The following is a 72,089-nucleotide window of genomic DNA, read 5'->3' as shown; positions in this document are numbered from 1 at the left end:
AGACAGTACAAAACTCACAAACCTGGGAGAGAGCTCATTTATTTAAAGCTTGTATCCACCAGTTTCCTTAAGCAAAAGATGCTAACTCTAGCTTTGATGCAATTTACAAAATCAAAAAGGACATGGAATAATGGGCCTCAGAAAGGACAGGGTCAAGGAAACTCTGGGGATCTGAGCAACAGGAAAGAATGGGCAGTCTAATCAGTGTGCAGCTCAGTGATGTGTAACCTACAATAGTTTTCATCTTTGGGCCCTTTCAAGACTCATATTCCAAGAGGCAAGAACAACAAATTAGTCCAGCCTGGGCTATGTGGGTCCTCTGGAGTCCAACACATGAGCAGAGAGGGGAGGAGGGCCCTGTCACCAGCAGGAAGGGCCATAAGCACGAGGCCAGCAAAAGGAACAGAAATCCAATGCAACCATAAACACAGTTTTGAAAAGATCTTAAACTAGAGAAGGATTCTGATGATATAACTTCTGGCTTAAAGGTTAAGGGTGTTTTATAACTGGACACAAATAAGCTAAGAGGCTCTAATTACCTGTAAGCAGAGTGTGAGCTGATTTGTCATTGAGCCACCCTAACACCAAAATAGGAGGTTGGAGTGTCAAAACAGGGGTAGAGGTCCTCCTGATCTCAGCACTAATTAGAAGGACTTTGTGTTCTAGTTTTGGTTCTTTATTTTAGTGGGATATTTCCAATCTGAGATAAATACGATAATGTCCTTGAAAGTTCTATAACTGTGTCCAAAGTGGGATCAGTGCATTCCAAGGAGGCAAAATAATACTTTGAGGTCAAGATAAAATCTCAGAGCTTCTATTAATATTCACATTTTAGGTAGAGCAAGAAATTCATTAAACATAAGTGATATTTACTCTACAGATTGCCACTGGTATGCTCCCTGGGACCAGAAGTTAGGTGGACACATACCGTGTACCATCCATGGAGTTAGGGCATGGGTTTCAGCCCGGTGGCCATCCTCTCACATCCTTTCAGTAGGCTGTGACGTACTTCAGTTTAAATAGGCTCAGGTAAATGGGTTTGGGAAGTAATGTGAGAAAACGCTCTGAAAGAGGCGCCAGATCAAGAGTAGACCTTGAAATGGTAGAGAAAGAAACCAAAACAAAATGGAAGGGTGTTTACTTCTGTCCCCACCACAAACTCCTTATTAGCTATCTTAAAAGATAAAAGCAATCATGACCTAAATAAATCTGCAAGCAGCTGGCCAACAAGTTCAGAATTGTCAGAAGAATATCTGAATTATGGACTTATATCTATAACACTGAATGAGAAACTTTGCCCTAAATCAATAGTTCTTAACGGGGAGCGACTTTGCTGCTAAGGGGACATTTGGAACGTCTGGAGACATTTTAGATTGTCAAAACTGAAAGATGCCATTGACGTCTAGTGGGTAGAGGCCAGGGATGCTGCTGCTATCCCCCCTTACCATGTATAGGAGAGTCCCCTCCAGCAAAAAATTCTCTGACCCAGAATATCAATAGTTCCAAGATTGAGAAACTCTGAAATGAATGTGCATTAAGATATTAGCAAATAATAGTTACACCTATAAAATTTATAGAGTAACAAATATGTTATATGTATACAAATAAAGTTACATATGTACATTATATATATATAAAGTAACATATATATGGCAATATATACTCCAAATATTTTTGTGATGGAAATTGTGAATTAAAAAAAAAGAGTTTGGACAGCATCAGAACAGCATATAATAGATGCTTCATAAAGGTTATTGTTTGCCTTTATTTAAAGACTAAAGTTTTGAAACCATGCCACAGAAATTATTGAAGGATCTGTGATTGTGGAATTTGAAACAGAAGATGAAGGAATTATGTTAGCTGCCTTGAAAAATCTAAGAGTATTTTGTAGAAGAAAGGTATGTGTTAGCGGTGTTTCTCCAGAGGGCAAAACTAAGATCACTGAAATCAAACACCAAAAGGACTGTTTTGATACGATAGAAGATTTTTCTAACAATTTTAGTGGTTAGGCAATGAAATGAGCTGATAAACTCAGGAAATTTGGATTTGGGATGGGACATTGGCCAAGATGAGCTATGTGGGCCTCAGTTTAGCAATTCTGAAATTAAATAAATGAATAGCTTTTCAAGCCATTTATGTTGTACTCCAATGGGCCACACTATGTGTTTAAAGGGGAGGTTGCAAACTCATGGTTTTCAGAAGTGTGTTCTGTTTTCCAAAACATTTAAAAATCAACACTCAACATTTTAAAAGCAAGAGACTTAGCATAAACAAACCAGGTTTCAGGTTTATTTTGCAATTTGGGAAGATATCACACCACATTCATGTTCCTACATGGCAACAGTAAGCTGGAATTTTCCACTTTGCTCATTTCTATGACCTTACATTGGCCATTGAGAGCTGGAGTCTCAGAGCTCAGTAGTACTTAATAAAGTTGACTCCAGTGCAACAGGACATGGCTGCAAATCCCTTTGCCATCATTTACTAGTGGTGCAAACTTGGGGAAATTCCTTAATATTCTCTTTGTTTTAATTTTTCCATCTCTGATATGATGATAGCAATGATACCCACCTCATAAACGTGTATGAAGGTGGATTGAATTCACTACATCCAAAGTGCTAGGAGGAGTTCCTGGCACATAGCAAGTGCTTTGTGAGTGTCTGTCATTGTTATTTGAGTTTGTGGCTCCTGGTAGAAAGGCAGCCTCCATTCCCTTCTTGTGCAATTCTCAGCAAACTGTTTAAGTCAATACTGTTTCCTGGATCTGACATTGCCATCTAAATACATATTATGCGAGACACAAGTCATGTTTCCATTTAGGTTTTGAAGCAATAGTTCTAACTCTTTTAATATATCAGATCCTATGACTGGTTAAAATGAAATAAAGGTGTGGTTGGGGGAGATTGGAAAGGACTACTTGTTCCTTTTTATAAGACTTTGATAATTAAGTTCATAGTGGAAACATGAATCCACAAAATTACAACATTGGGGGAGCCATAGACACCGTTACTATAGTTTAGCCCAATGACCCTGGAGGCTAGCAGGAGGGAACCCCCAAAAGCTTTAGAGTGGATGAAAAGGATAATATTTTTTAAATGTCTATTAGAGCACTGAAGAATAACTTCAGTCCTCAGTCCCAGGGACCACCAAACCACCATTTCATAATCCAGAATATTGCAATCAGTTGATCTAAAATGAAACTTGAGTTAAAACTTCATTATCATCTTGCCTAACTAGAATCATTTTTATTATTTTTTTTTGCAGTTTTATTGAAAAACTGAAAAATAAGGAGCATCCATTAGGTCATATGTTAGATATAGTGAATTTTTATCCAGTGAAGAAAAACTGGCTTTGAAATTGGTTATATAACCTTCTTATTTGGGAGGCTGAACAGAGATGGCACACACACCTTTCGACATTGGTTGCTATTCAGAGCAAAGCCACGATGCCCAGAAATTGCAGGTTTGTTCACTCTCCAGTGCTTAACAATCTCCCAAGGAAGGCAGATGCATTTTCCAAGATAGTGGTTTCATCAAAGAATAGCCGATAATGACAGATAAAGAGCTGCCTGGTGGCTTTTTCAAGGATTTACTGAATATTGATAGGACACAGCTTCTGTCTGAGAAGAACCCTTTGTGGCCAGTGATTGCCTTGTGTCATTAAACCTGGCCACCAATTGTTTTGTCCCACGGGATCTACTTTACCAAACCATGGAAGAAAAGAATATTTAGACATGTATTTTTCATCACAGAAAGAAGCTGAATTTTGAAGTATGGACAGTTTACACAATAATGAGAAAGCTTTGTGTGTATGATGAGTAATTTCCATTTTGTTACTGTAAAGTCACACAAGGTATGTGTGGGAGACAGAATGAAGTGACCTGGAATCATATCTGGTAAAGGAGCCTGAAACACACCACCTGGCTTTCTATGAGTATATTTTAATGGGCAATTTTGTTCACATACCTCCTGAACTACACAATTAAGCTTTCTATGTTGTATGGAAATATATGTTAATATATGTTAACATATACATTAATATATGCTGCCTTTTGTTTTTCTCTCATTATTTATAATATATTGCTCTTGCCTCCCCGACTATAATGTGTAATCCACGAGGTCATGGACCTTTCTAATACGTCTTTTCTTCTATGTTGTTGCTAACAGTGAACTGGGCACATATCATAGGTTCAAAAATACATGTTGATTGATTGAATGGCAAAGATCGTGGATGCAGAAAGCGATCAGAAGAAAGATTACAAGGTTCCAACAGAAGCTGCAGTTTTGAAGGATTAAATGGTGACTTACTTAGAAAGTAATTTAATTGAGGGGAAAAATAAAACACTGAGAGGTGGCTTGTCCCAACTCTGTTGAGGCAAGAGCTTCAAAAGAGAAATGGATAATTTTGAATGATGAAGAGAAATGTTTAGTTATACCAAATAGGTGTAGTCTTTGAACCATATTTAATTTCCTTAAAACACTATGGCTTAAGATAATGTAGGACCAGATTCAGCGTCTCAGTTCTTTGAAACATTTATAGGCAGATTTTCCCCCTCACTCTGCACAGTTTTTAACCACCATCATTGCTGGTTATATATAAAAACTTATTTAAAAAACAGATAGTGATAGTGGCATATGGTTGTCTTATTTACTGTCATTAGTCATAGAAATTATGTTAACTAATCTCCTAAAACTGTTGCTCTCACCCCCATTCACTTGCCATATCAGAGAAATATATTAGGGAATTTGTCTGGAAGCCAAATTCCCAGAATTTCAGTATGACATCTTAACTTGTTATAAGTCAAATATCTGGACTGAAGACATGAACAGCCAAGAAGTCTAGATATACCATCAGCACTTTTTCTGAAGTTGTCTAAAGAAAAGAAAATGTCATGTCCACTGTTCCATGACTTGTACAAAAGCCACAGTGACTTTTATGTAAATACCGGCATCTTTGGTATGTTGATTAATCTTCGAATGAGTGGAAATGCTATTTCCCTTGCAATAGATCAGTGATGGACTTGCATTGTATCAGGGCATACTCAGGCCCTCCTGCGTTTGAGTAGCTGTTATAAAATCAGTGCACCATTGAAGTCTTTCCTGGAGAATTTAAATTAATGGAAGCAACTACCTCGTGAATCACGACTTCAATAAATTGCTATAGGGCAGGTCACAAGATATGATCCTCTACTTTTATATTTACCTCAGAAGGGGTCAAACTTTTCACAGGGTTTTTTTTTCCTCTGGTCTCTAGAGGGCAGGCTCAGTAGTTGTGGCGCATGAGCTTAGTTGCTCCGTGGCACGTGGGATCTGCCTGGACCAGGGCTCGAACTGGTGTCCCATGCATTGGCAGGCGGATTCTTAACCATTGTATCACCAGGGAAGTCTGTGTCATGTCCTTTTAATAGCTTTTAAAAAAAAAATTTTTTTTTATACAACAGGTCCTTATTAGTTAGCTATTTTATACATATTAGTGTATATACATCGGTCCCAATCCCCCAGTTCATCCCACCCACTTTTCCCCCCTTGGTGTCCATACGTTTGTTCTCTACATCAGTGTCTCTATTTCTGCCTTGAAAACAAGTTCATCTGTACAATTTTTCTAGATTCCACATATATGCATTAATGTATGGTATTTGTTTTTCTCTTTATGACTTACTTTACTCTGTATGACAATCTCTAGGTCCACCCACATCTCTACAAATGACCCAATTTTGTTCATTTTTATGGCTGAGTAATATTCCATTGTATATATGTACCACATCTTCTTTATCCATTCATCTGCTGATGGACATTTAGGTTGCTTCCATGGCCTGGCTATTGTAAATAGCGTTGCAGTGAACATTGGGGTGCATGTGTTTTTTTGAATTATGGTTTTCTCTGGGTATATGCCCAGTAGTGGGATTGCTGGGTCATATGATAATTCTATTTTTAGTTTTTTAAGGAACCTCTATACTGTTCTCCATAGAGGCTGTATCAATTTAAATTCCCCCCAACAGTGCAAGAGGGTTCCCTTTTCTCCACACCCTCTCCAACATTTGTAGATGTTCTGATGATGGCCATTCTAACTGGTGTGAGGTGATACCTCATGGTAGTTTTGATTTGCATTTCTCTAATCATTAGTGATGTTGAGCAGCTTTTCATGTGCCTCTTGGCCATCTGTATGTCTTCTTTGGAGAAATGTCTATTTAGGTCTTTTGCTCATTCTTTAATTGGGTTTTTTTTTAAAACATTGAGCTGCATGAGCTGTTTATATATTTGGAGATTAATCCTTCGTCCGTTGATTCATTTGCAAATATTTTCTCCCATCTTGAGGGTTGTCTTTTCAACTTGTTTATAGTGTCCTTTGCTGTGCAAAAGCTTTTAAGTTTCATTAGGTCTCATTTATTAATTTTTGTTTGTATTTCCATTACTCTAAGAGGTGTGTCAAAAAGATCTTGCTATGATTTATGTCAAAGAGTGTTCTTCCTATGTTTCCCTCTAAGAGTTTTAGTGTCCAGTCTTACATTTAGGTCTTTAATCCATTTTGAGTTTATTTTCTGTATGGTGTTAGGGAGTGTTCTAATTTCATTCTTTTACATGTAGCTGTCCAGTTTTCCCAGCACCACTTAATGAAGAGACTGTCTTTTCTCCATTGTATATCCTTGCCTCCTTTGTCATAGATTAGTTGACCATAGGTGCGTGGGTTTATCTCTGGGCTTTCTATCCTGTTCCATTTGATCTATATTTCTGTTTTTGTGCCAGCATCATATTGTCTTGATGACTATAGCTTTGTAGTATAGTCTAAAGTCAGGGAGTCTGATTCCTCCAGCTCTGTTTTTTTCCCCTCAAGATTGCTTTGGCTATTCAGGGTCGTTTGTGTCTCCATACAAATTTTAAGATTTTTTGTTCTAGTTCTGTAAAACATGCCACTGGTAATTTGATAGGGATTGCATTGAATCTGTAGATTCCTTTGGGTAGTATAGTCCTTTTCACAATATTGATTCTTCCAGCCCAAGAGCATGGTATATCTCTCCATCTATTTGTGTCATCTTTGACTTCTTTCATCAGTGTCTTATAGTTTTCTGAGTACAAGTCTTTTATGTCCTTAGATAGGTTTATTCCTAGGTATTGTTGTAATGGTGAATGGGTTGTTTCCTTAATTTCTCTTTCTGATCTTTCATTGTTAGTGTATAGGAATGCAAGAGATTTCTGTACATTAATTTTGTGTCCTGCAACTTTACCAAATTCATTGATTAGCTCTAGTAGCTTTCTGGTGACATCTTTAGGATTATCTATGTATAGATAACACCTTTAGGATTATCTATGTGTAGTGTCAGATGAGATTGGGTGTGTTCAAGGTGGTATGGCCGTAGACAACATTTATCCTGACTATATTCCATACCTTCATGTGTTAATTGCTTGAGATTTATCCTTTTTTCATCCTCATAACAACCCTGCAAATTACGTATGATTATTATAGTTCCTATATCATAAATGTAGAAACTGGGGCATAAGAATGCTATCTAAATTGCTCTAGATAGGGCTTCCCTGGTGGCGCGGTGGTTGAGAGTCTGCCTGCTGATGCAGCGGACACGGGTTCGTGCCCCGGTCTGGGAAGATCCCACATGCCGCGGAGCGGCTGGGCCCATGAGCCATGGCCGCTAAGCATGCGCATCCGGAGCCTGTGCTCCGCAACAGGAGAGGCCACAACAGTGAGAGGCCCACATACCGCAGAAAAATAATAATAATAAATAAAATAAATAAATTGCTCAAGATCATGTCACTAATAAGTGACAAACCAAGATTTGAACCAAGCAACGTGGTTCCAGAGTCTGTCATTGTAATCCCTGTCCTCAACTAGTATACTCTGTGTGCCTTAAGCGCAGACTTAGCTTTGATCTTGAGGTGTGCCGTGCAGTACATTGATATGCAATTGCCTAATATAGGCTCAAAATAGAGCTTCTTTGGGTGTTTCACTTCAAAACGGTTTATGCACTAGCTGAATTAGACTGAAAAATAACATGTTACTCCACCACGAGTTTTATATATTTAAGAGTCCATTTTTCCTATGTAATAACGCTGTTTCTCTGAAAGGCCAATTTTTATCTATTCTATTATAAACACAGGTGATTCTTCAATAGAACTATAATACATGTGATGTGGGCCTACCAAATTATGCTTTCTGTTCAATAGAAATTAATTACAGATGGTGTATGGGTCATAGTAAGTGACAATACATCCAAGATTTCACATTATTTTAGATAGAGGACTCAAAGTAACATCTTCATATTGCTCTGAGTTTTAAAATAAAATAAATGGGCATCCTGCTTGTCTTTGAAGATCTTTTTGCTAATCTCAGATTGCCATCTGAAATTTTAATTACTGATTTAGAATGTGCTTATACAAAGAACCTTGTCCAAGCTGCCTGTTTCTGCCAAATTAAACTATTAAACTAAGTAACCTAATTAAAATCCTTTTAGTTTTTAATCAATATTTTATTTACATGCATATTTCCTAGGAAGGTTGATGAGTTTTCTGGATGTGATAGTTATTTCTCCCCCATTTATCAAAGGTTGTGTCTAGAGAGGAAAATCTCTCCTCCAAGACCATGGAGGCAGGAGTAAGCAAGTGAGGATACATTTGGTGCAGCCCCTCCTCCCTCCAGCAGCCTTGGGTGCGCAGGCCAGCTGGAGGGTGCACCTGTAATTTCAGGAAGAGGCCCAGGCTACTGCTATAGGAGACAAGGAGTGGTGTGATTGTCCCTTACAAGGCAATCCCTCCACCCTTCCCTCACAGAGACCTTGGCCACATACATGACACTGACTGCAGAAACTGGAGACCACAATGTGCTGTCCAAGCCAAAAAGTATGTTCCCCAATTCCTTATTCTTAATAGTCAAATAGTTTTATAAGACTTGTGAAAATCACATCTTTTTTGTTCCCCTGTCACCCTTCTCCATGCATACGTCCATTGGAAACAGAATGCTCTTTTCCCAGAGACAACAATTCCCAGCATTTTTTATAAATTTATGTTTCAATATCTCTACAAATATGCTTATAACATCTTGATTTTTAAAATATTAGACATACCTATTAATTTCCTACTATAGAGGATAATGATTTAGTTCTCTTTAATCCTCCTGCTGCCGCAGTGCCTACCCAGGTACACCAACACATTCTAACCACACACCCCCTTCTCCCAATAGACTTACAACCAATGTTGTTTATATAAGTATTTAATGTTGACATTTTCATGAACTTATAAACACTATTCTCAATGAAATCATGTAGTACACCACGACGACTTTTCCTTTCTTGCAAAACTCTTTCTTTTCCTTGAAGATAACTGTCTTATTTCTTCGTTTACTTAGTTTTCTTTGTGCCCATCTATTTTAGCTTCAAATTCTCCCCTAATTGATTAAATTTCCCTTAATACAATAAAACATATTGCACTGTAAAATTTGTATTTGTGGAGCCATCACTCCCAGAGCCTTCTGCCCTGCTCTGATCTCAGCTGGTTGGTCTTTCTTTGTGGCACACAACGGCCATTCTGAGATCATACTTCACCATCATGGGAGCTCTGCATCTCTGTGGAGTCAGGTCCCTGCTTTCCAGGATTTCATTCAGTGTCTTGGTTGGTTACTCTCATTTTCCTATGGCTTCCTGAAAATGAATACATGGAAGACAAACTGTCTGACTCCAACATGTCTGAAAACTGTCTTCATTCAAACCTTGCACTTCATTAACAGTGTCTTTGGGTATGGAATTTTGGATTAATGTGGCAGGTTTTATCTCCCAAAATAACCAAAACATCCCATCTCGCAAGTTCTTAGAGTGTGACTCTGACATTCCTCTCACACGGGTCACTGTTCCCTGTCCTTGAATCTGGACAGACTTAGAACTATGGGGGAAGTGACTCTGTGACCTTCAACACACCAGTTACAAAGGTTTCACTTGGTTTTTTGTTTTGTTTTGTCTTCCCTTGGTTACACTTGGCTCTTGGAACCCAGCCAGCATGCTATGAGAACACACAAACCACAACATGGAGACACTCACATGGAGAGGACTATGTACCCAGCACCAACTCACCAACCATGTGGGTGAGCTCACTTGGAACCAGGTCCTCCTGATCTGTCCAGCCTCTCCAGGATGCAGCCAAGCAACTCCTGCTGAGCTTTATCCAAATTGCATGTTTGTGAGCAAAACATAACTTGAGGTTTTGGGATAGTTTATCATAAAGCAATAGATAGCTGAGATAGTTGGGGGAATAAGTCACTAGGAAATTTGAAGATACTAGTCCTCTGTCTCTTAGCTTCCCATATTGCCATGACAAGCATGAAAGCATTCTAATTTCTGATTCACTTAATATAACACTTTTAGATTTTTATGGAAGTTTTTAGAGTTTACTCTTTGAAGAAATTTCATGATATTGGGCACTAATGTGAATCCTTTTTCTTCCATTGTGCTGAGCACCCGCTCAGTGGGCCCCTTAATCATGGAAAATGAACTTATATTAGTTCTTTGATGATTTCTTCTCTTACTTCTATTTTTTCTCTCTGGATGTCTACTGCAATATTGAATTGCTGGAGCTGATTCCCCAGATCTCTTATCTTGTATTTCATTATCTTTTCTTTCCTGTTTTCTATCTTTCATGGTTTGTTCTACTTTCTGGCATCTTTCCAATACCTTGTCATTCAATTATTCTATTAAGATTTTGAATTTCTTTTAGCATAGTTTGAATTCTCTAACATTTGCTTTGTTCTCTGATTTTTATCTGTCATGTTTTTGATTTTTTTATCAGTGTACTGTCTTTACTAACCTCTAAGATGGAATTAATGATAAATACAGTTTTTTCAAAAAATTTTTCCTTTTATTCTTATATGGCCTTCTTAAGTCTTCTGGGGAATAAGTTCCAGAAAAAACAAACACATGTATAAATATGACATTTTTACTTTTGATTCTATAGACTAAAAACAAACAAACAAAACAGAAAAACAACTTCCCTGCATAGTCTGCCTCATCCAGGTCTTTTTTAAAATTCTTTTTTGTCTTGATTGCTGTCCTTGTGTTAGAGAATTTCTTTGGAAAACTAATGTTCATTCCCAGAAAAATTTTCTTATACCCTGAAAAAATCAAAGAAATCTAAGAGTATATCATATACTATCAAACATAATTTATAGATAAACTTTAAAGAAACTATTCATTTCAAACCTAGTTTGTTATAGCAACAGTAGGAAACTAATATTTACTTCTCAGTCTCTTTAACTCAGCTATGATATCCACCTTAGGATTTTTGCCACGTCTGCATAACACTTCTATTATTATTTTCTTCAAAAAATTTCATGAATTTTTAAAATATCATATCTTCATTATAAGCACTTTATGGAATCAAGAGGTATGCTAGCTTTTTCCTCCCAAAACACATAAAATAAATATGATCATTAAGAAAAGTGTTTGTTCATATACTACGAGGGAGGTATATAGTATAACAGTGCTTCTCACTTTCTTTCACCATGTTGTTCTTTCTACATGGACATTAATTCACTCTTTAGCTCATTCAATAAATAGACATGTGTGAACAGAAAGAATGAGGCCCTTGCCCTTGTAGAGCTTATATTCTAATGCAGAACACAGATAAAAAGCACATTTTAGAAAGCAAATAGTATAATTACAGGTTCCGATAAAGGAAAAAAAATGTTGTTCTAGAAAATACCTGGGAATTGTGAGGTGGAAAAGGTCTGGGACATCGGCTATGTTAGCATCTCACAATATTAGTTCCCGGAAAAGAGGTGATTTATACTCACATATTTTAAGTGTTTCTACATGGAAATCTTGTTCCATGTTTCTATGCGGACATCTTCCAGCTTCCTGATCAAAATTAAATAAAGGAGATTCCTTGTTTTTTGCCTTTCCAATCCATCACGAAATACTATTGATCATTGTTTGTACACCTTGGATCACTTATTTCTTTCCATTCTCAATTTCCTATCCAGGCTAAGGTTCTTACAACCATACAAAGTGATTTTTAATTTCTTCTGCCCCAATAGCCTGGGTGGATGTAATAGCCTTCCATCCACACTTTAGCACACTTTCCACTGATTGAGAGATGAGGTCTGAAGATGAGTGTCAGGATCAGAAGTCCAACAGGAGATTCTACAAGGCAGAGGCAGCCATACTTTAGTGGCTCTGTCACTTTGAGGAGTGGGACCTCATACCTATTTTAGAACCACACAAGTGTGCCTCTTCCAGAGAAGCAACTGTGTGCAGGAGGAATTTAAATAGAATCTGTGAGTCTACTTTCCCAGTTCCTCATGCCCTTCCTGATCCAAATCTCCTCCACGGTGCCAACCAGGAGCATGCTTGAGAAGTGTCAAGCTTGGCCAAGAGAAAAAGTAAGCAATCTCCCTGACTTCTTGAAACTGCCAATCCGTGAAGGTGAAGAGCATCAAGTTTATAACTGCCTTAGTCTTGTCTTCAAGTGTCCCCTTTCCCACCAAGTGTTGTCCCTGACCAGTTGTGTTGGTGTTTATGTGGGTGCTTATCTGCTTTACATCACACCATGATGTGTTTTAGAGTCCAAATATATTTTAGAGATTATTTAATCCAAACCCAACATTTTAAGAGATAAAGTCTAGACACATCATGTGACTTGTTCCAAATCACATAGCAAGTCAGTGACAAATTTAGGATTTAAATTTGGGATTCCTGACTCATATTCCAAGTCTAAACAACTATATTGATCTTCATGCCAAGAAAAAAAAAGTTTGGGACAAATAGTTGCTTTAAAGTTTATCTATCAATATAAATGGTGTTTGATATTTTATGACATACTCTTAGATTTCTTTTACTTTTTCAGGGTGTAAGAAAATTTTTCTGATAGCAACTGCCTATAACACATTCTATGATATTTTTGGTTGGGTTATTTCTTTGTTAACTTGTGTGTCTTTGATTGTCAAGAATTCATTATATTTTCACTGTCTCTATGTCCAGGGCAATTTTATAACACATGCTTTGTAAATTTTTTTTGTTTCCTCTGCAACAATTTTCAGTGTCCTCATTACTTACAGACTAGAAAAAAATAGCAACACTTCAGAGCTATCCTCAAAACCTCCCTAGGAACTTCCCCCCCCACCTGTAAATTACAGTGTTCTTTTTATTTGGTATATAACTTTAAATGTAAACCTTCCAAGAATAAATTGCATGGGGATCTTCTCTGGTTAGCTGCTCTCAGAAACATTCTTAGAACTGTCCTTCTTGCAGGAAATCATTAGACAACAGCCACTTCCTTTATATTTCCCTTGTCTAACCAGTGCAAGGTGGTCACCAATACATTTTATTTGTCTTGTTCTGACTTTCAAAAACACCTTTCAAACTCCTTTGGAAAAAACCACCCACCATATTCACAGGAAAATGGAACACACAAAGCTAACCGAAGTGTATTATACTCTGTATAGTGTCATGAACAAAATTAAACTATAGTATTCATAACCAATCTCTTTTGGTTGCTTTTATTTTGAGTTACATCAGGCCTGACAAAGAAGGGTGTATGTCCTATTTCTCTCACTCCCTGAACCAGGGAAGACATAACTTATCAATCACAGAATCTTATTGTAAAGACTTAGAATCTTTCTTAACATAGACTCTAGGTAGCCCCTACCAAACAATCATATCATATATGTTAATTTAAAACCCATTCAGTTAATCTATACTTTAGCTATTCTGTGTATCTTTAAAAAAGCACAGACATAAATTTTCAAACATAAACTAGGAGGCAATTAATATTATATAATATTATTATTGTTTTTCCTTTCTTTTCCCTGTTGAATGTTTTTAGTTAACAAAGATTTCCCAGAAATTTCTGTTCCCTTAGTGTAAAAAACCTTTCAGAACCTTCATATTCTCACTGGTAAAATAAAGGAGTGAACTGGATTAAGTTTCTCGGTTTTAAAAATAAGTGGGTCTATTCTTTGTGTCAAAGAGCATTAGCTAAGAAAACACATCTAATAGTCACAGAAAGTTAACTTTTAAGTTGGAAGACAAACTGCCAGTTAAAAAATTTCTGCCAAAGAAAAGTCTCTGAAACTATTATGTCCATATAAAGTAATAAGGATAATTACAGTTTCAAGTTATACAATTATATTAACAAACAGCATTTAAGTTGAATTAGTGCATACCCATATTTCCGTCATTAGTGAAATAGGACGCTTTTGGATGGAATTAGTGCCATCACGTAACACGTTTGTGAAAATGGCTTATTTACTCAAAGAGCAACAGATTAAACAGATAGATTTAGATAGCAATAGATTAAACAGATAAAAAACAAAACTAGAAAAAAATCTTGACTAAATATAGCAAGTAAAAGGAAAACATTTGAGTATTGGAGTCAGGAAACATAAGACATTCTTCTTAGAATTATGCTTCTGATTTTCCTCCACCCCAGATAGGTTCTTCCCTGCTCTTACTTGATCAGCAGTGAAGGGAATGCATTTTCTTTGGGAGGAAATGGAGATCCATTGAAGTTTACAAATCACAATTTGTAGAGAATCTGTCATGTTGAGAAGAGGTGGAGATTAGGTTGACCTTCCCCAGCAGTTTCTTAGATAGGAGGAAAAAAAATTTAAATAACTAAGGGTAGGCCAGCTCATAGTGACTACTGTACAATACCTCAGGAAGTCTAACACTAACAGGAACTCAAAAGGAGAGAAAGTGAGATGATTAAACCAGAGCCTCCAGGCAGAAATTAGCTTTAGAAAGCTCCTAGCCCGATCTGTTTGTGATGGGCTGGGTATCACCCCAGGTTCAGTAACAATCAAGAGAGCCTCAGAGATAAATTGAACCATGTAAAATGAATGAGGATAAGCTTTCTCCTACAGATACAGTTTAGGCACACCTCATTTATGAAATAGTCATGTTCCTAATTTTTTAAAATTCATTTTTTGTACAAATTTTATAGTAAATGTTGGTGCTATCTCACTCAGAGAGTAATACATACATAAGACACAAGACAATTACATTTAGTTTAGATAGTTTTTATGATGAAAATTTAGCTAAAATTTTTTCTCTTAGGGTTAGTAAGACTTTACTTTCTAATGGTAGATACATAAGGTGTGGCGATCTTTAGGGATGTTACCAGTATTTCAATTGTTCTGGTGGGACTGCAAATCTCTCTTATGTCATGTAACTTGCTTCGGTCACTGTAATGTGATGCAGAAAGCAAGTTAGGAGTGAGGTGTTTCCTTCTGGGCAGAAGCTTTGGTGAGACCATGTGGTGGGCCGTGTGCCTTCCTCCATGCCACAGTGACATCATAGATGTAGAGCTTCTCTCATCTTGCCCAGAGTGAGAGAGACATGGGGCAGAACTGCTGCCAATCTAAGAGATTGATAGAGCAACAGTGATACATTTTTGTTGCTTTAAGTCACTCAGATTCGAGAGAATTGTTTGTTACTGTAGCATCATGTAGCTTACTCTGGAGGATACGAAGGGAAGACTTTCTCCAGCGTTTAGGGCAGTAATAGAATTGTGTGATGCAGAGCTAACAGCAACTTAGCTGAGGAGAATATTGGATTGAAAAATCACTTAACTCTAACATTACCTCTTCTCAGCACTCTACAGTCAGATAAGGGCAAATCTCTCTAGTGGTTGAAGCTCTCTTTCCAGCACTTTGTGGATGCTCCCAAGTCTTAGAAATGAACACATTGATCTGGGGTCCAGTGGGGGAAAAGAATTAGATTCAGTGATTCAGTGTGGAAGACTAAATGGAAGGAGGGGTCAGGCTTAACTGGAATACATGTTAGAAAAAAAAATAGTTCTATAAAGTGAGTTGTAAGGATTTCTAAATCATTTCTGAGGTTTGACAATTCAGTAAGTTGGAATTTCTATATATTGAGGATCTATTATAAAGTAAAACTGTAAGACCCACAAAGAATCAAAGTGTGTGAACAAAAGGACCACCCTAGCCAAACTCTCCTAATTATCAAGTCACATTAGGTAAGCTCTTCACAAAGTCACTTCTGTGAAATTTCTCAGGTATCTTGTCAAATCAACCCTAAAAGACTCAAATATGGACGAGTCCCATAAAAGTGACACCTTTGTGTTAAAGCTCTACACGAATTACTTTTTATATTATTATAGCTACTCTTAAAGCCTTTAAGATTCCTTTATTTTGGGGGTTCACAGCTTAGCTTAGTAATTAAGGTGATCTGGCATGTGCTTAGAAAGCATCGGATCCATTTTATTCAGATCCTAGTAATTACGTTGGAAGCATCAGTGTTTCTTTAACTCTGCATATTATATACCTTGTGATTCATTCTTAAATGGTCATGCTTTCCAATATTTTTACATCCACTTTTCCTTAGTAGCTTTTTGATAATTTCTTAAATTTGGCGTTCACCTTTGTAGACACTGCTTTTGTTCAAACTGTATATTTATACTCCTTGGTTCTAGAAACATTTGTAGAGTCTTTTCCTACTTTTCCTTAGTCTAGAAAACAGTCATAAAATCAAGGAAAAGTTGGTTAAGTGGATGGAATACAGAAGTGGTAAAGTTATATCTTCTCCTAAATCAAGTAAATGAGACTTGATCATTCTGTATGATGTTAATGCCTCTGTTTCAGGTATGTACATATTAAATACAAATATGAAAATACTGGCACAGACATCTTTGGGATCTATTTCTTAATTATCCATACTTTTGATTTCCAATGTCAACTTCAAAATTCTACACACTCCTTACCATAAAGAATGCATGGCTTTCTTATCTGGGACCTTACAGAAATTTTTTCATAACTCTACTTATCAACTGTTTGACTGCATCATACACGTGTGTGGTTTGTGTTCCCATGAGATTGTGAGCTTATTAAAGTCAGTGACAGTATCTGGTCTTCTTTGTTTTCCAAGTGCGTGGTACTAAACTTGACTCAGGGGCGGTGCTCAATAACTGAGTCCTGAATGAAAGCATGAATGCATGGATGAGTATTACATCTCCCTAACTATATTATTCCTTAAGTTCAAGAATAGTATCTTACACTTCATTGAATCTCTTCTTTAAGTATTATTTAAGAATGTCAAAATAGTTCATAAAGAACATGAGAGGATGAGGAAAGAGAGTCACACCCAGGGTTTTTGTAGGGTTGTACTTATATAGATAAATCTTAGTTATCCTTTTTCTTTGTCGATGGCTGGGGGCAAAAACTTAGAATAATACATTGTAGAAACCAAGGTTTTATTTATTAGAGTATTTGGAAGGAAATCAATTTGACTTCTGGGTCAGGTTTACAAAAAATGGCCACAAAGTTCTTTGAGACATCTCCAATAGAGAGGTAATATCAATGTCCCTTTTCCTAGAATCTGGGTGAGCTTATAATTGCTTCAACCACTAGAGAATACAGCAGAATGTGTGTTATGGAACTTTCAAGCCTAGACCAGGAAAGGCTTCTGCCTTGTTCACTGCAAAACTTGTTGGTGGCATACTGAACTGCCATGTATGAAGTCTGACTAGCCTGAGACTGCCACATTGAAGAAGCCAAACACAGAAGCTTCAATACACAGTGCCAAATGACTCTCAGCAGGCAGTCCATGTAGCATCCCCAGGCAACCCAAAAGGTGAGACTCACCATAGCCTCAGTCAACATAAAATCTGACAATTACATGAGAGACCCCAGATGAAGAGTTCCCAGCTTCACTCTTCCCAAACTCCTGACCCACAAAATTGTGAACAAAATAAATTGGCAAATCACTGAATCTTGGGCTGTTTGTTACATAAAAATAAATAACTAAAACAGATTTCACTGGACTTTCTCCATTGTTAATGTTCTTTATGGACTTAGCCTTCCAATGCACTGGCCATTCAAGGTTCAAACAACTCTTGCCAGTTCAGAGGATAAGTCACCAGTAAAAATGAATTTTGTCAATATGGGAGCAGTACTAAGAAGTGAGAAGAATTCTTAGGTGCAAACCTGAAGATCAGAATCTGTCACTTAACTTACAGTGTGACTTACTCAAGTCTTTTCAACTCCTTGGCCTAAGTCTCTTCATCTGCAAAAATTGTTTTAAAATAGAAGTTAAATGAATATTTGAATTAGATTTTGGTAAGGTTCCTTACATACCATAATATTATGGTAAATGTTTATCAACTGTTTTTACGAGAAAAAAATGTCCTAATTTGTAGAGGTTGCCAATTTCTGTGGTGTAAATACTCTCAACATGGACAGTTTCATGCTGTTAATGTAAAATCACTGAGCAGAGTTGGGAAGAGTTGCTGATGATCAGCTTATATAAGCCAGTACAGGTAGCTTCAGCACATTATGCTACATCTTTACTATTGTAATCCTTGAAAATTGATGTTTACTGAGACCTTCGTGAATTATTCTAATTCCCAGAATCCTGACCCTTTTCTAAATTTTTAGAATTTATTATCTATGCCGTTCATTTGACTTTTAAGTGCATCTTTATCTTAGACATGTTTCATATTTATATCTCATTTTTAAATTTAAAGATTATTCTGTACTTGTTTGATATTTATAGGTCTTATTTATCAAGCTAGAGCATAAGTTATGTGAGAGGAAGTTTTTGTATTGTGCCTCTCAGTGTCTCTGCCACATCATGACCTTTTTCGGTAGGTGCCTGTTAAATAGCTTTTCAGTGTGTAAGTAATGTTTAAACATTTCCCTCATTTTCTTGTGCTGAATACATTGAGCTTAATATTTTTATTTACATTCATAGCTGTCAAACAATAAGCCTATTTGGCTATTTTTTATTGCAAGCTGCTACTTTTCCAAATGACATATGTCAGTTTTATTTACAGTTATTTTAAATTACAGGTTTCAAATACAATAATAATGAACAAGGGAAGAGGTTGAGAAAATGGAATGTTTGGTAGCATTTTATATGAAGATAAATTCTTCAGGAAATCAGTTCATAATGTAGCCTACTTTCTTCCAGTATAAGTGATCAGATTGTAAAATACTGACAGAGCTGCAGATTTAAAGAATAATTCCCCATTTCATTGGCACAAATGTCCAATCTGATTGCAAAATATGCATCAAACAGCTGTTAAAGATTCTTTGGTTCCTTTTTGTTTCTAAGAAAGGGAATATTAATATTGTTGAATGTTCAAATTATACAAGTGACATTTATTGTAGAGCATAGCATTAATTACTAACTGAATCAATGAGGACAACAAAAGGCAATTGTTTGATTTAAACTACAAGGTTGGGGAAATTTATATGTGTGTATCTGTGTTTATTCTCTGGTCTCCTAATATCTTGCATCAGGAGATAAACAAGTATTCACCAAAATGAACTAGATGTATGGCAAATCGGTGCAATTCAGCATCCTTGACCAAATTGGAGTAATTTAGATAGAAATAAATTATAAGGATGCTATCTCAGTCTTCTGAGCACATGCCAAAAATTGTTCATTAACTGTCCCCAGAGGGGATTAGGACACTAAGAATGACAGTATCAGGATGAGGGCAAGTAACCACAGCATCGCCACAAATAGCATTGATCAATGAGTACTCATATTTTCCAGACCAAGAAAACTAAAAAACATGAATCATTTCACTTATATATGGATGCTCTAGAAAATGAGTAAAAAACTTTTCTCCGCTAATGGCTCCGTTTGCATTCAATTTGGGTTTGTATATTATTGTTTCTCAAAAAGAAATAAAAAGTGAAACATCAGAAATGTATTATTTAGGGGAACTTCCCTGGTGGTCAAGTGGTTAAGAGTGCTTCCACTGCAGGGGGCGCGGGTTCCATTCCTGGTGGGGGAATTAAGATCCTGCATGCCGTGCAGCGGGGCCAAGAAAAAAAGTATAATCTAGGAAGTAGGATGAAAATCATCAGTAGAAGTAATGCATTCTAATGCTACAAGATGTTTTTTTCAGCGCTATAGCTGATCTTAAAATGATTAATAAAATGGAAGACTAGTAATAACATGTGTATATATTTTATAAAAAAAGAGACTCCTGGGGAGAAAGAGAAGTCTATGGATCCTGTAAATATTGGGAACCCATACTCTGACCCCAAACAGGGACTTTGGGAGGTGGAAAATTATCAGAAAAAGGTTGTTAGCTTTATCAAATATTCGTGTGCTCCGAAGTATGGTACAGACATTGGAAAGAGCAGATACAAAGGTGCCATATCAACTGGAACAATCAATGGCTATCTTGGTGGTAACCAAAAGAGATAGATGACTTAGTGACAGAGAGGTCTTTTCAGTGCCTGGGATTCTTTGAAAGATCATTGCACCACTGAGAGGCAAAGTGGTGTGTGTATTGGGGTAAGGAGGTTTTCTTAGTACTTGAGAATGACTTAATTTGAATTTCATAGCAAGCTGGAAGCTAGAAGCTTAAATTTAGTTGGTTCCAGGGAAATAAAGGAATGCAACATCTCTTACATATGTCATTTTGTGCACTGAGACCTACACCTGCATATTGATGTAGGTATATGTGTTGTATAATTTCATGGGAAGTTTCTGTAAAAGTATCCCTGAAACTTTGATAATGATTCTTTCTGAGAAGTGGCATGAGATTTAGGGTGGGATTGGATTCACTGTTTATTGGTAAAATTTTGGGAGTGTTTACTTTTGTTAAACCAAGTACATGTGTTAGTTCTAAATAAAAAATGAAGAATGAAGACCTCCACAAACAATGTAAGTTTACATATTATATAATAGCCATGGCACGTTATGAAAATCTACATATATTCATATTTTAATATTTAAAGTAGTTAATCCTTTTTAAAAGTTTGCATTAAATTATCACACTACAAATATTAATGCTGTACTAATTGTTGAATTTTTTAATGTGTGTCATGGGAAGCAAACTATTCAGTGAAGGGCATGTCACGTGCTTAACCATAGACAAATGATCTGCTGTTTAATATGGCTGGAGAGAGATAACAAAGAAATGCATTCATTTTAACTGGTCTTAAATTTCCATCTGTCTGTCTGTCTGTCTGTCTCTCTTTCTCTAACTACCTACCCAGTATAATACTCTTAAAAAAAATGCTGTTTTCCTGACTCTACCTTTACTCTCTAAAATTCAGCAGGCACAAAAAGAAGTTATAGTTTCAGGGAGACTACTGAATGTGAAATCCTTTTTCAGTCAAAACGAGTTAACCATTATTCTTCTCTTGAACAGAGGCAAATGCACTGCCCATGGTTTTTGAAATCAGAGCTAGAATATAGAGAAATTTAAATACAAATTTCATTTACACACAAGCCACTTCTCAACCAACTACTTTTGTGCTGGAGAGTGTCTACAAGGCAACATCCAAATATTTCATCTACTCAAATGGCTTCATGAAAAATTTTCTAAGTTGATTTTCAAAAGAGTTCACATGTCACACAAACATAAGCCATATTTAAGGAGAAAAAAAAAACCCAAATATTTAAAGTGGATTTTTAAAAAGTTTTGTTTGAGATGAAACATTCACAATAATCGGATTTTTAGTTGGGTTGATATTGTCATCTTACTAAATATTCTTCTTAACACCTCAATTTGATGAAAATGAGGGACAGGTTATTCTTCAAAAATGACTTTGCCCATTAAAACAAATCTTTTCATTTTAGAGAGAGAAAACGAGAGAAACAAAGCGCCTTGAGAAATGGCAGTAAAGTAGTTGCTCTTTGGCCAAAGCACCAAATCGTATTTTGGCCTCATTCTAGATACGAAACCACGTCATCAAGCCATTGACAGGGATGATATGCTATACTGTACCTCTTACTAGCTGGCCTCATGTGAACAGAAATCAATCTAAATTGATCATCCCTGTATATTTGATCTAACTTGATTGATCAATATAAGTGGCCTAGTAAAAGACCATCATGGTTATTTCAGTAGGAAATCAGTTGTGATTGATCAAGTTTATCAGCTGGTAAACTTAGGGATTAGTTGACTAAATCTTATTTCTCTATTCAAGCTTTATAGAACTAAGTTTTGATTTTCACCCTCCTGCTCAGTGAGAGAAACATGATCAAAAACATACTAAAAGGCAGTCAGTGGTATGCTGAGGATGTTTGTTACTTGATCTGTGTGGATGGTAGCTTGAATGTGTTCACCTTCTGAAAAATTATTGAGCTTTACACTTATGATGTGTGCAGTTTTCTGAGTGTATGTTATACTGAGATTTTTTAAAAAGGTTAAAAAAAGTCAATATCCTCTTAGATGTATTCATGTGATTTTTATCCCGAGGTGATGAAATTGATTACAAATGACATTTTGATGCCTCTTCTATCATTATTTTCTGACTTGTGCCCAAAGCGAAGGCTTTTTCCAACTAAAAGATTTGTTATTGAGTACAATTGTCCTCTCCTCTGTATAGTTTTACACTCATAGCCTCTTGAAATAATTTTCTTTAGCTTTGTCAAATTAATAGATGAGTTGCTCTTTGTCATTACCTTGATTACTTTGATTTGTGTGTTTAATTTCTAATTCATGAGACTTAGCCCCCATCCTTGAAAATGATTGTTTTCCAGGTAAACACAAAAGAGAGTAAATGCAATGAGCTCTCAACCAAATGAACATTTTCCACATATTTAAAATACCACCTTAGGTAGAAAGTTTGGCTCATAAGTTCTGAAATGTTTAAAACAAATTTGTGATGAATAAAAACTTTCCACAGGATCCAATTTTTTTCCATAAATTCTGATACTCATAAGGAATTCTTTTTTTCCCCAAAGTCTATGAATCCTGAGACTCCTTCCCCAGAAATATGTGCATACTAAGGGAATCTTTCATTTAGTGTAGTAGTTTCTTACGTTAAAAAAAATAACTAACTCCTGTGTTTTCATCTTCCCTCAAAGGACCCAAATAGTCTCAAATTTTGCTGCACAAAAAGATGAATAGAAGGAACAGTATGCATGACAATATCAAGTTGATCCATCATTACCATCAGTGTTACCACAATGGCTATGTTTATTGATTTCTCTGCCAAGCAAGATTCTAAGTGTTTCATCTATATTCACTAAGTCATTATATTAACAATACTATTAAGTGATCACTGCTATTATATTCATTTTACAAGTTAGGAAACAACAACAATAACAGCAAACTAGAGGCCTTAAGGTAATGATAACCAGCAAATTAAGGATAAAGTAACTTCTTGGAGGAGGGAGAAGAGGGATTGGGGCAGGGAACGTAGGGACTTCACAGATGATGTTTTCTTCCTCCCACTAGGTTGATAGCGGGTGCACGAATGGATGCTGTATCACTTTCATACCTTTTGATTATTTGTAAGCATTAATATTATTTTGTGTCTACTCACTATTTTTTTTAAAAGCAGAACCTAAGGCACAGAGGGATGCAGAAGTCCACCATACCGTACTGCCTCTCACACTCATTTTTGTGTGTCTATAATTTTAAAGTGTACAAGTTTTGTTACTTTAATGTAGGAAGGGTAATGTGTTATAAACGTGGTATTTTTACAATATGCCCCAATATCAAAACAGTAGAGTAATTTTAGTTTAGTAGAATCTGGAAGCCAGAAAGAACACATCTAGTTCTTATGATGCTGAGGTTAAGAAATCTAGGTGGTCTAGACCAACTTAAAAGAATTCAGTTGGACTGAAACAGACAAAAAAAAAAAAAAAGCTTTTTCAGGGAGCCAGGTCTAGGATTCTAGATGGAGAAAAGATTAGAATTGGATGGGGATAGGGAAGGCGGGAAGATGAAGGGAACTTCCTAAATTCCTCAGAATTTTAAAATTTTAAAATACTTAACCGACTAGAAGGGGGCTAAAATAGGGGAACTTCAAGAAACTTTTTGATTGGCCTCTGCCTCCAATCATTTTGAAAAAAAAAATAGTTAAATGAATAAGACATTAAATCTCTCCTAGCTAATGTTTAATATTGATTTGAACACATATGAGTAACACTGCAAAAAATTCAAGGGCACATTAATTAATGAGAGGAAAATTAAACTCCAGTTTGTTGACCTATTTGGTACATGATTCAAAAGAATTATAAGGACTTATCAAAAATTTACCTAAGCTTACTTATTGTTAACCATGCAGGAAAATGAGGGCATATTCATTATTTAATGTCAGAAAGTGTCCCATCTGGGAACAGTTGAATTAAATGCAAACCTTTAGCCTTTGTGCTGGGAGGAAGCAGAGAGAGACTGAAGATATAACTGCTCCGTTCAGATTTACCATGATGCCAGAGGGGGGAAAAAAACTTTTGCTGAGACTATATCAAGTAAGTTAACCTGTAATTACAGCTGTGATTAGTATTCCCACTACAGCATGAATAGGGGTCCAATAAATCCATTCCAAACTCCATGTTTACCTCTTTCTTACCCCCAATCTCTGCTCAAGATATTTCAGAATTTTTATTTTAATTAAAAATGATTATAGCTTGGGGAATGGAAGGTCTTTTTTTATCATTTAAACAGATGTCAGTAAAAGTGTTTAATGTACTAGAAAAAAATGCTATAGGATATTTCAGAACTTAACAGTCATTTCAGAAATTTTTCATCTGATTTGATAAGGGAAATTGTTTTTATTTACTGGAATGGTTTCCAGTAAGTCAGAAGAGTAAAGAAAAGTCGGTTGAAATAAGCCAAACATAAATTCAACTAATTCTTACTCAACAGTGGAAAAACAACACCAAAAACAATGATGTACTATTCACTATATAGATTCTGTCTGTGAAATGTGATATAGAATTTCTCTTGAATTTTAATTAAGTTTAATATTTCAATCAGATTAGGAGAATAGCGGTATATAAACTGTAGTCTATAGTCCTGGGATCAAAATTGCCTAATGAACCTGTATACTGCTCCAAAGTATTCTTACTTCTTTTCCACTTATAGAAGACCTGTCAACATTTCTTTTGGAGTAGGTTTAGTATAGATTAACTCTTTTAGATTTTGCATGTCTGAAAACTTCTTTATCTCTCCTTCAGTTCTGAATGATAATCTTGCTGGATAGAGTATTCTAGGTTGCAGGTCTTTCCCTTTCAGAAGCGTATAAGCCACTCCCTTCTGGCTTGCAATATTTATGCCAAAAAATCAGTTGAGAGACTTATGTGGGTTCCCTTACATACGATTGTATATGACTCTTAGTTTTTCTTTTGCTGTCTTTAGAATTCTCTCTTTATCTTTAACCTTTGCCATTTTAATTATGATATGTCTTGGTGTGGGCCTATTTGTGTTCATCTTTTTTGGGGACCCTCTGTGCTTCCTGTACCTGGATACCTGTTTCCTTCTTCAGCCTTGGGAAGTTTTCAGCCATAATTTCATTAAATACATTTTGACTCTCTTCTCTCTTCTCCTTCTGGGACCCCTATAAATGCAAATCTTGGTATGTTTGATGTTCTCCCAAAGATCTCTTATACTGTTCTTATTTTTTTAATTTGTTTTCTTTTTGCTATTCTGATTGAGTGATTTCCATTATTCTATCTTCCAGATCACTTATGTGTTCTCCTATGAAAGTGTGGTGGAAATTTGATTTTCTGCCAATAGATGTTAAAAACAATAGATTTGTTCTTTTTAAAAACATGTTTTGAGTAGTCTCCACTTGATTGGTGTCTCGAACTCTGGGCAAAGCACTATTAGAGGTTGCAAATCCAGCAATAAAGGCAGCAATTGCACCCCATTAAAAACAGCAAATGTAAAATGTCCTGAGGGAAGAATGTGTGTTGTCTTCTAGGAACAGGAAAAAAAGAATAGTGTGCCTAGACCATAATGGACAGTAGAGAGAATGGTACCAGAGGAGGTAGATCACTGAGGTGGGCCAGATCGTACAGAGCTTTGGAAACCACAACAGGTGTTTGGATTTTATTCCAACTAAGATGGGAAGTCTTTAAGGATTTTTATGACAGGCAATGCTATGATTTGTGACATCTGAGTGTGTGCTTATATCTTGGCCAATTTTTTATAACATAATTTAATAATAATTCAGCAGTTTGATTTTGATGCCCTTAAAATTTTACAAGACTATATAAAATTTTCCATGCTATTCAACATTCAGTAGTACTAATACATGCCTTTATTTACTTATTTATTGAGTTGAACCTATTTAATAACGCAACAAACAATTTTAAAACAAGTTGTTTGTTACTACCTATTGAAATTATTGAAAGTACACACACACACACACACACACACACACATACACACATATATGTATGTATATGGTTTTCTTGAATTCTTTAGATGTTCCCCTTAAACATTTAACAAGCCAGTTGTAGCCTAGTGCTGTAAAAACTGGTGTTAACAGCTCCATCATCAAAATTTTTGTTAACCTTAAAATATTCTTATAGAAATATCCCTCTCACTTTTGGGCTAAAATATCAATATGACTAATAAATATTCATTTTATGTTGCAAACTTGGAAAACATAATTGGGCAAACACATTTTAATAGGCCTGTACTTATTCAGATGGAATAAGAAATTGCCTATGTGTTATGAATGGTGGGATCACAAGGATATTTGACTCCTTCAAATATCCTTAATTTGGAGCAGTCAGGAAGCTAGTGTGCACCTTAAAGTTTATTTTTGCACTATAATAGAATAGAGAACAAATTACTTACGGTTACTTTAGTTATTAAGATATCTTTTTCTAGGACAGTACCAGATCCTGAGATGCTAGGAAAATTATCTTTTGTAAGGAGAGACTTTTGAAATATAAGATTATAGGTACAAGAGTAAAAGGAAGGGAAGGGCATGTAGGGAATTCTGCCTACCTCACACTTTGCCAAATTTGGCCTTACCTTTTGCAATATTTAGGAGTCATTTAATTTTTTAGTTACCAGTTACCTTCATGGATTTAATTGCCTTGATGAGGTTTAATTTCTTCTTAATATTATCAGTATTGCAAAACATTTTTATGTACATTTCACGGCTATCCATCAGCAACATGCTTCTTATTTCAAAAGTAACACTATATTTTTATGTGAATTATAGTTGGTGACACCTCAAACTAGTTTTGAAGATTCAATTAAAATAATCAAGATTATAGAAAATTTTCCCAACTATTTTGTAAATCAGAAAGGTATTTTGGGATATTAGTAAGAATAGTTACATTAATTTAGAGATAATACTAAGTATTTTGGTTTGGAAATCCAAGATTATGAGATCAGAACAAAAGGTTATAGTCTTTTTTTTGTCATTGTTGGGTAACATCTGCTGTTTACTTTCAAAATAGAGAATAAGATTATGTGGAAAGTATGTTAACTATTTCTTAAAGGGAACTTATTAAAAGTGATTAACTTTGGGCTTCCCTGGTGGCGCAGTGGTTGAGAGTCTGCCTGCCGATGCAGGGGACACGGGTGCGTGCCCCCGTCCGGGAAGATCCCACATGCTGCGGAGCGGCTGGGCCCATGAGCCATGGCTGCTGAGCCTGCGCGTCCGGAGCCTGTGCTCCACCACGGGAGAGGCCACAACAGTGAGAGGCCTGTGTACCGCCAAAAAAAAAAGTGATTAATTTGAATATAATTCTAAGATCGAAGTGTGAGGAATATTTTTGTTTGTTTTTTTTTCTCCTCACTTGATATCACGTGATTAAATACAGGACTGAAACTGGAACCAATAAATATATTTTTTGGATTTTATGACTTCATGTGGTTAGATTTGTGACTGATACAATAAATTAGCATCAATACCAATTTTGCCTTCAATTTCAAATAATGTAAGTATTCTCTTTGATAGGAAAATGTTGACTTTTTCTATGTAAGATGGAACAAAAGAGAATTCATTTATTAATTAACTCTTTCATTAGTATTTCAAAGAATGTTAACCACTAGTAATAAATGAATACACTTAACTGTGTGAAGGTGAGTTTCCTTCTCTTTTCTAGACACTAGAGCATCACAAAGTCAAGTGGCAGGTGGCTTGAGGGTTCTGTCACAGACATTTTACACAGCAACTATGAACAAAAATTGCTGCACAAAAAAAATTACCCCAAAACTCAGTTTTAAACAGGGAACATTTATTATATCACACAGTTTCTAAGGGTCAGGGAGCTGGAAGCAGCTTAGTTGGGTAGTTCTGCCTGGGGGGCATCTCGTAGGGTTGCAGTGAATATGTTAGCCAGGGCTATAGACATCTGAAGGGTTGACTGGGTCTGGGCACCCAGTTCTAGGAAGATTAACTCACATGGAAGTTGTCTGGAGACCTTTGTTTCTTGTCACATGGGCTTCTCCATAGGGCTGCCTAAGGGTCCTTAAGACATTGCAGCTGGTTTCCCCCATCTCTCTCAAAGAAAGCAAGGCAGAAGCGATAGCCTCTTTCATAACTTAGTCTGAGAAGCACCATCTTATCCCTTATGCCATGTTCTATTGGTCACCCAGACTGACCCTGAAGCAACATGGGAAGAAACTACACTGGGACAAGTATATCAGGAGGCAGAGATCATTGGGTATCATATTGGAGGCTAAGCACCACGAAACTGAAAGATAAATTGTGGGGAGATTAGTTTGGAATACATTTCCTCCCCTTCTCTCTCCTTCTTCAGTATGAAGACACACAAACATTAAGGTCAGTCATACATTAGCCACAAGCCTAAGGACACATAGGCACTCATGCCCATATACAGAAATGAGCTAATAGACAAATGGACTTATTCACCTGCAATGTAGCATATAAAATTTTCCCAAGTGCAGAACAATTAAAAAATAAAAAAACTTTGATTCAGACCCTAAAAAGAATCCACAACTAAGCAAACATCACGTACTATTTTAATAGAAAAAAATCAGGCTGGCAATCATTATTAAATTAATAGTGACATTTTTCTTAACTAATTTTTGTTTGCTTGGTTAGCTTAAGAGTTTCTGAACGTTATAAAACATTTAAAAATTTATTTTAAGAAAATAATGATTCCCCATTTGAGCAAGTTTTTTCTGCTAATTTGCATATGGGTAAGCTCCTAGTTGGTGAGAAATAAATAAAGGATCACATGAAGTCTCCATATAGAAACTTCCATACATGTTTGTTTCTGAATGTTGCATAGCAAAATGGTCTCTTAAAGAATTTTTCACTGTGATTCATGAATTGCCAACATCAGAATCACTAGCAAAGCTTATAAAAAATGTGGACACTTGGGCCCCACTCAAATTCTACTGAATCAGAATCTCAGGAGGTGGGCTAGGAATCCACATCTCAGGTGGTACTTGTGCATATTAATGTAGTCAAGCTGTTGATCTTTGCAATATATTTTCCAGATTTAGCAAAATTCTACTCCTCTTATTTGCTTGAGCCATGGCCCTCCGAGGACAAGATTTCCTTGCCTGGACTTGGGCTCCATTTTACGATGTAACTATAATGCAGAATCATACTGTAGAGAAGGGTGTGTTCCTCTCCTGGGCAGAATCACAGGCCTATGTGTCCCATTGGAGGCCCTGCGGTCTCCCTCACTTTCGGTGGGAGGAGAAGGATGAAAGCTAGGACTCTGAGCATGCCTAACAAGTCAACTCAAGGCTCAATACCGTGTGTTCTTTTTAAATGCTTTTAAATTTTTAAAGTTTTCCATTTTTCTTTAGTGGAAATATTAAAGTGCCTTTGAATAAACAGTTTCCTCTCTTTCAGAAAGTTGTGTATTTATCTCAGTGTGGCCAATCAATGAATCCCAACACGTTTATAATTTTTTTTTTTTTTTTTTTTTTTACTCCTACGGGGCAATCAAAGGCTAAATTCTAAAGGATTTGGAAATGTCAACTTGTAATACAAACTGGGTTGGCCTCAGCGCCTGAGATTAGAGCCATAACTCACTGTGTTTACAAATTATATCATTTGGTCTGGTGTGCTAGCTGTAAACTCACCGATAATTATAGTAGAGAATGAATTACAGTCAGCCTTTTTCCTTTTTTTCCTAGTGTCTGAATTGTCATGACATATGGATTCTTCATCAGCCCTCAAATCACACAGAGGGCTTCCCTAGAAGCTAGTCTTAAAATCAATAGGCAGCTAGGCTTTTAGATGAAATATGGAATTACTATAGACTTTTTAAGAGGGAGAGAAAATGATTTCACTAAATGAATCCCCTATGTTATTCCAGTCAGACATACATGCATCTGTGATCTTTAATAGAAAGGATAAAAATATATAAGTTTCTGTTAGGTAACATATACATTTGGAAAGTCACTTTTTTCCTTCAGCTATTTGTTTTCCCTTTGTTGTTCCTTCCCAGTCAATTCTTCCCCTTTGTGTTCAGAAATGCACTATTGTGTATCATTCTGAGGACAGAATGGTGATACTTTGTTTTTCTATCAATTGCCTCATGTTCCCTCTTTATTCACCTTCACGTCTTCTCTTCCACCTGTCGCTCCTCTCTCCCCCAATAATTTAGCAACCAGAGATGTGATATCTTTTTAATTTGGTCTAAACAAGAGATGCTTACTTTAAGACTGTGCAAGCAAGAGGAAGGTAATTTGCTTGTGGGTCTTCTAGGCTGGCTGCTTCCCATTGCCAAGGTGTACAGTCTAAGGAATGCACAAGTCCCCAGCTGTCATACATTACCATTGAATTTGTGGCCAAATGTGCAGTGATCTTGATTACTTCAAGAGAGTAAAGAAACATCCATTATCTGCTAATTGACAAAAAGCTTAGAATATGCAGTAGATTTATTTTTAGAACATTGCATTGTCTCTGTATTATATTGATATAAATACAGATACAGATATAAATACCTTCATTTTTGGAAGGCTTAATAAAAGTGTCAGAAAGAGGAATAAGAATAAAACATGATGTATTTTACTACAATAAATATGTTAGCTGACATGTGAGGAAGCATTATGTTTGTGTGTTTGTGTCCACCTGTAATGCACGTGCTTTTCTACCAATACATTGTTGAGAATTATCAGCCACCATTTTTCTGAATATCTGCCATGGATCTATACTATACCAGACACTGTGGGCAAGGTACAGTTACAGAGTGCAAATCCAGTAGAGGAAGAGGCCAAAAAGATGGGGGACAAGAAGAGATGAGTCTGAAGAAAAATGTTATACATTTTTAGTAGAAATAATGATACTGTTAAAAAGTCCTTGGAAAATAATATATTTTTATATCATACTCAATATTGAGGGAATGGGGAAAGAAGATATTACAGGGCAATAAGTTTTATCATCCTCCAATTCCAAAATGCTGTGGACTAGCTCATCAATTGGCAAGACTGGGCAGAGCCATCCAGATAAGGGATGTTTCTTTACTCTCTTGAAGTAATCAAGATCACTACACTTTTGACCACAAATTCAATGGTAATGTTTGACAGCTGGGCACTTGTGCATTCCTTAGACTGTACATCTTGGCAATGGTGAGGGCAGCCATTTTCAGAAGCTAGCGAGTTGGATTTCCCAGCATTCCCTCTGTCTCCATCCAGGGGCCACAGGAGCTAAAGGCTTTGCAGAGACCCAGGGAAGCAGCCTGATGGGTACAGAACAGCTCCTTCCACGTGTTTCTTTGGGTCTCAAATTCATAGTCAGTTCTCAAACATTCAATATTTGCCAAGGCCAAGGACTGAGCTCTGTTCCCTCCCTTCCATGCATGCGTTTTATAATTTAATTTCTTCTTCAGGGGTCAATCTAGTGTTCATTATAATTTGATATAATAGATAAAAATTGTGATTTTTTTTCCTTGTCCCAAAACCCTTTCCAAAAGTATGGTAATTGCCCTGTCCTATGTCAGTAGTGTAATAACAGGGACTTCATCATGTTTTATTGTGTCATTTATTTATGTGATGGGTAATGCTGGTATGTGTTTTTAAAATAATTTATCTCAAGGCTACCCACTGGTGAATTTTCTTTCTCAGGTCGAAACTATTTCTTATTTGATTATCAGCTTGGTTTTTAAAATACCCTAAATCTCCCTAAAGTCAATATTGCTCTATTACTTTGACTTCCTAGTTTTAAATCTATAGAAATAAAAAATGAGATAGCAGTGCTCTACCAGAACATTCTATGAATATTGATATTTCTCAAAAGTATGCTCTTATTCTTCAGGCCTACTGTAATGAAAATATGGAAAGAGCTTCTGGTTTCCTTGAAAAAAATCAATGAAAATATCAAGACAAGGCATAATGTCAAGTAAGTTCAATAATCAGACCACAGCTAATGGCTAAAAAAATCATGAGGTGGCAAAAATGAAGTTTTATGTCTGTTCAGGTTACTAAACAAAGGGCTGACTGATCTTCAACCAAAGTGAAATAATCAAGAATTTATAGTATATCCCATCAGGCTTTCTGAAAGGTCATCTAATGAACATTTTGCATTTACTCTACTCTTCACCTTGGCCCCAAAACACCAAAAAAATGCTGTAACCTATTTTACCAGGAATTCGTAGTGATTGTGAATACAAATAAACAGAAAGCTAGAAAACACTGCAAGGAGGGAGAGCTCTTCCTTTACACTGGGGACATGAGAAGAGAAGGACGTTGAGAAGACAGCTGGACAAGAAGGTGAGGACAGGATGGAAGCTGTGGAGTGATCCATACCCTTCGATAAAAAGGCAAGTTCGTTCCAGAATTCTTTTTTTTTGCTGTACACGGGCCTCTCATTGCTGTGGCCTCTCCCGTTGCGGAGCACAGGCTCCGGACCCGCAGGCTCAGCGGCCATGGCTCACGGGCCCAGCCGCTCCGCGGCATGTGGGATCTTCCCGGACTGGGGCACGAACCTATGTCCCCTGCATTGGCAGGCGGACTCTCAACCACTGCACCACCAGGGAAGCCCCAGAATTCTTAAATAGGGATCATCAGAGACCCAGAGCTAGACTGCTCTCAGGACAGAGATAATCCTGAGGCTTGATTTTATTAAATCACTTTAGGCCTATTTGCAGAATTGGCTGCACAAATAACTTGGAGAAGATGCTTATATTAGAAAATACAGATACCAACTGAAATATGTTTCCTATTCTGCTTATCACGGTGGTCCAAATTCCATCACTATTGATTACTCCCTGAAATGCTGAGTTGTTGCAGATAGTAAGATGCTGGGGAGTACAGAAGGGACAATATACATAAAAGGTTGATTAAAAAGTCGATGGGGCTTCCCTGGTGGCGCAGTGGTTGAGAGGCCGCCTGCCAATGCAGGGGACGCGGGTTCGTGCCCCGGTCCGGGAGGATCCCACATGCCGCGGAGCGGCTGCGCCCGTGAGCCGTGGCCGCTGAGCCTGCGCGTCCGGAGCCTGTGCTCCGCAACAGGAAAGGCCACAACAGTGAGAGGCCCGTGTACTGCAAACAATAAATAAATAAATAAAATCAATTTAAAAAGTCGATGAACTATTTAATAAGCACCTACCACTTCAACATGCTTGTGTTGGAGGTGGGGTGAGGGATACCAGGTTGAATTTAATTTTTTTTTTTATCAAATGAACATTTACTGAGTACCCCCTATGCACACCATACATTGTGTTAACAGATAGAAGGGTCAAATGATAAAATACAACTCCAGCCCTAGACAAGCTTTAACTTTTAATATTCTTTCTTAATTTCCATATTAAAGTGACCAATGAGCAGAGTCTAAACTATTCATTTATTATTGTCTTCAATCTTAGCATAAATATGTTGTCTTTTGCCCCTACCCAGTAACATCTCTCACACACATACCATTTGTGTCTGAACTCCTTTAAGCCTTTTATCAAGGTTTTCTTCTAAGGTCTGTATCTATCTTTATTATTAACGGAGGGATAGGGGTTGAATAGAGATAGGACTCATTAGCACTGCCAATTCTCTCCTTCAGGACCTTCTCCCTATGGATTGCTGAAACCTAGCCCTTCTGCCACTGTTTTGTTTTTGTTTTTAAGACTTCATATTTGGGACTCCCCTGGTGGTCCAGCGGTTAAGACTCTGTGCTTCCACTGCAGGGAGCACAGGTTTGATCCCTGGTTGGGGAACTAGGATCCCACATCCCTCTCAACCAAAAAAAAAAAAAAAAAGACTTCATTTTTTAGAGCAATTTTAGGTTTAAAACAAAATTAAAAGGGAGGGGGGCTTCCCTGGTGGCACAGTGGTTGAGAGTCCGGCTGCCGATGCAGGAGACACGGGTTCGTGCCCTGGTCTGGGAAGATCCCACATGCCGCGGAGCGGCTGGACCTGTGAGCCATGGCCGCTGGACCTGCGCGTCCAGAGCCTGTGCTCCGCGGTGGGAGGGGCCACAGCGGTGGGAGGCCCGTGTACCGCAAAAAAAAAAAAAAAAATTAAAAGGGAGGTACGGAGATTTCCCATATATTCCCTGCCCCCGCACATGCATAACTTCCCCCATTATGAACATCACTCAACAAAAGGATACTTCTTTTTTTTTAAACCAAGGATGAACCTACATTGACACATCATAATCACCCAAAGTCTGTAGTTTACCTTGAGATTCGCTCTTGGTGTTGTACCTTCTATGGGTTTGGACGAAAGTATAACAGCAAAAATCCATCATTATAATATCATACAGAGTATTTCCACTGCCCTCAAAATCCTCTGTGTTCTGCCTATTCATCTCTACATACTCCCTAACCCCTGGCAACCACTGATCCTTTTGCTCCCTCCATAGTTTTGACTTTTCCAGAATATCATATAATTGGAATCATATAGTATATAGGCTTTTCACATTGTCTTCTTTCATTTAGTGATATGTACTGAAGTTTCTTCCATGTCTTTTCATGGCTTGAAAGCTCATTTCTTTTTCGTGAAGAATAATATTCCATTGTCTGGATGTAACACAGTTTATTTATCCATTCACCTACTGAAAGACATCTTGGTTACTTCCAAATTTTGACAATTATGAAAAACTGCTTATAAACACCCTTGTGCAAGTTTTTGCGATTTCAGTTCCTTTTGGTGAATACCAAGGAGTGTGATTGATGAATCATTTGATAAGAGTCTGGTTAGTTTTGTGAGAAATGCTACACTGTATTCCAAAGTGGCTATATCGTTTTGTATCCCACCAGCAATGTATGAGAATTCCAGTTATTCCATATCCTCTAGCATTTGGTGTTGTCAGTGTCCTGGATTTGGGCCATTCTAACTGGTATGTAGTTGTATCTCATTGTTGTGTAAATGCCCCTGTTTTTTTGTTTTTGTTTTTTTTTTTTTTTGCGGTACGCGGGCCTCTCACTGCTGTGGCCTCTCCCGTTGCAGAGCACAGGCTCTGGACGCGCAGGCTCAGCAGCCATGGCTCACGGGCCCAGCCGCTCCGCGGCATGTGGGATCCTCCCGGACGGGGGCACGAACCTGCGTCCCCTGCATCGGCAGGCAGACTCTCAACCACTGTGCCACCAGGGAAGCCCAAATGCCCCTGTTTTTATAAATGCTTTAAAAGTAGAAGAAACTTTACAGAAGAGAAGGTGTTCTGAGCAGTGTCTGTCTTCTAGCCATTTAGAAAATAGAATTATCATACCTCCATATTCCAATGCACACAATGTACAACCTAGGTAACAATTTTGCTGAAAATTGCTTGAAGTTCCATAGGAGGGAAAAGCTAATGAGAGCAGCCAAAAACAAGTTGCTAGTGTTCCAGATAGAAAGTAGAAAGTTATGTGCCTTATTGGAGATAACAAAAGTGTTGATTTCAGGGTCTAAACATGGTGAATTGATCGGCAATTATTTCATAAATAATCATTCTATTTTCTTTTATTCTTCTCTTCTCTCACTTCTCATAAACCTCTACCAGGGAGAGGATGGCTCATAATATAGACACAAGCTACAAATCAGCTATGGGTATCTAAGATAATAAAAGTGCTTTGTAAATTGTAAAATAGTACCAAAATGTTAACATGATTATTATATTCACAAATGGGACAGGGGAAAAAGGAAGAATTTTGACCCTGCAGAGGAGAGACATAACCACTTCAGAGCTATGGCAACATGAATTCAGATATGTAGTTGTTCTTTTCTAAATAATAGAATACAGAGTTGGAGACACAACATAACCAATTCAATTTAAAAACTAAAGATCAATGAAAAGCAAGCTCCCTGTGCCATGTTCATCAAGGTCAAGGTGGCTGGAGCCCTGCGCTCCAGGTGGTAATTCTGAGTCACTTTTCAGCTTCCACCGTGCTATTCAGTCTGAGCTAGTCTCCACTCCTTAGGCTGAAGGGTTTTAAACCCAATTAAAATTAAGAATCACCAGAGAAAGTGTAACTCCTCTACTCATTAGCAGTAAGTTACTCTGAATGTGAATGGAGAATCTAAAAGGGTTAACTGAAGGACAAGGGGATGGAAGGATCACAGTGGGGTCAATACAGCATCCTTGGCTCTAGGAAGGAGGGCCAACGTGAATGATGCAGAAGTGTGGTCCTTGCTCTTGGCCAGTTTTCCTCAGATCAGTGCAGGGCATCTATGTGTAGGGACAGTATGTTCAGGCTTATATAGGAATGTGCACAGCGATATCTGGGGCCTTAAAAATTCAAGAGAAAGTGTTAAGACTTAAAAGGCACTGAGGGACATAGAAGTTAGGACAATTGGGCATTGAAAAAACACTCCCTTAAGAATGTAAGTCTAGAAAAATTGGATGCATGATATTTTATATTTTCACTTTAGTATCTTCTGAATGTGAGTGAGCAAGGAACACTTGAGGAAATTGAAATATTTGGTCAATGAATATTAGCACTTATCTAATTTCTTGGTCTCTTACGATTTTCTTCTGGAACTCAGACAATTCCCTGTGTCAAGTATTTTGGCAAATTTCTTAACTGGTTCTTTTCTAGTTTTAATTTTTGCAGCTGGCAAGTTTTTTTGCCAACTCCCTGTGGTAAAAACAGCCAGCTGCCCTGGAGATCTCCCCTTCCTAGTGAAGAGCTGTTGCCAGGAGATGGCTGTCCTACCAGAATCTACATGTCCGAGTCTCATTCCTAGCATTTAAGAAGTAAGGTCACGTGTCTGAGTTCTGGTCAGTGAAGTATGGGCAGAATCGATGATCACTATTTGTAAGTCTGGCCATGTAAAACAAAACTACGTGTACAATCCTCTACTCTTTTCTCATGCCAGATGGATGCTGCATCCCAGGATAACCTCTGGAACCATGTGTTGAAGGTTTGATCAGTCTGGAGCCCTCTGTCCTGAATTCCAGCTGTGGATTGGACTTCCTGTGAGCAACAAAAGTTCTCTATTTAAAGTCATTTGTGTCCTGCTTATGATATGGCTGTATCTTTTCTTATATAATCAGGTATCCTTTTGGTTCACAGCAGAATCCACTTCTATTTCTTTTCTGTTTTGGGGTGATGGGAGGGAAATCTTCAGCATGTAAGTCTTCTCTCCCCAAGCATTCAACCCAAATCTTAGGGCTCCAAAGAGCTAACACATTGCATCTGGGTCTGTAAATAGCATGTAGTCAATGGTGTGGAACTGGCCTCAGATTCTTTAACAGAGACAGATTCCTGATAGCCTTTGTAAGACAATCCTAACAAACTTAGCAATCATGTGAGGAGACCCCTCCCCCCAATTCATCAACAAAGAATAGGGATTCAACTTCAAGAAGTTCCTGACTACACAGTAGTTGTTCTCTAAGGGTCATTCACAGAAGGTAGTGGTAGCCATTATACAATTTTAATGAGACTCTAAGACACACAAATAAAGCAAGGAGTTTTTTGGATTTTTAGTTTTCTGTTTTGTTTTTTAGGTAACGTATTTTTTCCTCGTAAGCTTTAGAGAAATGATAGAGCAAGGGCAAAATTGGCTTCTACTTGTTATCCAAATGTACTGTATTCTGAAAAGATATGAAAAGAAAAGATTTTACTCAAATAAGTATCTACAGCAAAAGGAAAAACTAACAACAAATAATTCTGCCAGCCACGGCCTATTTTCCAATCACAAATCATGAGACATATTTAACAGAAGATATCTAAATGATTAACTTCACAGTGAGTGAATGACAATGTTCAGTCAAATAGAATAAACTTAAACTAAAGGACAGAGAAAATGCTCAAATCAAGAAGAAATTGCAAAAGCCACTGCTGTGGATCTATTTTTGCAGGATAATTAAACCGATTTAAGGAAATGATGGGATTAAGGGACAGAAATTGAAAGGTCATCTAATCCACCAGTTTTTCAAAAGCCAATGCTCTGATCTGTGCTGGTCTGAGATTGTGTTTTCACAGTGAATGACCAAATGAAAGAAATTAGGAAAATGAATGAGTTCTTTCATAAACTATTCAGCATTAATTATTGCTCTTTATCCTACAATTATGTGCTTCCTAATTTTTATGCTAAAATGTCCTTTCTTTAAAGGAATTTTCATCATGATATTTTTATTGATTGTTGGTTTTGTTTCTTAGTGTCTGACCAATAAATAAAGTATCCTTTGTTCCTTCATTAAGAAAAAATTATACTGTTTTCTGAAATTCTAGAAGCCATTCATCAAATTCATTCTCTGCATTCAAGAAGGACTAATTTAAACTTGAAAACATAGAATCCTACATCATATTTTTTCAGAAATGGAGGAAATTTTAAAACATCCCTGGATAATACATGTCTTTGTTAAAGACATTCCATCATTAGAAATGCTTTTTTTTTCACCTCTAATATTAATCCCTCAAAGGAGGATTAAATTACAAAAAAAAAAAATTTTCCTGTCCAATATCATAGAAGTTTAGAGCTGAATAAGACACTTAAAAACATCTACTTGAACTGCTTCCTTTGATGTAGAGATGGAAATGGAGGCACCCAACAGTGAAGACTGAATCTGTATTATATGATCGGGTAATTATGCAAACATGTTCTTTTAAGTCTCATCCACACTCTTTCCCATATAACATATGGGCTCCTTCCTTCAGTAGCAGATTCCACTTGCCAGGCAAAACCTTTTCAAATTTTGGCAAGCTTTGGTTTAATCTGAGTTTTATCTAGACCATGTCTCTATTATAAAAATAATAATGCTTAATAGAAATTGCATGTCATTTGAATATTAAATTAACCGTATACTCTTATACGTATCCCATGTAGAGAAAGCCTTCATCTGGGGAAATTCTTGCCAACAGGGGGATGAGGATGCCGGTGGAAGAAGCTATCACTGTGACAGCTGGACTTACTTCAAGTGTAGAGAAAGGAGGAGAGCCAAGATAAAAACATTTTTTTTCTTAAAATAGCGTACACTTTGGAAAACAGCAATTTCTATTTACAACTGATACACAAATTAGAACAAGTTACGGAGGAAAACAATTGTATACAATTTTTAAACAAACTGCACTCTTCCACATTTCATATTATGATAAAATTTCAAGATTTTACAGAAAATCGAGTTCTTCTAAAACATGATCCAACTGAGATCTGTGTCACTGGCAGTTCTGAGTCTTTAAAAGATAGATATTTTTTACCAAAGACTTCTGGAATCTGATTTCCTTTCAACTGTATATGTAAACACAGAACTGTTATAGGAATATTAACCTAACACAGTTGATGTTTACAAATTAGAGAGGGGACATAAGTGGAAAATATGAAGCAGGAGAGATAAAAGTGGCACAGAAAATAAAATGGGAATTTGCTGTAACACTTTTCTCCTCAGCTGCTCATCTGTGAGGGCGGTGAGGGGGCCTGGGGAGAAGACTAGCTATATACCATGTGGATGCCAACATTGTGCTTTGCCTACTTTGAAAATTAGTGCATAAACTTCTGGTAGATCACCAGTGGACACTTCTGACATTTATAAAGCTTGCTTCAGTGGAGCATACTATTAGCATGAAGCAAGTGTTAAAGAAATGAAAACTGGGCTTCCCTGGTGGCGCAGTTGTTGAGAGTCCGCCTGCCGATGCAGGGGAAACAGGTTCGTGCCCCGGTCCGGGAAGATCCCACATGACGCGGAGCGGCTGGGCCCGTGAGCCGTGGCCACTGAGCCTGCGCGTCCAGAACCTGTGCTCCGCAACGGGAGAGGCCACAACAGTGAGAGGCCCGCGTACCGCAAAAAAAAAAAAAAAAAAAAAAAGAAAAGAAATGAAAACTTTTATCATGCTACACTTTACACGTACATTGGTATACAAATGTATAAAGAATATGTGTACGTTTCTTCCTGTAGCTCATCTGTAAACCATGTCTTTAACTGAATACACCTTTGCTCTTTTTCACTATCTTATTATGCACACCCACACAAGTGTGTTAGGGATAATTTGTAACACTGGTCTATCCACTCCTGCCCGACTTATTTCAACTTCCTTGTGACAAAGTCTGAGCTCACCCCATCTCACCTCTTGCCAATGTGCCCCTTCCTCTGGGTACTCACTGACATCAACAGTGTTTCCTGATGTATGAAACTTAACTCCTTGCTTCCTGCCTGGCCAACCAAGCTCAAAATGTCTAGTTCTGTCTGTAACCCTTACCTTTCCAACTCAATCCCTTATCAGAGTTGAGATTTTTCTCTTTTCCTCAATAACTCTCCCCACTCTTCTGCTCACATCAACTGTTATGTTCTTATGGAGATAAGACTAATCTTTTTGCCTTTTTTTTGCCTTTTAAAATCTTTATATTAAACAAAAGTATGCAATTTGGACAAATAAGTATGTGTAGGTTATTATTCTGGACAGCATTTTGTTCACAGCTGGATATTTAATTAAGAATTTCTCTGTAAAATCTTAACTAAGATTTAAGTAGGAGCTGCATACAAGTACAATTACATAGAAACGAAAATAATGATCCGCAGCCTTGGCACTGTGTTTTTTGTTTTGGAACTGAAAATGTCTGCTCTCGGCTGACTCATTTGCTAAGCAAGGTAAAAATATTGAGCGGTTTTTGTTTTGTTTCATTTAGCAGATCGTCTTTTTGTGGACAAATACGTTCTGACTTAATGGAGGGAAGGTTAGAATTGTTTCAGTTCCTAGTTCAATCTCTGCATTCCCTCTGCATGGCCACTAGCAAATGTTTAGTAAATAGCTAATTCTAGGAAGTTTGAAAGACATGCTTTTTATAGTAACATTCAATATATTTAAGGGCAAAAATACACCAGTTGCCAAAATTAACTTATAAAGAAGTAAATATTATTGAGACCCACATAGCATCTCTTTACATGTAGACATCAGCATCTGTTATAATGTTTTCCAGTTTCTGTTTAAAATTGACTGCTTGGAAGCCATGATTTCATAGAGTTGACATCACTAGGCTATTCAGTGAATTGCGGCCAGGAATGGTGGTCATGCGTGCATGTTTTCTGGCATCTGTAACCACATTTTAGAAGTGTGACAGCATGCTTCTTATCAGTCAATGGGCTGAGGGAATTCTCTTGCTATTCTGAAATGTCTCAGGCAAACGGTGGAGCACACGCATTCATGGTTCGTTGTATTCAAGTTAGCCTGACTTGTGCATGAAGATGGCTGACTACGAGATTCAATGAGACAGGCTCCACAAAATCCCTTGACCAATTTCTCCTCTCTTTGCTTCTTACCCTAATGAAAAAGGCACTGACAAGGTACCAGCCTATGGAGTAAGGCAGCAAAACACAGTGGTTAAAGCATGAACTCCAGAGCAGGATTACTGAGTCCAAAGTTCAGCTCCATTACATAGCAGATGTGTGGCTTTGATCATATACCTAATGTCTCTGAGCTTCAATTTCTCATGTCATGAAGAATATAATAGTACTTGATTATTGCTGTGAGATAAATATGTCAATGTATACAAGTATTTAGAATAGTGCTATCACATAGTCTGTACCATTGTAGTTATTGAATGTTTTTCTGGAGAGAGAAAACCAAGATATCCAGACGAATTCCATTGGTCTAGTCCACTTCAGTTTCTCAATGTTAGAATTAAAGATTCATTTCTTTAAAATGAGTTTTGTATTCAGGATTTGTCATGGAGAGCTCACGGCACTTATTTATATGGCCCAAATCCCTATTAACTGGAAATATCTTTAAGCATGTTATTTTTTTTCCAGGTGTATGATACGAATTACTTCATTTAATCACCAAATAATGCTCTGAACTATGTATCATTATTAGTTCAATGTCCAGATGAGGAAACTGTTAAGAAGTAGAGATATTATATATCTTATCCAAAGCTGCAAAAAATTAAATTGGCCAAGGTGACTCCAAATCTTATTAACCAGCCATTCTTACTCCAAAATTTATAGCCCTAATTCTATGAACTTGTGTCTCATGACCTGGCATAGTTTTTTCCTTTTGTAAATTTATTTATGTAATAAAAATGTCGCCTTTATATATATGTGTGTGTATGTGTGTGTGTGTGTATATATATATATATATATATATATATATATATACACACACACACACACACAATTGCTTTTATTTAAAGGAATAATATTAAATGTAACACAGGTAATACAACCCATGCTGGAAAATCTGGTCTGTGATAGATACTAGGTACCCAATAAATAGTTATTGAAGAAGTGAGTGATACCATCATCTTTATCATCATCACCACTGACATTTCTGAAATGTTTATTATGTACTGTTCTAAACTCTGCATTTTCTTTTTTAATTTTCAGAACAAGCCTTCTGTTTTATATAACAGATGTGGAAATTGAGGCACAAAGAAATTTAGTAACTTTCCCAAGTTCATAAAATTAGTAAGTGATGGAGCTGGGGCAAAAAGCCAGGTAGCTCTGCAAACATTGCTTTTAACCAGTATAAAAGAAGAGCTTGTGTCACGACTCTTTTGGTGAGGAAATATCCCTAAGCATTGATTTCAGCACCATTAAGCACAATTTGACATTTGTTTTTGCTTCATTATTTAGGTTTGCTATTTCAGCACCTCCACCCCCCTGCCATCTTAGCTGCTGTTCTAAAAATGGGAGCAAGATGTAAGAATTCCATCTTACTTTCTGGCTTTCCTCAATCATGAACATTTTACTCTTCTTGAAAAATTTTTAGTGAAAACAGGACTATTTAGAAAAATAGATCAAGTAAACATATAACAAGGGTTTTTAAAGGCAGTTTGGAAAGGCTTTCAAAGACAAAATAAATACAATTTAATTTTGTGCTTTTCCCAGTAGCACTCTCTATTTCCTTTACTAGTTTACCCTAAATCCCTCCCAGCATGAAGTTCAACTCAATGAAAGATTTTTTTTCAGTAACTGGTTCTCTGCATTTTAGAAAATTTTAGAAAAAATTCACCTATATCTTTTGAGTTGACCTTTCTAGTTATAACATTCTGAGAAAGCCTATTTCCTTCTTCAAAGAGATTTTGATTCTTTGAGGGAGAGAGAGGCGTCTTATTTCTCTTTATATTCCCTGCATCCCTTACTCTCAAATGTATACAAAATAGATAACCAATAAGGACCTACTGCATAGCACAAGGAACTATATTCAGTATTTTTTAATAACCTATGAAGGTAAAGAAGCTGAAATACTATATATATATATATCTGAATCACTTTGCTATACACCTGAAACTAACACAACATTGGAAATCAACTATACTTCAATTTAAAAAAAGTTTTAAAAAACCAAACTGTTCAACAAATCCCTGCTTAAGGAATGAATGAAGAAAGTCCCTAATAGGGTTATCACAAGCATTGACAAATGTTAAGCTAAAATAAAAAAAGTTAGAAAGCTACGTATAATATTGTACCTTCATTTTCCTACTCCACTACAATTAGTTTTTACTAATGACAACTCTTCAACTTTCTTCTTTTTAGCTTCTCCCCTCTACTCTTAATATCTTTTAAACTTGGCAAGATGACAAAATGTTAGCATTTAGCATTGAACCGATCCTTTCTTCTCCAAGTATCTCTTTCTATCGGTTTTCCATGGTCAAATATTTCTTTGAAATCATTTTCTCAAAGAGTCACTGTTCCTAACCAAAACAAAATATTCTAAATAAAACTGAAACATAGCTGTTGAACAGATGTGTAGTTCAATGTCATAATATCTAGAACAAATTGAAGGAAAGCAGCACCTTGATGAGAAAGTTTAAGCATGACGTAACTTCCAGTAATCACAATTCCAGAAACAAGAATTTTTGGCAAGTGAAAATGCAGATGTGTTTATCGTGATGTCTGTGGATGTAAAATATATATATATATATATATTAATAGGTAGCATAAAAAGAATTAATACCTTGCTTAAAATAAAATATTATTAACACTAAATGAAAAACCAAAACAGATTTGGGTTCTGAAAGCTCCATATTCTTTATAGAGAAAAATAAAATATTTTACAAGTTGTTTTGCTAATTTATTGACACAAGATTTGTCCAAAATTTGGACTCTCCCAGGAGTCCTGTAACATATGTGACTTAGAGATGGGAAGTATTTTAAATGGACCTCTCCACGTTCTCCAAAACAATTTCGACTCAGCTCTGCATTTCCTTTTTAAACTCACATCATTCTCCAGACATGAAAGGAGCAAATTCCCGACAAGGTTGTGGTACAGGTCTACTAGCTGGTACAGGTCTACTAGTGAACCTCAAAAGTAGGGTCACTGACCTGAGAGAGAGTCTTAATTTTACGTAGGTTAGAAAAAAAAGTAGGGAACGCAAGGTGGAACATAGGGACATTGTAAAATCTGGAATAATAGGCTCAGGTGTGGAGCAGGATGGAAACCAGTGTCTCGCTGGCCTCTTAAATAGAAAAGGGAGAAAGCAATAAGCAACAGAAGACTCTCAGTGATGGGAATAGGGCCACAGATGCCTGAGGCTGGGCCTGTTTCAGGCCAGTGATGAGCTTTGGGGCTTGTGGAGCCATTTACTTGACACAGCAGCCTGGAGCCCAGGAGCGCTGTTCATTAGGAAGCAGGAACTTTACCTCAGGGTTGTTTGTGTTGGTCTTTCTTGCCGGAATGAATTGTTCATTAGCATCTGAGAGAAAACCACCCTCTCTCTATATATAGATAAATGGTTTCAAATAAAACTTTTTGATTGGGGTTGGGGTGGGCAAAAGGAACAGGTTGTTAAACCCCTTGGATGACAGTTGAGGGACAAATAAATCTGTGCAGCACACATCAATTCCAATCAGTAGGAGTAACCTGATTTTATCATTAAAATGGCAAATTAACTTGGCCCTATGTTTGGTCCAGCTCTTTGGTTTGACTTAAGGATGTAATTGGATAAACCAAGTGGTCATCCACTTGCTAATGCAAGCTATGGACTATTAGTCCTATTGTATAATCATGGCACCTAACCACCACCATCCACCACCCCAAGGATTTTCTTGCATTGTGGAAACACCAAGGGCTGAATAAGAGGATGGATGGTTCTAGAATTTGGAATTCCAAAGGCTTGGTGGATATTCGAGCTGTGTAGGGCCTTCTATTTTGTCCCATGTGATGTTATAGTAAAGAGAACTCTTGCTTTTTAGGGAAGCATTTGGATTTAATAGCATTTTAGGAGTGATAGTTTTCTTTCTTTCTGGAAACTTTGTTTGTAATGGTGTGAAAATGTTAACATGTTTCTTTGTTTCTTCTTTTGCTGAAATTCCTCAGAAAGTAATTCAGAGTGTTGAAAATATATGTTGCCTAGACACTATAAGAAGATAATTTTAAAAAATAAAATGAGGGGCTTCCCTGGTGGCTCAGTGGTTGAGAGTCTGCCTGCCGATGCAGGGGACATGGGTTCGTGCCCCGGTCCGGGAAGATCCCACATGCTGCAGGGCGGCTAAGCCCGTGAGCCATGGCCACTGAGTCTGCGTGTCCGGAGCCTGTGCTCCGCAACGGGAGAGGCCACAACAGTGAGAGGCCCGTGTACCGCAAAAAAAAAATATATATATATATATATAAATAAAATAAAATAAAATAACCAAAAATAAACTTTCTTTCCAGATGGAGATTTTCATAGCTTGGAATGAAGTACACAGAAAGGTTTATATAACTGTTTAGTGACAGGAAGGCTCAGAAACAAATCTCGAGCTACACGAAGTTTGCTGCCAGTGACATGGGCAATTCAAATTTGACTAACACTCTCACAAAGCGTAGAAGCAAGTGACTGTCGAAAATCAGAAAATCAACTTTGTCCTGGAGGTTCCTTTTGACTGAGGCTAACTGCTATGTTGCCTTAATTACTGTTTCCCTAGTACTCCAAGCAAATATTCCACTAGCCCTGACTTTGTCAATATCCATTGAAATATTGTAAATTACCAATGGCTGAAAGAGGGAGTAACACATTAAGAGAGCCCCTTAAAGATTGGGTTCGTTCTTGTGAGGGCCCACTGCTGATGATTTCTCAGAAAATTGCACTGAGTGATTTGAGCAGAACATTTCTTTTTCCCAATATATTTGGACATGGAGATATACAGATGCTTTCACAACCTAACATGGCAAATTAATAACCGTTTAGAGGTGTCCTTTTTTTCTCACCTCCTGATGATTTATTGTTCCTTCCTTTTTTTATTAAAAAAACTCTCTCACCACCAAATCTGCCAGGACCAAGAATCTCAAACCTTTAAACTATTTCTAATCCTAACAGTACTTGGAATTACTAAGCAATCAGGAATGCCAACGTGAATATTCATTGTACCCACCAGCTGCATGAACATATTTTTCGGGAGCATCTTTTGCTCCTGGTTTTGACATTAATGTATTTCCAGTGTCTTGCTTCAAGCGAAAATCCCTTATTTTTCTCTGCCCTAGGTCCATGTGAATATATTCCAATGAACAATATAACTATTATAACTCTTGGAAAGTGTGATATTTTGTGAACGTACATATTTTGTGAATTGATGTAAATTATTTTTTGTCAATTTAGCTCTCCTCAGTCTGTTTTACTTGGCTTAAAAGAAACTAAACTACCAGTGCCAAGCTTAGCAATTGGAGCAGACCACCTACAGAATCAAATTAAAGAAATGAGAAAATGATAGGCATTTTCTCCAAAGCAAATGTTTACCATTTGCCCACAACAGAGAATAAAGTTATGAATCAGCAAAATTTATTATTTAACCTTGTAACTATTTCCAAGGACATATTTCCTCGACTGTGCCACACCTTTCTGATATTGGTAATTTATGATTTTCATTTGGGACTTTTATTATGAAAAACAATATTTAGATCATTTGAAGGAGTTACAGACTGAAGATTCAAATTGATTTCTTTTCACCAGGGGCATTTTCTTGGAACACTAATTTCTCGACTACTTCATGTAGTCTCTGGATAATTGCCATTTATTGATTTCATACCATGTTTTCAAAACCTTAAAGTTTAGTTGTGAATTAATAAGGAATCTCCATAAGAAATTGAACAAGTATAAGTATCTAGGAATAAGTATTGAATTGAACACTGCTTTTTCTATGCTTGTTGAAATGGTGGTGTTTTCTACTTTTAAGTCTTTTAATGTATGAATTGCACTAATATAATGCCATGTAATGTCATTTTTCTATTTTTTGAGTAGTTCCTATGTGATCATAACACATTATCCTTTTACAAATTGTTGAATTTGGTTTCCTAATTTATTATTTAGATTTTTACATCTATGTTTACAATGATATTAGTTTATATTTTTATGCTTGTACAATCTGCACCAGATTTAGGTATCAAAGATTAAACTAGAATCATGCTTTGGAAAGGATGGATATCCCTCTTTATTTCTTCTTTGAGCCATTTCAAATAAGACAGAAATCATGTGTTGCTTGAAAGTTCAGTGAAACTTGCCAATAAAAAAGTCTGAAACTGGTGTTTATTCGTAGTGTGTGTGTAGAAAAGGTATGTATAATGTGGGTGGTGACAATTTACTATAAGTTCAATTCTCTGTTATCATTTGTCTAATCAATTTATATATATATTACATAATAAACTATAACTAATAATTTTATAGGTAAATCTGTACATTTACCTATGTTTGCAAATTTATTGACATTAGTTTTTTCATAGAATTATCTTTGGAATTAAATCTCTACTGTATTTGAAATTATGGCAGTTTTATAATATTAATATTGCTTCTCTGTGTCATCTCTTTTCTCTTTTATATTATTTCTCCTAGAGCTTTGTATATATTTTATTTTTAAAACATCTTTATTGGAGTATAATTGCTTTACAATGGGGTGTTAGTTTCTGCTTGATAAGAAAGTGAATCAGTTATACATATACATATGTCCCCATATCTCTTCCCTCGTGCATCTCCCTCCCTCCCACCCTCCCTATCCCACCTTTCTAGGTGGTCACAAAGCACCAAGCTGATCTCCCTGTGCTATGTGGCTGCTTCCCACTAGCTATCTATTTTACATTTGGTAGTGTATACATGTCCATGCGACTCCCTCACCTTTTCCCAGCTTACCTTCCCCCTCCCCATATCCTCAAGTCCATTCTCTAGGAGGTCTGTGTTTTTGTTCCCATCTTGCCCCTAGGTTCTTCATGACCATTTTTTTTTTTAGATTCCATACATATGTGTTAGCATACCGTATTTGTTTTTCTCTTTCTGACTTACTTCACTCTGTATGACAGACTTTAGGTCCATCCACCTCACTACAAATAACTCAATTTCATTTCTTTTTTTGGCTGAGTAATATTCCATTGTATATATGTGCCACATTTTCTTTATCCATTCATCTGTTGATGGACACTTAGGTTGCTTCCATGTCCTGGCTACTGTAAATAGAGCTGCAATGAACATTTTGATACATGACTCTTTTTAAATTATGGTTTTCTCAGGGTATAAGCCCAGTAGTGCGATTGCTGTGTTGTATGGTAGCTCTATTTTTAGTTTTTTAAGGAACCTCCATACTGTTCTCCATAGTGGCTGTATCAATTTACATTCCACCAAGAGTGCAAGAGGGTTTCCTTTTCTACACACCCTCTCCAGCATTAATGGTTTGTAGATTTTTTGATGATGGGCATTCTGACCAGTGTGAGATGATATCTCATTGTAGATTTGATTTGCATTTCTCTAATGCTTAATGATGTTGAGCATTCTTTCATGTGTTTGTTGGCAATCTGTATATCTTCTTTGGAGAAATATCTATTTAGGTCTTCTGCCCATTTTTGGATTGGGTTGTTTGTTTTTTTGATATTGAGCTGCATGAGCTGTTTGTAAATTTTGGAGATTAATCCTTTGTCAGTTGCTTCATTTGCAAATATTTTCTCCATTCTGAGGGTTGTCTTTTCATCTTGTTTATGGTCTCCTTTGCTGTGCAAAAGCTTTGAAGTTTCATTAGGTCCCATTTGTTTATTTTTGTTTTTATTTCCATTTCTCTAGGAGGTGGGTCAAAAAGGATCTTGCTGCAATTTATGTCATAGAGTGTTCTGCCTATGTTTTCCGCTAAGAGTTTTATAGTGTCTGGCCTTACATTTAGGTCAATAATCCATTTTGAGTTTATTTTTGTGTATGGTGTTAGGGAATGTTCTAATTTCATTCTCTTACATGTAGCTGTCCGGTTTTACCAGAACCACTTATTGAAGAGGCTGCCTTTTCTCCACTGCATATTCTTGCCTCCTTTATCAAAGATAAGGTGACCATATGTGTTTGGGTTTATCACTGGGCTTTCTATCTTGTTCTATTGATCTATATTTCTGTTTTTGTGCCAGTACCATACTGTCTTGATTATTGTTGCTTTGTAGTATAGTCTGAAGTCAGGGAGTCTGACTCCTCCAGCTCAGTTTTTCTTTTTCAAGATTGCTTTGGCTATTCAGGGTCTTTTGTGTTTCCATACAAATTGTGAAATTTTTTTGTTCTAGTTCTGTGAAAAATGCCATTGGTAGTTTGATAAAGATTGCATTGAATATGTAGATTGCTTTGGGTAGTAGAGTCATTTTCACAATGTTGATTCTTCCAATCCAAGAGTATGGTATATCTCTCTATCTATTTGTATCATTCTTAATTTCTTTCATCAGTGTCTTATAATTTTCTGCATACAGGTCTTTTGTCTCCTTAGGCAGGTTTATTCCTAGATATTTAATTCTTTTTGTTGTGATGGTAAATGGGAGTGTTTTCTTAATTTCACAATCAGATTTTTGATCATTAGTGCATTAGTGCATCATCTATGCATTAATTTTGTATCCAGCTACTTCACCAAATTCATTAATTAGCTCTAGTAGTTTTCTGGTAGCATCTTTAGGATTCTTTATGTATAGTATCATGTTATCTGCAAACAGTAACAGCTTTACTTCTTCTTTTCTGATTTGGATTCCTTTCATTTCTTTTTATTCTCTGATTGCTGTGGCTAAAACTTCCAAAACTATGTTGAATAAGAGTGGTGAGAGTGGGCAACCTTGTCTTGTTCCTGATCTTAGTGGAAATGGTTTCAGTTTTTCACCATTGAGGACGATGTTGGCTGTGGGTTTGTCATATATGGTCTTTATTATGTTGTGGAAAGTTCCCTCTTTGCCTACTTTCTGTAGGGTTTTTATCATAAATGGGTGTTGAATTTTGTCAAAAGCTTTCTCTGCGTCTATTGAGATGATCATATGACTTTTCTCCTTCAGTTTGTTAATTTGGTGTATCACATTGATTGCTTTGCGTATACTGAAGAATCCTGGCATTCCTGGGGTAAACCCCACTTGATCATGGTGTATGATCCTTTTAATGTGCTGTTGGGATTCTGTTTGCTAGTATTTTTTTGAGGATTTTTGCAACTATGTTCATCAGTGATATTGGCCTGTAGTTTTGTTTCTTTGTGACATCTTTGTCTTGTTTTGGTATCAGAGTTATGGTGGCCTTGTAGAATGAATTTGGGAATGTTCCTCCCTCTGCTATATTTTGGAAGAGTTTGAGAAGGGTAGGTGTTAGCTCTTCTCTAAATGTTTGATAGAATTCGCCTGTGGAGCGATCTGGTCTTGGGCTTTTGTTTGTTGGAAGATTTTTAATCACAGTCTCAATTTCAGTGCTTGTGATTGGTTTGTTCATATTTTCTATTTCTTCCTGGTTCAGTCTCAGATGGTTGTGTATTTCTAAGAATTTGTCCTTTTCTTCCAGGTTGTCCATTTTTTTGACATAGAGTTGCTTGTAGTAATCTCTCATGATCCTTTGTATTTCTGCAGTGTTAGTTGTTACTTCTCCTCTTTCATTTCTAATTCTATTGATTTGAGTCTTCTCCCTTTTTTTCCTGATGAGTCTGGCTAATGGTTTATCAATTTTGTTTATCTTCTCAAAGAACCAGCTTTTAGTTTTATAGATCTTTGAGATCGTTTCCTTAATTTCTTTTTTGTTTATTTCTGATCTGATCTTTATGATTTCTTTCCTTTTGCTAACTTTGGGGTATTTTTTTCTTCTTTCTCTAATTGCTTTAGGTGTAAGGTTAGGTTGTCTATTTGAGATGTTCCTTGTTTCTTAAGGTAGGCTTGTATTGCTATAAACTTCCCTCTTAGAACCGTTTTTGCTGCATCCCATAGGTTTTCGGTCATCGTGTTTTCATTATAATTTGTTTCTAGGTATTTTTTGATTTCCTCTTTGATTTCTTCAGTGACCTCTTCGTTATTAAGTAGTGTATTGTTTAGCCTCCATGTGTTTGTATTTTTTACAGATTTTTTCCTGTAATTGATACCTAGTCTCATAGCGTTGTGGTTGGAAAAGATATTTGATATGATTTCGATTTTCTTAAATTTACCAAGGCTTGATTTGTGACCCAAGATATGATCTATCCTGGAGAATGTTCCATGAACACTTGAGAAGAATGTGTATTCTGCTGTTTTTTAATGGAATGTCCTATAAATATCAATTAAGTCCATCTTGTTTAATGTATCATTTAAAGCTTGTGTTTCCTTATTTACTTTCATTTGGATGATCTGTCCATTGGTGAAAGTGGGGCGTTAAGGTCCCCTACTATGATTGTGTTACTGTTGATTTCCTGTTTTATGGCTGCTAGTATCTGCCTTATGTTTTGAGGTGCTCTTATGTTGGGTGCATAAATATTTACAATTGTTATATCTTCTTCTTGGATTGATCCCTTGATCATTATGTAGTGTCTTTCTTTGTCTGTTGTAATACTCTTTGTTTTAAAGTCTATTTTGTCTGACATGAGAATTGCTACTCCAGCTTTCTTTTGATTTCCATTTGCATGGAATATCTTTTTCCATCCCCTCACTTTGTGTCTGTATGTGTCTGAGGTGGTTCTCTTGTAGACAGCATATGTATGGGTCTTGCTTCTGTATCCATTCTGCCAGTCTATGTCTTTTGGTTGGAGTATTTAATCTATTTACATTTAATATAATTATCGATATTTATGTTCCTATTACCATTTTCTTAATTGTTTGGGGTTATTATTGTAGGTCTTTTCCTCCCCTTGTGTTACCTGTCTAGAGAAGTACCTTTAGCATTTATTGTAAAGCTGTTTTTATGGTGCTGAATTCTCTTAGCTTTTGCTTGTCTGTAAAGGTTTTAATTTCTCTGTCATATCTGAATGAGATCCTTGCTGGGTAGAGTAATCTTGGTTGTAGGTTTTTCTCCTTCATCATTTTAAATATATCCTGCCACTCCCTTCTGGCTTGCAGAGTTTCTGCTGAAAGATCAGCTGTTAACCTTATGGGGATTCCCTTGTGTGTTATTCGTTGTTTTTCCCTTGTTGCTTTTAATATGTTTTCTTGTATTTAATTTTTTATAGTTTGATTAATATGTGTCTTGGCATGTTTCTCCTTGGATTTACCCTGTATGGGACTCTCTGTGCTTCCTGGACTTGTTTAATTCTTTCCTTTCCCATATTAGGGAAGTTTTCAACTATAATTTCTTCAAATATTTTCTCAGTCCCTTTCTTTTTCTCTTCTTCTTCTGGGACCCCTATAATTCGAATGTTGGTGTGTTTAATGTTGTCTCAGAGGTCTCTGAGACTGTCCTCAATTCTTTTCATTCTTTTTCCTTTATTCTGCTCTGCAGTACTTATTTCCAATATTTTATCTTCCAGGTCACTTATCCATTCTTCTGCCTCAGTTATTCTGCTATTGGTCCCTTCTAGAGAATTTTTAATTTCATTTATTGTGTTCTTCATCACTGTTTGCTCTTTAGTTCTTCTAGGTCCTTGTTAAAAGTTTCCTGTATTTTCTCCATTCTATTTCCAAGATTTTGGATCATCTTTACTATCATTATTCTGAATTCTTTTTCAGCTAGACTGCCTATTTCCCCTTCATTTGTTAGGTCTGGTGGGTTTTTGCCTTGCTCCTTCATCTGCTGTGTGTTTCTGTGTCTTCTCATTTTGCTTAGCTTACTGTGTTTGGGGTCTTCTTTTTGCAGGCTGCAGGTTTGTAGTTCCCGTTGTTTTTGGTGTCTGTCTCCAGTGGCTAAGGTTGGTTCAGTGGGTTGTGTAGGCTTCCTAGTGGAGGTGACTAGTGCCTGTGTTCTGGTGGATGAGGCTGGCTGTTGTCTTTCTGTTGGGCAGGTCCATGTCTGGTGGTGTGTTTTGGGGTGTCTGTGTCCTTAGTATGGATTTAGGCAGCCTCTGTGCTCATGGATGGGGATGTGTTCCTGTCCTACTAGTTGCTTGGCATAGGGTGTCCAGCGCTGGAGCTTGCTGGTTGTTGAGTGGAGCTGGGTCTTGGAGTTGAGATGGAGATCTCTGGGAGATTTTCGCCGTTTGATATTATGCGGAGCTGGATGGTCTCTGGTGGACCAGTGTCCTGAACTTGGCTCTCCCACCTCAGAGGCACAGCCCTGACACCTGGCTGGAGCACCAAGAGCCTGTCATCCACATGGCTCAGAAGAAAAGGGAGAAAAAAAAGAAAGAAAGAAAGAAAGAAGAAGATAAAATAAAGTAAAATAAAATAAAGTTATCAAAATAAAAAAAATTATTAAAAAAATTTTTTAATAAAAAAACAAAAAAAAAAAGAAAGAAAGAAGAGAGCAACCAAACCAAAAAACAAATCCACCAATGATAACAAGTGCTAAAATCTATGCTTAAAAAAAAAAAAAACCGGACAGATAGAACCCTAGGACAAATGGTAAAAGCAAAGCTATACAGACAAAATCACACACAGAAGCATACACATACACACTCACAAAAAGAGAAAAAGGGGGGGGAAATATCATTGTTCCCAAAGTCCACCTCCTCAATTTGGGATGATTCGTTGTCTATTCAGGTATTCCACCGATGGAGGGTACATCAAGTTGATTGTGGAGATTTAATCGACTGCTTCTGAGGCTGCTGAGAGAGATTTCCCTTTCTCTTCTTTGTTCTCACAGCTTCCGGGGTTCAGCTTTGGATTTGGCCCCGCCTCTGCGTGTAGGTCTCCTGAGGGCATCTGTTCTTCGCTCAGACAGGATGGGGTTAAAGGAGCCACTGATTTGGGGGCTCTGGCTCACTCAGGCCGGGGGGAGGGAGGGGCACGGAGTGCGGGGCGGGCCTGCGGCGGCAGAGGCCAGCATGACATTGCACCAGCCTGAGGTGCGCCATGCCTTCTCCCGGGGGAGTTGTCCTTGGATCCTGGGACCCTGGCAGTGGCGGGCTGCACAGCCTCCCCGGAAGGGGGGTGTGGATAGTGACCTGTGCTCGCACACAGGCTTCTTGGTGGCGGCAGCAGCAGCCTTAGCGTCTCATGCCCATCTCTGGGGTCCGCGCTTTTAGCCATGGCTCGCGCCTGTCTCTGGAGCTCCTTTAAGCGGCGCTCTGAATCCCCTCTCCTCGCGGCACCAGGAAACAAAGAAGGAATAAAAAGTCTCTTGCCTCTTCGGCAGGTCCAGGCTTTTCCCCGGACTCCCTCCCGGCTAGCCATGGCGCACTAACCCCCTGCAGGCTGTGTTCACACCTCCAACCCCAGTCCTCTCCCTGTGCTCCGACCTGAAGCCCGAGCCTCAACTCCCAGCCCCGCCCGCCCCGGCAGGTGAGCAGACAAGCCTCTCGGCCTGGTGAGCGCCAGTCGGCACCGATCCTCTGTGTGGGAATCTCCCCGCTTTGCCCTCTGCACCCCTGTTGCTGTGCTCTCCTCCGCGGCTCCGAAGCTTTCCCCTTCTGCCACCTGCAGTCTCTGCCCGCGAAGGGGCTCCTAGTGTGTGGAAACATTTCCTCCTTCACAGCTCCCTCCCACTGGTGCAGGTCCTGTCCCTATTCTTTTGTCTCTGTTTTTTCTTTTTCTTTTGCCCTACCCAGGTACGTGGGGAGTTTCTTGCCTTTTGGGAGGTCTGAGGTCTTCTGCCAGCATTCAGTAGGTGTTCTGTAGGAGTTGTTCCACCTGTAGATGTGTTTCTGATGTATTTGTGGGGAGGAAGGTGATCTCCACCTCTTACTCTTCCACCATCTTGAAGCCCCCTCCTCAAACTCTATATTTTAAAGCATAATTTTTTGCTTTGCTTTTTAAGAATCATTTTGATTTCTCTGATGGCCATTAATTTTTTTGTGTGTGATTTGTCCTATCTATATTATTTCCTTTTCTCTACTAGAGCTATAAATTGTTCTGCTACTATCATTATTTTGGTACATAAATTACTTCAGATTTGGCAAGTGAGATCCTCTTCAGGCTAGTTCCCATGTCTTTTTGACATGTCCCCATCATTCTTTTGGCATATCTTTGTTTTATGGAATGAGATATTTCTCCAAGGATCCTTAGTTCTATTAATGGACAATGGTATTTAGAAGCCAAAAAATCAGAGTTCCTGGAGAACTCATTACTATTGGAGTGTTGCTGCTGTGGGGCAGAGCTATAACAAATACATATATAGAGAGATAGATGTTAAGTATATATGTATATATATATGATATATTGTGTACATATTTGTTGCATACATATATATATTGCACACACATTTATATACGCAAATATAAACATCTATCTTTATTTCTATAAATTGAAAACCACATGTTCAAAACAATACTTCTAATTCCAGACCAGTAGCACAAAGCTCATTCTAGTTTTTTTCTTTTCTGTACTTGTAACTCCTTTCTCCAAAAGTGGGAAACCTACCTCCTACTCTTCTTAATATATTTATTTATTGAATCAGTCCCCTTGTTTATAACCAGTCTCACATAACTGCTCCTGTACTGTCCACTGAGCAGAAACTCTCCTCACTCTTCTCAGGCTCTGATGTCCTGTGCCAGGCCACTCCCACCACTACTATTTCGGTGCACTCTCTTCACTCTGATGAGGCTCCAACCCCCAATGATGGATACCCCACTGGGAAAGCACCCTTCTCATCCTGCCCATACTCTGAAACCCCACTTGGAACCACCCCTTTGTATGGACAGTCTTTTCAGCCTCATGACCCCATCCTGAATGCTCCTTCTATGTAGACGCCATCCACACTTCCTTGGGTTCAACACTCAATGCTAGGCTGCTCACACAGGTGGACACCCTCTCAATCACTTGTACTGCACTCCTCAGACTGAACATTCCCCCCTGCACTGGCATTCTCCTCACTACACTTGAGCTCTGACACTTGCTCAGGTTTCAACACCCACTGCCACATTACTCTCACTCCCCCAGCCCCATGTGGACAACCTCCTAAGTCTGCTCAACACCTCACACCAGGCCACCTCCTGCATGGACATCCCTCCTCATCCTACCCTTGCCAGGCAGCCATCATCCATGTATGTCCTCATCACTTTCTTTGGGTTCCAAATTTCACTCTAGGTCACTGTGGCTGCCTTGACTCCAGCATAGACATTTATCTTTCTCCATTCCATCTCACTGCTTTAGGCTTTTATTGTTCACCAAATGAAGGGAAGGGAACTAAAAAAGAGGACATTTTTAGTTAAACTAAAAAAGAGGACATTTTTAGTTAAATTTTTAATGTATATATTTAAGAAACTCTAAAGTTAATTTATGTCATTATACTTCTTTCAAACAAATCAAGAACCATAGAAATTTTTTCTCCAAATACCCCTTTCCTCCTTCATTTACTTTGGCTTACATTTTAGTTCCACCTTATTATTAAATCTCATGACAACCATTGTTTTGTCATTATTATTGTTATAATGATTTTTACAATCAATATTTATTGAGTTTACATGGTAATCCATTTCTTCAGTCACATTTATTATACCCTCTTTCTTTCTTCTGAATTCTAAAATTCTCACTGAGTTTTAGTTCTTTTAATAAGGATTGTCTATGTGTAAGAAAATTTGTCAGCCTTAGTAGATTTCTTATATCCCATTCCTTTCTTCTGGGTTTAATTTTTTTTCTTCCTGACATTTATATTTTAGTTCATCTTATTGTGTCAGTCTATCAATAGTAGATTTTGTTAACCTTTGTGGATCTCAAAATCTTTTTATTGTCTCTTACCTTGAATGATACTTTATCTGCACATAGATTTCCAGGTTGGCACTTATAATGCCCCAGCATATTAAAGATACCATCCTTACCATGTGTCTGTGCTCTTGTTTTTGATGCATTTTTCTGTTAATTATAAATGACATATAAATGCTGATGAATGACATGTGAGAACCATCCTTAGCATTTCTGGCTTACACTTTCATAATTATTTTCTTTTTCAGTGGAAACTTTGTTTCCCCTTGTGTTCAAGAGTCCCTTCCCTCTTCCCTTTCAAAATATGAGAGGTCATGGCAGGCTTCCATGATCTTGTTTATGGTTATGGTAGATGAATGATGGGGCTTAAAGCAATGATTTTTCCCTAAGGATATTTACAGTTTAGATGAAACAAAGGAAGTCAGGATAGAAGGATGAATCTGAGTGGTAAAATTTCTAGCCCAGCAACGTAATAGGGCATTTGTGGGCTCAGGCCTATCTTGACAACTTCCCTAAAATCATGTTATACAGATGATTAATTCTGACCAAAAGCAGCTCTGCTACTATAAGAAACAAACAGTGCATGTGTCTTGGAAACATGTTATTAGTCCAGCTTGAGAATCTCATTAAATATGATTAAAATGTACAATAAGTATATTTAAATAATTATTTTAGAATTTCTCAAATTTATATTCATTTCATTTGCTTTAATTGATAAGCTTCTTTAGCATAACCTTAAAATATAGCAAAAATGTGACTAGGGTTTATTATAACTTCATTGTACATCTTCTAAGTAATCAAGTATGTAATAAGGATATATAAATACTGAATTCTATGATGAGATTATATACCAGAGATTCTACCAGAGATTCTTAAATTTTGTTGAGTTTCTTTGATAAGGAATTGGTAAGATATTTCAATAATTTTCGCAGAAAAAAATGCATAAAATTTGGAGGTTACACTAACCCTAAGTCCCAAATCACACCTCAGGTCATAATCTCTGATTTTAGAACATCCAGTTGTTTGTAGCTTACAGGTAAAACTGATCCTGAATCATCCCAGAAATAAGACTGTTAAGTTTCCTTTTAAGGTGACAGTATCTTGTGTTTTCCAATCTTTCCAGGTTTTCTGAAATCAAGTATGTAAGGTCAGTGATATCAATTTAAATTCTCGGCCCCTAGGCAAAACAAACAAATAGAAATAGCAGATGCCTTCCTTATGCAAAACACAAAATTGCTGATTTATAGTGGAGAGACACTCTTTTCTTCCCAGGTTTCCTCACCCTCATGTCCCTCACCTACATTCTTTTACTACCCACTTGGGACAGATGATGTTTTTCCCAAGGGTTAGATCCAGTATTCTATAAGATTTTTTCTAAATCCCTTTTGCTCTACTAGATTCATGCAATTTTAGCATGAAATAGACCTCAGGGACATAAAGTCCTCTGTGAAATGAAATTTAAATCTATTTCTGGTTACTATGTTGTGACCCTCAACTTAAGCATCCCTATTTCCTTCACTTCCTAACACACACACACACACACACACACACACACACACACACACACACACAGCCCTATTTGGCATATTCTTATTTTTCAAAGTTAATAAGGTGAGTGTATGACTTGAGTTTTTGTTTGTTTTATTTTGTTTTGTTTTAAAGAGTATTTGGGAAGAGTTTCTTGGAAGCTTTTAAGATAATTAAGATAGCTCACGGATGTTGAGAATCACTATTTTTCCTATGTATATATTCTTATTGAACCAACTCCTCTGGAACGTTGCTTATTGTGAATTAATGTCATTTTGCACTCTTCTAATGCTTTCAGAATGGTATGGCATTTTACAAAATCAGAATAACTCATCTCGATGTAGTAGATAATGTATTTTATCAATTAAAAAGTGTCTATTAGGTTAAAAGAGATGCTCACTATAATGTAAACAAATCATTTGAATTTTTATAGATGACATTTATTAAAACCTATATCAGAAATGAAAAAGCAAAATTTGAAGTTTCCAAACAAAACTTTATTTTACTTAACAAATACTGGAACATTAACATCATTATTCATGAGACTTCTTGAAGGCAATTATCATTAAAGGCTATACTAAACTTCATGAGTTTCAGTTTAGGAGGGAAAAAGCTCTAATGTTCATATAAATATCTTGATACTCATTAGGAATAATCATTGAAATGATTTTCTAAATTGAAGGATTGTGTTATATAGTTAATGAAGCTTGTATTCAACAGTGCATCATTAAAGGTAAATTTTCCCACATAAAATTTCCTAGGTTGTTAAAAGATGTAGCATTGGTTGTACTGCTGTGGATGCCTGCTAAAAAGTGGACCCTGGCTCCACCTAAGGCCATTGTGTAATGTGTAGGATTTATATTGAATGATGTTAGTGCAGGTTCTAGAAGATGGTGGAAAGTTCCTTTTGGGGGATCTCAGTAAACTGAGACTGAGCTCAACTTTTGAGTTAGGCAAAATAAGCAGCCTATAGTCCATTCTTTCATATATGTAAAATATGTCTAATTGTGCCACAGAGCACCCTAGGTTTTCCATTTTCTATGAAATGTGTGTATTTGTGTGCCTGTGTGTATCATCTCTTTTATGATCAGTTGTGCACTCATGATTGATCTTCTTTTCTGAAGTATGGAAGGCATTATCTCTGCTGCAGTGAAGCTCACAGGCTCACTGTAATTGAACTCCAGGGTCCTGACAGCAGTTCTGCTGCTTACTACCTGTGTGATCTTGGACAAATTTCCTAAATTCTCTAAGTCTCAGTTTCCTCCTACTTTGTTGGTAGGGTGACCAAAAATCCCAGTTTGCCTGGGACTGAGGGGGGTGCCCTAGATGCAGATCTTTCAATACTAAAACTAGGAAAGTCCCAGACAAACTGAGATGAATTTGCCACCCTAAAAAAGAGGGAATTAAAAGTACCTTCCATTTGTATCATTTTTTTTAGCTATCGTATTATATTTGCCTTTCTCTGTCTGACTTATTTCACTTAGTATGATAATCTCTAAGTCCATCCATGTTGCTGCAAATAGCATTATTTCATTCTTTTTATGGCTGAGTAATATTCCATTGTATATATGTACCACGTCTCCTTTATCCATTCCTCTGTCAATGGATATTTAGGTTGCTTCCATGTCTTGGCTATTGTAAATAGTGCTGCAATGAACTTATTTACAAAACAGAAAAAAACTCACAGACTTTGAAAACAAATTTATGGTTACCAAAGGGAAAACGTTGGGGATGGGGATAAATTAGGAGTTTGGGATTAACAAATATACACTATATATAAAATAGATAATCAACAAGGACCTACTGTATAGCACAGGGAGCTCTACTCAATATTCTGTAATAACTTTTATGGGAAAAGAATCTGTAAAAGAATGGATATATGTATATGTATAAATGAATCACTTTGCTGTACACCTGAAAATAACACATTATAAAGCAACTATGCTCTAATATAAAATAAAATTTAAAAAAAAGTACCTTCCACCTGTGGTGTGCTGGAATCAGCTTCTACTTGTGATGAGAGCTAATTGTTATAGTTAGGAATTTTGTGGGCCAACTGTTATATATTCAGAAATTTTGTGAGCTGTTGATGGCTTGAAATCATTCATGCTGGGACTGTTTCCATCATGGCAATCAGCAAGTGCTACAAATCAGGGCATGTTTTTTTTCTTCCTAGAGAGCCAGTTAACTAACATACCACTACCTACCAAACAACAAAGTTGATGAAATTACTAATTGAAATAATCCATGTAAAATGCTTAGTGGAATGAATGATACAAAGTAAGTGCTAATTCAGCCTTGCTGATTAGTCATTTATTATTATCTTTATTAATTTTGCATTGACAGTCAATAAATATGATAAACTGAACTGAACTCTGCCTGAAGACACTCCTTATAAATTATTTCAATAGATTTTTTTTTTTGTTAAAGTACATCCAGAACATAGACTAAGTATATGTTGTAGGTCTCCAAACCGGTAGTTTTTGCTTTCTCCCTTTCTTATGAATTCCCTCTCTGTGAACCTAGAAAGATCTATCTTTTCCCTGCTGCACTATGGCCAGTCCTCAGACACTGCATGTCAGGCTTTGGGCATTGACTCTAGCTCCAGGAGTGCACGAAGAATTATGCATTGGCGCTGTGCATGGAGCATGGTAAATTGGATTATGCTAATTAGGTCTATCCTGTGAGGTGGCCCCCTGTGTTGTGACTGAGACCACCACTACATGGCTTGCTTTGCTCACTGTCCACATTTTCCCTGTATTTCTCTGGTCTCCAATACTGCTAGAAATTCCTGTCTATAATCTTTGAGTTATAGTTTGATACCTCTTTTTTTAAAATTTATTTTATTTATTTTTATTTTAATTTTTTTGGCTGCGTTGGGTCTTTGTTGCTGTGTGCAGGCTTTCTCTAGTTGTGGTGAGTGTGGGCTACTCTTCGTTGTGGTGTGTAGGCTTCTCAAGCAAATCCATTACTTGGGAAAGGTAACATATTAGGTCATCAACAGAGTACAAATTATTTTATCAAGTTAGCTTTAACAAATATCCTTGCTTTAAGGAAACTGACCCAGGAAGGTGATGAGAGGAAAGTTCTGAAGTTTGGGAGATTATAGGAGAGGGTAGGTGTGAGTGAGGAAAGGGATGCTGACAACCAGTAGGCAACACTGGGGAGTGTTGGTTCCTTGGATGGAGGAGCGTAAAGGAAGGAGGGGAGAACTTGTGCAAGAATGCAGACGAGAGGAAATAAAACACAAATACACGTCTCTCTTGATTCTTGAGAACTAAGAAACCTCCTGAATTTTCAGATTGTAGAAAGAAGTTGAAGTCAAAAGAGTTAAAATGCTACCAAACCTCTAACAGTTTTGTTGGGGGCCAGCCTAGATCTTCAAACATAAAACTGTATGCTTAAGAGTAAATATGTCTAAATAATTTTATCTCTGATTCATTAAGAAATCTAAGGTACACAATTTGAAAACACTCTGCCTGGACTAATGGAAGATGAAAGCATCCTAATTCCACCGTATTAGATCATCATTTGAGGGTTTTGTCCTCACTCAGGCTCTGTTCAGCTGAAGCCAGCAGGCATTCCCTCCTCAAGAAAAACAGATCAATCTCTTAGGATTGGCATGTTAATTCATGCTGAAGAGCCCTACTGGTCACCCAGCAAGACATTTCAAGGAGCAGTGTATGAGCCCCTCAGTTCCTGCTCAGTGTTGGGGGATTTCCAGCTGATGTCTTTGATTGCTCTCATATTGATAATGTAACATCATAAAAGGGGAGTTTCTGTAGCAGCTTACTTGCCAGGAAAGGCTGCCTGTGGCTTCCCAGCATTCCCTGATGTGAATGCTGGTTTGAGAGTTCTATGCAGTTTGAGAGAGAAACGGAAGGGAGGACTGAGGGGCGGGGGGGATATACAGACTTAGGTCTTCAAAAATGCTGGACTAGAAAGAGGGAGCAACTGGAAACAGCATTCTCAATACACAGACATTCATTAGATGCCCCACCGCTTGTGTTTTTGTTTTTAAGATTCAGTCTTTATATTGAACCAGATGTTCTTTCTTGTATCCATTCTCTCTCTCTCTCTCTCTCTCTCTCTCTCTCTCTCTCTCTCTCTCTCTCTCTCTCTCTCTCTCTCTCTCAATGGTCCCTTGGCTTTTAAAACTATTGACTGAAAGCTTTTTCCTTCCTCAGGTCAATTCGCTTCAGAAAGTATCTACTCGTGTATACCCAGCAGCATACCCATCCACCCATGGACCAAAGAGAAAGAGACACCAAACTCGGTCTATGTGCTTCAGGAACTTACATTAGAAGCAAGTATTCATGGTACATGAAAAAGAAAAAGTGAATTGTTAAGTAATGTTATAAAGTCTTACGTGACTTCACAAAAGACAGAGCTCATAGGGGGTAAAGAATTGAGGCAGATGTTCTGGCCCTTTGTGGGAATGGTACTAATCATAAGATAAAAGATAATGACATTTTAGGCAAGGCAAACCAGTCCATCGAAAGCACAGAGTTTGGAATAAACAGCATGTTGTGTTTGTCTGGTGTTTGCTCTTTTATACAATAAATATTTACTGAGTCCCTACCAGGGACCGAGCCCTTTTCCAGGGAGCTGGGGATTCATCCTTGAAAATAAATCATTGTTCTCCTAGGAGTTGATATTCTAGTGGAGCCAATAAGCAAGTGAATGATTAAACAAAATAGCTTCAATTAAAGATTAGTAGAATTAAGAAAATATTTAAGGAGAAAGTGCTCATGGAGTAAGGATGGACAAGGAAGACCTCTCTGAGAAGGTTACAATTTTGCTGTGACCTGCAGAATAAAAAAGAACAAGACATGTGAAACAGGGAAGAGACCTTTCCAGACAGAGAGACCAAGTAAATGCCTAATAACAGGAAACATCTTGCCAGATTAAAGTCAACCCTGATTGTACATTAGAATTACCAGGGGAGCTTTATAAAAAATGCATATAATTGGGCCTCACCTCCAGAGAACTTGGTTTAATAGGTTTGGGGTGGTGCCCAGACATGAATATCTTTAAAAAACCTCCTCAGGTTATTCAGATGTCAGCCAAGGCTGAGAACAGGTGGATTGGAGAGCAGTGGGTATCAAAGCTTAGCATGCAACGGAATCACTTGGGAAGCTTGTTAAATCCAGATGGCTGAGCTCCACCCGCAGAGTTTGGGATTCAGTTTGTCTGTGACAGGACACAAGAATTTGCATTTCCAGCAAGTTTCCAGCAGAGGCTACTGCTGCCGCTCTGGGATCCAAACTTGAAAGGCACCGGGTTCAAGAACAAAAATGGAAGCTGGTATTGAATGAGGAAGATGAAGAAAGCTAGGAGAGTGGAGTTGGAACTTCTGTCCCGGAAAGGAAGAAACGCAGAGCCACAGACACAGAAATGATGAGGGCAAGTGTGAAACTGGGAGGATCATCCTGGATGTCCAAGAAGAGATGTAGAGCAGAAGTCCAGTCAGAGATGGTAGGGCAGTTGAGGATCCTGGAGAGCTGTTCTGGAGAAGCAGAGATGATGACCGTTCTGAATGAGCAGAGTTTGGACAAAGACTGTCACCTGCTGTATCAGTAAACAATGGATGTTGTGGCCGTCAGTCACTGCAGCTGCCCTGACTATGCACAATGAGGGGATTTCGGATGGAAGAAAAACACAGGATACTGGCCCTAGAGAGCCATAGCTAAGACGCATATCAAAAGAATGATTTCAATGGGCCCAGACTCTTGCATCTTTCCATATATAGAAAAGTGCTAAATTCATTAACTTGAGATGTCTGGTTTTTGTTTAATTAACAGTAATCTTTTGAGGTTCTGACTACCTGGTTTTTGTTGCAAAAATTCCTACATATCCTGGCTCCTCCCTTACTTCTTCGGAGCGGTCCTTTAGAGCTCTCTGAGAGGCTGTCTCCCGGGCTTAGGTCCTCAGTTTGTATGCTGAATAAAACATAATCCTCAACTTTTAGATTGTGCATTTTTTTTTCAGTTGATAAGAGTAAGACTTGGTTGAGGAACGGATGTACAGAGAAGAGGAACAGACACAAAAATGGCCAAGTAGAGAGGAACAACTCGGAGGACTAGTCTGGAGTTTGAGAGAGTGGCCAGTTTTACAGTCATCAGTTTATAGATGATGTTTCAGCCACAGGAGTGGATGAGATCTTGGAGGGAAAATTTAGGTAAAGTGAAGCTAGAAGCAAAGCTTCGTTGTGTTGGGAATAATGAGAGGAAAACTGAATAGGTAGAGGGAAATCAGAAGAAAGGCCTTGAATCCGCTATCAGTTTGCTTAATTTAGGGAGCAGGAAGGTGATGAAAATCAGTTAAGAGTTGGGTGTGAGGACCAGGGACAAACAAGCTCTGTCTAAATAGGTGGTAAAGACTTGACTCCAGGTGATTGCACCCAATCAGAATTATACATTGTCTTTCTGCCCTACTGTAGATGCCAATGTATGTCATCCCTGGAGATGGGCTTCAACTCATTTTTAAACATGTGTACACTAAATCTATTGTGTTTGTGGGCTACTTTGTAACCCTAGGACTAATTATCTGTGATGCCTTGCATCTCTAAATCTTCATCGTGTGAGTAAAGGAGTGAAGAGGTGTCCCTGGAAGTGCCAATGTTAAAAAATGGAGAAAGAGGATTAGAGCTGACACAAATGAGCTGACTTATGTAAGTATAATGGTAATCAACAGTAGTTGCCATCAGGCTGCCTTAACGAAAGTATACAACTGTTCTTGGTATGAGAAAGGTAACAGTTCAGATCACACTTACGGGACTCCACTCAGACTGGGACATTTAATATCAAAAATGATAAGGATATATTCGAGGGCATTCAGAGAAAAATGATCAGGACGGTGAGGTTCTTCTTTTGCCCAGGTCTAAAGAGGAAAGTTTGAAAGAATTGGGGATAATTTGCTTGAGAGAGTGACTGCTCAATCAGTGTAACAGCTTCAAATTTTAAAGAATGTCATTAGGAAGAGAAATGTAATTTATTCCAACTAGCAATGGGTGGAAGCTTTGTGATAGAATTTTCACCCAATTTAATAAACACCTTTCCATAGTCAAAACCATCCAAGATGGGGTGGACAGACCCCAGGTGGTAGTGAGCATCCCATTTTCAGAGGTGACTTTGCACAAAATGTATGACCACTGGGTTGAAAGTGTATTGAAGGTATTCAAACAAACAAAGGATTTTTGGTAAGATGATCATTTATAGCCTGGAAGTATATATTTTATTATTTTATGTTTTCTTGCAAAAGAACAAACACTTGGAGAACTTCTGTGAAGTAAAACAAATTACGTGCATCAAGGGACCTGTGGGTCCAATCTGTAACCATCAGTTCCCTGGAAAACTCAGTAAACACAAGGCATGAGTGACTGCAATTTTGGGTCATGTTCAATCTAAACACACTCCCAGATTCTATAACACATTTGCAACATCAAAGGATAGGACATGGGAGAGGTAATCAAATGTAATGCCTGAATAACCTAGTTCAAATCCTCTTACTATTTACTGCTTATTATAAGCATGAATTAAGCCCCTACCAGCTACTAATTTCTATATTAAAACTTTCCTCTTTTATTTTGTCCTTTTCACAATATTATGGGATTGCTACACTTTCAACACCTACTTAGCAAGGAACGTTAAGAGCCCAAGTCAGAGCCAGAAAATGAACTTTGAATAAGTCATTTAGTTCCTGTGAAATTTAATTTTGTATTTATAAAACAAAGGTACTATTTTTAGCTTGGAAGTTTGTTTTGAGGCTTATTAAATGAGCATCTCCATGTGAACTTCTTGGTAAATTGTTAAATGCAGATATCACTATAAAAACTTGGGTGAATCCGTGAAATAGACCCTCACTATATTTCTCTATAGTTACCTATAGAGATAACTATAGAGAGGTAGAGGGGTAGAAGAAGGTATATTGCGATTATGGACTTTTTGAGTTGAGAGTGATTTAAAATCCTTTATAGTTCTATACTATGCACTGGAAATAATGAAAAGAAGGATTAAAAGGACAAACTGCTATGCAGGCAGATTTCAATATTTAAAAATCAAGCCTATAATGGGGTAAGCAATTGTCTCTGTATGAGATCTCACAATTTAAATGCTAAAAGTGTAAAAGCAGAGAATAATATTTACATTTCAAAGCAACAGTCAACCAAAGGGTCCTCAATCTTTAAAACACCTGAGAAACCTGATTTTTAAAATATAAAAATACAAATATACTTCATATCTCATTTCTTCTAACAAGAGTGGTTATGCACTAGTGTTAACACACAAATTCACCTTAATTAAAATTGAGCAACTATTCACCAGGTCTTTACTGAGTCTGTGTTTCATTGAAATAAAGTCATACTTTCTTTTCTAGATACATGCATCCTTTCATCAAGCTCCCTAGAAAATGAGCTCCTATTTTATTGTATTTACATATAAACCAGAACAGTTACTCAAAGAAGTATTTGAATATTTAGCTGACAATGGTAAATAAAATCGGTGGGGTTTTCCTAATGTTCTTATTATGTTTTGAAAGATAACTTAACGATTAGAAACTGTTCATTTATAGATTATTAACATATCTTAGGATACTCCTGATGCACTTAGCAAACACTTTCTTATGAGATATGCTGCTTGTTATGTTTGCTGCACCGTTATATATATTACTTCTTTCCATCTTCAGTTCTCCTGTCTAGCCTATTCATGGGTTAATTCCAGCCATATTCCTTCCATGAAGCCTGCATCAAATACTGGAGTTTGATTCCTTTCCTAGTTTTATAATGATTAGTGTCTATATTATCTACTAAAACACTTACTGTAAAAGAGTGGAACTCAATTGTGTTTTCCTCCTGCAGTTAGTGAAAAAGAAGCTTTAAATGAACGCCTAATGTGTAAAGTAGGGAAGAGTTTAGCAGTCTTTCTGTTAGAATTCATTAGGCCTGACTTATGAACCCCTGTGACCTGATTGGCTTAGACCCTCATCAGAACTCCTAAGATTCCACAAAACATAATTCGAGGACCACTAGGGAAGAAGTTGAAAACTCCAATTTCTACAGGGGTAGGACAGGTAATATCAAAGAGGGAAATGGACTGGTGGGGACTGGACTGCACAGAGGTATATGCTTAGGAAAAAAGGGCTGCTATATCTCACCCCAGTCTACTGATCTCAGGTGGATCTAAAGGCTTAGTCTTTCCAGATCTACAATATAATCCTCAAGAGAAGCCAGACTGCCAGGCTGCCTTTAATATAATACTCTCAACCTTTGAATATTGGCAATGAATTTATGCATTCATAAAACAATGTTCAGACCAATTAAAGCACATATACTGCCCAAATCTGGCCTGCAAACTGCCAGAAAATGACCTCTGCATCCTCAAATGTGAACCCCAGGAAGAAAGAGGTTATGGTGGTTTATATTTATTATTTTATCTTCAGTGTCAAGCACAATATCTAGTATAGAGCAGGTATCAAAATTTGTTTAATGAAAGAATAAATGATGAATCAATAGATGAAATAGACCAGTATCATAATGTCTGCAGAAGTTTCATTGTTTCCTGAATTAAATAAAGGCAACGTGGTATAATAAAAAGAGGACCTGTCTAGGAGGAAGGGGATGTGGGTCATGGCTTTAAATCTGCCTACTACCCTGTATGCAGTCTCAGACAATTCACTTTACTTTCTTGACTTAGTTTCCACATCTATGAAATGCTGAGATTGGATTATAGTGTTGGTTTTTCAAATGATGCTTTAAGGAGCCTTTTGAATGTTGGAGGGAGATGATTCAAGTGGATTTGGAAGGGGTGAGATGGGTGCCCAGTACAGAGGAGGTCTTCAGGACTTAGAGATTCAAAATAAGATTATATTGACTTTTTGGTAAATCATGGCAGAGTAGACATAATTATTTGTCTGATCTTTTCCAGAACTTTAAAATGACAAGAAAAGGATTTTTTAAGGCACAAAAATATGCAGACCAACAGAATAAAGAACAGTACAATAGCGAAAAGAAATTAGACACTAAGGATTTAGCAGACTCAAGAAGGCTTAATTCTAAAGTCATTTTTACACTAAGCCTTATAGGACTATTTGAACCTTTAGACTATGTCCATGTACAGCTTTTAAAATATATTTTTAAAGGATACATTTGAAGAAAAAGTTCTAATGTTAAATAGTATTGTAAACCCCTTGACTAGAAGAAAGCGCTTCCTGTGTTACTGTTCTATGATTATCCTCTGTAGAGCAGGCTGTATTGTACAGAGTTCTTGGTATTGTACATTCCCCCAAGTCCTAACACAGTGTGCTAAATGGGTACACAGCAAAAATCCACAAATGCTTCCTGTCAAGACCACATTTTTCTGGATTCTTTACTCACAAAAATTAGGCGTGGAGTCTGGGGAAAGAAACCAATACCCTCTCTGGTAATGAGTACCATGAAATTTCATGTTCATCAAGTCCACTGTCAAATCTTCCATTTATGAAATGTAAGAATTGGAGACCCAAGTCATTTGTTATACTAATTCATTAATTCGCGTTTCAGAGCCAAGACAACTAGTATGGCCAAAGAATCATTTCTGATGAGATCAGCAATAGCAAAACTGAAACCATCTCATTTCAGCAAATATCTAAATAGGTCTCACTCATCAGTGTTTCAGATTCTTTCACAGCTTCAAATCTGATGGGCAGAGGCTGGGTTTCCTTGAGACAGCATTTCACTGAAACACTTTTTAATTCATTTTACACAGCTCTTATTAGATTTGTAAGGAGATACACACTGTATAAGCACTCTGTGGTCACTTGAGAGGAGAGTAGTTACGTGACTCATTTAGCAGGCAATTACCTGTTTAAAAAAGAGACAAATATCCTGTGTCTGTCAGAGGCTATGTCTGTATGACATGAACCAAATGTTGAGACTGTTAAAAAAAATCCTACACTGAGGTCGATTCTGAGCTCTTTTACAAAATTCACTGATCTTAGACTAGTTAAAAATAGATGCTTGATAGAACCATTCTGTATCTTGACATCTTGACTGTGGTGATGGTTTCACAAATCTACACATGATAAAAATGTATAAACACACACACACACACACACACACACACACACTCATAAGTGCATGAAAAAGTGGGGAAATCTGAATAAAGTTGGTGGATTCCATCATTGTTGATATCCTGGCTGGGATATTATACTATAGATTTTAAAGATGTTACCATTGGGGAAACTGGGTGAAGGGTATACAGTATCTTTCTGTATTATTTCTTACAGCTGCATGTGAATCTACAATTATCTCAAAATAAAAAGTGAAAAAATAAAAAGTGAATAAATAAATAAATTAAAATAAATAAATTAAAATAAAAAGTGAAAAAAAAAGTGGCTGCATGTATTGATTTGAGTAATATCACCAGCTCAGCCTGATGGCTTACTGTCATCATTCCAATTATATATACTATGAGATAAGGATAGGCAGGTGAGCTTCACTTAGAAGAGCACCTTCCAAAAGTTGGTGTATTTCAAAACCGTTGTTGCTGGTGGCAGAATTTGGGTTAAGATGTAATTCTCTTTTCCTCCATCTCTTATGCATGGCTTGGAATTAGAAATCAAAAGATTTGGAATGGTACCTAGCATTTCATTCCTAGGAGTATACCATGGTGTCATATGTTGGTGGTTTTGTTCAGCTCTGGATCAGGTTGATGGAGATATTGGACAGATGGGCCATTTACTCTTTTCCTGAGAGCATCCTGGCAGTAGATTGTATCAATGGTCTTTATCCATGCACTTTGCCAGGTAGTTCTGTAGACTACCTTATGTGAATGCAGCTTTGTTCCTACTCTTTGACTCTAGGTTTGGCCCTGTGGCTTGCTTTGGGCAATGGGTTGTTACAGCACAAGCAAGGAGAGGCTTGAAAAGCACTTGTGTGCTTGAGCTTGCTCTCCTGTGCTTAAGCCATTACGAGGCCAAGGCCATGCCCAGACTAGTCCACTGATCCTGGGAGGGGAATGAGAGAAATGTGGAGCAGAGCTGCCCAGTTAAAATGCTCTAGCCAAACCCATCCTGAAGTGGAGTCCCTGGCTGACCTACAGACCCATGACTAGACCCAACCCAAAGCAGCTGTACCAGGATGCGTGTGTTCTAATAATGATTGTTGTTTGAAACCATGAGTTCTGAGGTGGTTTTACATGCAGCAATAGTTGGTAACCACTAGAATTGTGATGGATGATCTATCTGATTTCAGATAGGTGGCTGGTATCTGGAAGATTAGGATGGGGAGGCAGTAGGAGGGGGAGATTTGAATATTCCAGACTTGTTAGAATTAGAACACAGAGTAGCAACTTGGTTACAGAAAATTGACAGATGTCAATTATTAAAGTTGAAGGAATAAGGTCTGCTAAAGTCATGTTTGAGGTCATGCTTGAGGACCTATTTGAGGTCATGAAGATAACCTGATGCTAATACACTTAAGTTTTTCAACGAAATTCATTTGACTGAAGACCAGGTGAGGCTGAGCCAGCGGAAGGGATTAAGTGGCCTTAGTCATAAACTCTATGGAGACAGGAGTCGAGAAGGTAGTATTCCTTCTTTCTAAATCAGGAAGTGGCACTTTTTTTTTTCTGTAAAGGACCATATAGCGAATATTTTAGGCTTTATGGCCCATGCAATCTCTGTCACAATTATTCAATACATTGGCTGCAGCACAAAACAGCCATAGGTAACATTTAAACAAATGAGCATGACTGTGTTCCAATAAAACTTTATTTACAAGGACAAGTAGTGGCAGAAATTGGCCCTCTAGCTATAGTTGGCTTCCCTCTGGTCTGGTAATTGGATTATATTATTGAATAAAACATTTAAAATTAATTCCTTCTGAAAAATTTAAGAGAAAGATGGCAAATATATGACATGTATACCTGAAGTTTCCCCTTAAGCCAAAAATAGACATTTAATAATCCGTCCTGGAATGTTTTCCCCCAGTTTGGGAATGTCCTCTGAATTCTTCACACCACAGCAATACAGGCAGCCATTATCAATGTATCATTGCTTGTAAGCTAGTTATAAGGAACATAGTAAGAAATATACTCTAACCTTAATTCAAAGGTTTCTGTTTCAGCACCCATGGAAAAAATATTACAAATTTAAAAAGTGATTGTGAATTTAAGAGCAAGTCTTCTGACAATAAATTGGAGGTCACTGTAGTAATATTAATTTGTAAGAATTGTTTCAAGATAGATTATGTCAAAGCATTTGCTTTCAATATGAACATATTTGCTTTTGAAATTATGAGACTTGGATTGAGGAGACAGTAGGGGACATGAAGACCCACACTAGGGTGCATCTGGCTAAGGTAACACCTGGAGTCCAGAACTGTAAAATGGAGAGGTGATGGGGAGGGGGCGGATTGTTTGTAAAATCAGGTAGGTTCCATGTGGGATAGCCCATGCATTTAGCTATACCATGAGCCTGTGGACAAGGAGACAGGATGATGAGACAAATTGGATACGAATCCTCAGAACTCAGTCTCTAAGCTCAACAGAGGTGAATATCATCTTCGCGACAGAGTTGTGATGGCTGCAGGTGGAAGAGGTTTAAGGGAAAACTGCGGACATGGGAAGCTATTTTGAGAAAGTCTTTCAAAATGGAAAAGTATATTCTCTTTATGGTTCAACAAATCCAATGTGTATTATTGATCACGGCTTTTGGTAGT

Source organism: Lagenorhynchus albirostris, chromosome 6, assembly GCF_949774975.1.
Source record: "Lagenorhynchus albirostris chromosome 6, mLagAlb1.1, whole genome shotgun sequence".
NCBI classification, from domain to species: domain Eukaryota; kingdom Metazoa; phylum Chordata; class Mammalia; order Artiodactyla; family Delphinidae; genus Lagenorhynchus; species Lagenorhynchus albirostris.
This window is presented reverse-complemented; position numbering follows the sequence as displayed.